This window comes from Arachis ipaensis, chromosome B9, assembly GCF_059453495.1.
Source record: "Arachis ipaensis isolate K30076 ecotype BB chromosome B9, ASM5945349v1, whole genome shotgun sequence".
In the NCBI taxonomy this organism is placed as follows: domain Eukaryota; kingdom Viridiplantae; phylum Streptophyta; class Magnoliopsida; order Fabales; family Fabaceae; genus Arachis; species Arachis ipaensis.
In genome coordinates this window covers 114,313,123-114,365,707 of record NC_142444.1, presented here as the reverse complement: position 1 = coordinate 114,365,707, position 52,585 = coordinate 114,313,123, and the positions used below count along the sequence as shown (strand labels likewise).

The following is a 52,585-nucleotide window of genomic DNA, read 5'->3' as shown; positions in this document are numbered from 1 at the left end:
TCCCAGGTCGTCTCCCAACGAGTTGCAGGAAGATGTGCTATTTTACTAATCAGAGGTTTTCCAAAATGGTTTTTTTTTTTAGTTTGATAAAAAGGAAATTAAATTAGAGAATTTATGTAATTTAAATAAAATCTTGACCGGGAGAAGATTAATCGGAAGTTCTATCCTTGTTGGAATTTTCTCAAGATCAATCAATAATTGGTAGTTGTTTCCACTTAGTTAACCCTCAATGAATGAGGGAAAGTCAAGTTAAAAGTCAAATTCTATTCACAAGTCCTAATCCTCTCCCTTGGGAAGGATTAGAATTAGTGACTAACAAGCCAACCAACAACGAACCAATTATAATTGAACTCTTGAGTATTCCAACTCAAGGTTCTCCTTTTAATCAACTCCCAATCAAGTTAGGAAACTACTCCATTATCATAAATGTAGACTTTACAAAATAAAAAGGGGAAATAAAAAGAGACATGATAAACAATAATCAAAGAGATCAATTAAAATAAAAATAGTCTTGCATTAATGAACTCTAAAAGTAATTCAATGTTAACTCTGGACAGATTAAGGATATGAAAGAGTAAGTAAAAAGTAAGTAAACAAACTAGAATGACCAAGTCCGGAGGTAGACTCTTCTCAATAACCGAAGCCAAAATCTTCAAATCCTCAATTATGAGTATATAGAAAAAAACCTAGGGGAAGAGTGAAAATCAGATCTAAAAAACTAAAAATTATGCGGAATGAATGTCGTCCTTTGTCTCTGCATGTTCCCTGGCTCTAATATGCGTTTTTGAGCCGAAAACTGGGTTAGAACGCGGCCCAGAATTCACGCCAGCGACTTCTGTAAATTCTACAGATCGCGCACGCCACGCGACCGCGTCGTCTACGCGTTTGCGTCATCCGGCATTTTTCCGTGCCACGCGTGCGCGTTGTCGACGCATTCGCGTCGCTTGTGCAGCTTCCAATCCACGCGGTCACGTCTGGCACACGAGCGCGTCACTGCGATTTTCTCTAATCCGCGTGGTCACGTGAGCCATGCGCCCACGTCACTTCTCGCTGGTCATCTCCTCAACTTCTTGTGTTTCTTCCATCTTTGCAACCTTCCTCTTCATTCTTTAAGCCATTCCTGCCCTATGAAATCTGAAACACTTAACACACGGATCACGACATCGAATGGTATAAAGGAGGATAAAATAAAAAAAAAATATACAATTAAAAGATCTTTAGGAAGCAAGTTTTCAATCATAGAACATTTTTAGGAAGGATTTGTAAATACATGCAAATCATATGAATAAGTGGATAAAGACTTGATAAAACCATACAATTAAACACAATATAAATCATAAAATAGTGGTTTATCAGTTATCAAAATGAAATGCCTACCAAAAGTAATTGTACTGGACACATCCTTGTTCAAATTGATAGAGCATCTGTGAGCTTGCCAAGGGCTGCAACCGAGCTATCCGTTTGCTCCTTCTGATGTTCTGTGGCCAACTGGTAATTCATATTCTGAGCCCCAAGATGTGCTTTTAGCATGTTATTGTTCCTTCTTAGTACTTTAACAATGTTGTTGTTGAAATTTGTGGTGTGTTCACCAACTCTTCTTGTGCCCCTCTTGTGACACACCTTCTCTTTGAAAGCATGAACCAACAAAGTAGGTGAGAGTCAATCCATGGACAAATATAGCAGACTAAATCCCCAAGTGATTTTTGAGATTCATTACCACCAAGGTCACTTTCACCTTCTCAACAAATTAATATGCCTTTTTTTTTCACTAGTAATGGTGGTTTCTAAGAATTGCATAATGACTGTATTTTTGAAAAACTTGTTAGTGGAAATAATTTACTCTATACTCATGTTGGTGATAAATTTCCAATGGCCATGGTATATACAAGACTTTGTTTTTATTATTGTTCAAGGCTTCCAAATGCCATTTGTGCTTCTTTCTTTTTATTTTTTGCTCAATGATTGCACTTTGATATATGGTTCCAGTTTGGTTAGTAGTACTGCATTTAAAATCTCAATTAAATGAAACAAGTGGCAAGTCATTTGAACCAACCAACAAGATTTGAATTTTGAAGCTCTTCATTACACACCTTTGATATGTTAGGTCATGGTTTTAAATCCATATTAGTTGCTACAATGAATTCTTAAACTTAACTTTTTTAGTAATAATATTTACAGGTTAGTGTTACTTTAACTTGTAAGAGGTAGAGTGAAATGGAGCAGTATGAAATTCTAGAGCAGATTGGCAAAGGTACCTTTGGTTCTGCTCTTGTTGTCAAGCACAAACATGAAAAGAAAAAGTAAAGATCATTCCAATCCATATCATCAGTGTGATTTGAGAATTAAGATGTTATTTCATTGTTTACATATATTCATGTCATATCTTTGTGCTTTAGATATGTCCTCAAGAAGATTCGCCTTGCTCACCAGACGAACAGAACCCGAAGGTCTGCTCAGCAGGAGATAAATTCACTATATTTTTAACATTTTTCATATTATGTTTTGGCAGGTACTGTGAAATGCTTGAGAATTTAAAGTTGATCCTTAATCCTATTCTTGTTCATTCTTGTCAATTTTATATGTGAATTGTAGTTTTATATACATAAAATTTGGAAATGATGATGTCCTTCAAATTTATTAGAGATTAATTAAGATGATTGGTTGTGTTTCTTCCTTGGTTTATAGATGGAGCTTATATCTAAAGTTCAAAATCCATTTATAGTGGAGCATAAAGATTCATGGGTAGAAAGGGTCAATCTTTTCTTGACAATCAGAACTTTCATTATATATGTTTGGTAGATTTACTAACAGAGTTATTCATATTCTTCCTTGCAGGGTTATTTTGTATCTATTGTCTTAAGTTACTATGAAGGGGGGATATGTAAGCCATGATTCACACTAAACTCGAGTGTTTGAGGAAGTGAAATCAAAGCATTTATTAAGACAATCCAATTATGAAGCCTTTTTAATAATCTGTTTCTGTTCTTCAGGGTTGAGGCTATAAAAAAGACAAATGGTGTTCATTTTCCTAAAGAGGTTGGTCGCTCTTAGTCCTGATGGATACTCTTACATTCTTTAAAAATTAGGAAGATAAGTTAGGATCCTAATCGTTTTTCATCTTTAGTGCATTCAACTATTGTTGAACTACAATATTTAATATTTTATATTTTGAATGTTGTGCGAAATTTCGCAGCTGTTATGTATCATGCTTACTATTTTTTTCTAAAACAATAATCCAGGATGCCTGTTCGAAAATTACAAGGAGATTGCAGCTTTTCAAATTGAGAAGGATTCTTCAGTAATAATAATAATGTTTTGTATCATTAGTAGATTACAATTTAGACATATTTAAGTCTAAGTTTAGTTATTTATTTTGTTTTGAATCTTTATGTTAGAGGATTGATTATTATTTTGATAAGTTTGCAAATTCATTATCTAATATTTAGTATAAATTTTATTTCTATATTTAAAAATTTATTTGTCTCATTATCTAATATTTAGTATAAATTTTATTTCTCTATTTAAATTTATTTGTATTAATTATTTACTATTTTCAAGTAGAAAAAAAATACAAAAATATGGCTACGAAAATCAACGGTTATGTTGTCAATTTTTTAATTTAAGATGGACAAAAAAACAACGTCAATGCTGTCGCTTTTTAATTTAAAATGGATAAAATAAAACAAAAAATAGACGACAGACTTGTCGATAATTTAATAGTTATATCGATGGAGAGTTCGTCGATTTTAATAAATAAAATATCGACAAATGTGTCGTCGTTTTTTGATAATATTATTGACAACCAGAATGTCTATTTATAAATATGTAAAAATCTTAACTCCATAATATCGACACATCGGGTGTCGATTTTATTGAAAACTTATCGACAGCCCTGCAAGCCGTCGATTTTATTAGATTTTTAAAAAATCGACACGTTTTAAAGTGACCGATGTTGCCGTCGTTTTTTTCGTCGATTTTTATTATTATCGACAATTTTATCGTCAATTTGACCGTTGATTTTAACAGTATTTTTTGTAGTGATATACGTATTTAAATAGATAAATTATTATTTCTTTACAAATAATAAATACAACTATAGAGACTCGGATGACCACGAGGTTTAAACATTACAAATCAAAATAAGTTTCTATATATAATTTTAGATTAGAGAAGAAGCTAAACAAATGCCCTTAATATATATCATACATTATGAGAAGTTTAAAAAGGATTTTAGAGCCAGAGAGAATAAGAAAGGTTTTTACACTATGAAGCACGGACACTTCGCTGAATTGTCGTATTCGTGTGTCAGACACATTTTTGAATACGATACTCACCGACACTCGTCTGACATGCGTATTTGTTGTGTCCAATCGTGTCTTAATAAAAAAATAAAAAATTCTTTTTCGCACACGCCTAAACACACCTAACTACCATCACGTGTCAGCGTATCCAATCTTATTCTTAACATATATTCTTAAAATAAATTTAGATATAGTATATATTATTATTTATTAAAACAAAAAATATTTTAAATACTTAATATAATTAAAATAAGACATTAAAAATAACTAAAAATTTAATTTATATTTTAATATTAATAAAATATCAAAATATTATTACAATTTATTTAAAAAATATTTTATATTTTATATTTTATATGTATGCGTGTTCCCATGTCATGTATCGTGTCCCGTGCCTGTGTCAGTATCTGTGAATCATAAGTTTTGTAACATGTTTGGGGTAGGAAAGTAAAATGTTGTAGCTTACATGAATTGGTATAGGGAGGAAGAATTTGTCACAGAGGATACATATCATCTCATCTCATCATATTAAAAAATTGGTTTAATTATTCTGTTGGTTTCTATAGTTTTGTAAAATTTTTAATTAGATTTTTGTACTTTTTTTTCTTTTAATTTAGTTTTTGCACCATTTTTTTTTTCAATTAGGTCCCTCTTTATAGTAATTGGTTTAACTGAATAGGGACCAAATTAAAAAAAAAAAATTGGTGCAGAAACCTAAATAAAAGAAATAAAAATATAAAGACTTAATTAAAAAAAATTAATAGTCACCAAAAAAAAATTAATGCAAAACTCAATTAAAAAAAATATAAGATTTAATTAAAAATTTCATAAAATTATAGAAACTAACAGAATAATTAAACCTAAAAAATTTCATTGGGTGTGTTGGGAACTTAGTGGAATATCTCACATGGACGGATTTCACTGGACGTGTCTTGTCCATATCTATATATCATCTTTCTTTCCTTCTCTTTCTATTTTTTATTTTTTTGTTCATTTAATTAATTTAATGAAAAGAAGGAAGAATAATGAAATAATTAAATTGGGGTATTTACTATATGAAAACACTTATATGTATAGCCAAATATATGACTTTTTGTTTTTCCAGTTATTATTAGTCTATTAGATGATGTAAAATTATTTATAGATTTATATTCAATACTTCAAATTTTTAAGAGTTATTTTATGATATAGTATTATAGTCTTAATCACGAAAAGATTTAGAATTTGATATTTAATTTTCTTAAACTTTTAGAAGAGATATTTCACCACAGAGAGTGTTAGTGTACTTATTCAGTTATTCTTACTCCTCATGCTGGGTTCTCTTGGTAATTTTTAATCTTTCCTTCACTTTTTACTTCTATAACATATTCTTAAACTTTTTTCTCTCAATATTTAGAATTTTACCGTCTTAGTTTAATTTTCAGGTAATTATATTTTTGTCCGAATTTCACTTTATCATTCTCAATAATTTCTTAGCTTAGGCTCCCAACTTATAACATAAAGCATTCCAATCATAAAAATATCATTCAAACATAATCAAATGCACTCTCAAACATTCAATTTCATCATTCAGCATTCAATCACATGATTAGAATTTTGTATGACATAAAAGAGGTATATACTCTAAACCGAATCCTTATCTCGTTAATCCTAAGATTTTAAAACACTTCTTGAAAGCTCTCTAATACCAGTCTTTCTTATATTACAATCAAAAATAATTTTGAGACTACAAAGGCCTTATGGCCGAAACATAGAGAAAAAGAGAGGTATTTCCTCTTCGTGGAACAAGCTTCAGTAAACAATCGCAAATTTTGAATGCTTTATTGAAGAAAAAGAAGTATTAACATCCTTAGGTGTTTGAAATTTGAGTATTAGGACTTTCTAATGGTATTTTTATCCGCCAGAAGTCCCAAATAGTGGACCATGTTTCGCTAGCAATCTCAATTTAATGTCCACCAGACAAAAAATAAAAATACATTAAATAAAGATTTCCACACATATATATACTATTCTAACACAGAAATTAATAAAACAAAGAATATGATCTTAAGAATTTCTCAATTTTCCTGACAAATTCAACACGCACACACACTATGATAAGGTCATCAGCATGTAACAAGTTGTTCATGTCACCAACAATATCTTCGCCATTGGTCCCATGTTGCAGCAGCATTGCTTGGAATTTCAATCCTCCTCCATCATTATTCTCTTCTTCCTGCTCAAGCAAGGCCAACTTCCTCTCTTGTGCCCACTCAAAAACACTTGGTATAGGTACATATAACATAACAGAAATACTTACACGTTTCTCCAGCATAATGCCTCTTATTCTTGTCTGCAATACTTAGAAGAAACAAGGATGAGTTGATATACATATTTTTCGAACACATGCTAAATGTAGTTTAGAAGCATATAAGTATTTCTCGTAATAATATTAGGTAAAATTTATGTATGACCTGTAACTGTAAGGTTTTAGCTTGGACCATGGTTGCATCTGTAGTCTATTGCTTGTTTCTTGTATGTTTTTGTTTAAAATACCCCAAGACATAAATAGAGATAAGTTAGAAGATTTATTGTTCTTGAACTTAGTAGAATGTGTTGGTAACAACGTCGATGACTGAGATATGTATATATCAGAAGAAGAAGAAGAAGAAGAAGAAGCAATAATTGAAAAGAGTAGCACATCATCAGAGTTGGTAGAGTTCCCTTTGTTGAATGAAGAGTACAGAGCATGCACCATTCCTTGGAGGGACCCTTCTGATGATCCAAGTGTTCCTGCTCCCACCGAGCTATCTTGGATTAATCTCCTCCTGAATACTATCCCTTCCTACAAGTATTCTTCTTCTTCTTCTTCTTCTTCTTCTTCTTCTTCTTCTTCTTCTTCTTCTTCTTCTTCTTGTGAAAGCACATGCATCCGTACAGTGTAGTTGATGCATTATTTCAATGTGTTTGGGTTTCATTTGGCACAGGAAGCGTGCTGAGACTGATTCTTCTGTTCCAGATGCTGCAAACAGAGCTGAAATATTTGCTAAAAGGTAACCCTTTTTGTAAGATATAATCCTTCACTTGCGTTTTACTTAATCATTTAAACTTTTGGGATAAATGATTTTCTTAAAGAATTTTAGCATAAAGCAAAAACTAGACATATGTACAATTCATGCTTCAAGTCCAAAAGGTATGTTAGGTATATAATCATTTAATTGTCTCTACCTAACAGTCTAAACTTTTGGGATAAGTGATTTACTAACATTTTCACTGTTGGTATCATATTGTGAATGAAAGAAATGACGTTTCTGCCATTTTATTAAGGTATGCTGAAATACTAGAAGATTTGAAGAAGGATCCTGCAAGTCATGGAGTCCCTCTTGATATCCGTGTAAATCTTTTAGCTGAATTCCTCTTTCAGTTCTGTGGTTTTTCTTTTGATTATTCATTTAGGTTTTGGTTGGTTGCTTTGGATGTAGCTTTTATGCAGACTTCGCGAGCAAGTACTTAGGGAAGTTGGATTCAGAGATATCTTCAAGAAAGTCAAGGCAATTCTTGTTCATTTTTAAGAATAATTGGTTAGCAGGGTCTAAATTTATTAGCCAAAACTAAAGAGTCATTAGATTTTCATTTTGAATATGTGGCAGGAGGAAGAGAATTTAAAGGCTATCTCACTATTTGAGAACGTTGTTCGTCTTAATGACGCCATCCGAGATGAAGGCGAGCGACTTGAAAATCTAGTTAGAGGAATTTTCGCAGGGAATGTATTCGACCTTGGTTCTATTGAGGTAGGTTGATTTGCCATATGCAAGTTTGATCACTTGGTATAATGGTAACTAACAATTGACTAATCTAAGTTCTAATTTCCACAGGAAATTAAGTCCTCAAAATCTTAGTTTCTAGTTAATTTGGTATTGGCATGGTGTATCTGATTAGTACTCTTAGCTAGTTGTTAATAGGATTAAAAAAACAGTATGCTTGAAAACCAGATAGGGTTCAAACAACTATTGCTTTTTTATTTACTACAATCATATTCATATGCCAGAATTTGGACTGTGGAGGATTTATATCTATTTCTACTTGCAGTTTATGTGCTAACTATTTTTCCACTCTCAATTTCCTGAAGCTTGCAGAGGCTTTCTCAAGGGACGGAATGTCCTTTTCATCTGCTTGCGAAAAGCTTGTCGCTCGGCCTTGGATTATCGATGATCTTGATACTTTCAAAATGAAATGGAGAAAAAAGAAGTGGAAGAAGGCAAGTATATGTTTCTATAGGAACATACAAATTCTGGCATAATTTTTTGTTGATCATTCCCTCTATCATTGCAGGTTATCATATTTGTTGATAACTCTGGTGCAGATATCATTTTGGGTATTTTGCCATTTGTGAGGGAGCTTCTTCGACGCGGTAGCCAGGTTTGCAGACATTGTTTAGGGTTAAGCGTTTAGTTTACATTATAAGGAGTTCATAGGAATGAAAGTTTATGTGAATCTAAACAAAAATACTACATAAATACAAAAAATTAACCATTAAATCAACCACCATATATTTGTATATAATACGTGTTTTATTTAACTCATCTTCAATCCGTATTCTATATGTATATTTATATCAATAACTGATTTAGTGACTGATTTTTAGTATAATGTAGCATGGTTGAAATCTAAAAGTTCATCTTTGGGAGCATATCAAATGAGAAGAGTGGTTATGTAACTTTTAAAATGATGTTTCAACTTGTGCCCTTTGAGTAACTCGAAAGTCTAAACCTTCATTGTTCATGTAAGGTATAACGGCCAAGATTTGCTCCTCTCACACCAAACAGAAAATACATAGAATTCGATATATTATTTTAGGGCAATTAGCATATGTCCATTATTGAAATTGAAAATGTAACTGAAATTGCTTTTCTTGGTGTGCATTCAGGTTGTATTGGCTGCTAATGACTTGCCTTCTATCAATGATGTGACATACTTAGAGCTAATTGAAATTATATCTAAGGTAATTAAAAGAAGGAACAAGAAGAACAAGTAAAAGAAGGTAAGCAACTTTATAGTACAACAAAATTCTGTGCTGACTCTATCATGTTACTTGGTAGTTAACGGACGAGGAAGGATGTCTCATCGGTGTCAGCACTTCAAATCTGTTAATTGCCAACTCTGGCAATGATTTACCTGTAAGAAAAATTATAGTACTCTTTTATGTTAGGGAATCTAAATGTGAATCAATATAGCTTTGGCCCTATAGTCACAAATAATCGACTTGAAGGTTGATTACATTTTTCTTACTCCTTTGTTTTCGGAGGCTCGCAGGTTATTGATCTTACTAGGGTGTCTCAGGAGGTTGCTTACCATGCCAGTGATGCAGATCTTGTTATCTTAGAAGGGATGGTGAGTTCCTTCACCATAACATAATTTTGGGCAAAAAAAAAATAATAATAATAATACGGGTTTACAATGAGGTACATACATATATATATATATATATATATATATACAAAAATGCTATTTGTATACCATAAATGTGTGGTGTGTGCATGTCTTTTATTTTGATATGAGAATCGATTATTTTGTAATTTGATTTTTAACATTTTTTAAATACCAAATCGGAGAGTTCGATTTGTTTGTTATGATTTTTTTTTTAAAAAAAACTTACAAATCAGAGGGTCCGACTTTTTGTTCTTTATAAATCGGATGGTCCGATTTTTATTCTCAAACAAATCGGAGGGTCCGATTTCCACATTTTAAATAAAAAAGTTCCACATTTGAGAATAACATCCTTATTATCCATAATCCTAAAAAAACATCATTTCCACCCCAATATCAAAAATAATTTGCGCACCAAAATCAGTTACTAATGTATTTGTATATAAATATATGTGTGATTTAATTTTAACATTTTACATTGGTGGCTGATTTTAAAGTACACATAGCATAGTCTATATATATAGAGATATTATTTTTTGCTTTTTTCCCAAAATATAGGAATCGTTTAGAAAAAAAACCAAAATCGAAAAGTTTGATTTAATTTTTAAATATTTTAATTTTTTGAAAACAGAAATTAAAGGCTTTCATTTCAATTTTAAATGGTTAAATTTTTTAAAATAAAAAATCAGAGAGACGGATTTTAATATTTTAAAGTATTATTTTAAATTTTTGAAACCAAAAAATCAAAAGATGCTATTTTCACACTATTATAAAATTTTTTAATGTTTTAAAAATAAAATAGAGGATCCCATTTGTGAAATAACCATATAGATGGGATACACTTCTCTAAATCATATGTATGCATTTTATTTTATTTTTTTGGCCATAAAAAAATATTTTGAGACATTTTTTGTGCTAAGTAGTTTTTGTATTCAGAATTTTGAAAAAGAAATAGAAATTCATAAAATCTTACATATGGTTTCTTTTCCTTCTTAAAATCTTATAGTCTTAAGGTTAAGAAAACAAGAATTTTAAACAGAAATCAAATGGACCTTTATTGTTTTACACTTTTACTGTAAACTAACCATGTTTCTTGACAGGGTCGTGGAATAGAAACAAATCTCTACGCCCAATTAAAATGTGATTCACTCAAGATTGGAATGGTAATGCATTTCATTATGATTGTTTCTCTAACTTGCTCAATTCACATGATTTAATTATTTTTTTTAGTCTTTTGAATTATGATTTTTAGCTTGTATTTATTATTTGTCGCCGTAAATATGTTTGTTTTTGTAGGTGAAACATGTTGAGGTTGCAGAATTTCTTGGGTCACGTATGTATGACTGTGTAATCAAATACAATGAAGCTACGGGATCATAATATAACTAAGGCTGATTCTTTGGTAACAGTACATGTGCAATTTGCTTAGTGCTTATTAGTGGTTCTTTCAATTGGAGATAATATGTCAAATAGTAGATGGGACTTGGAAATGTCAATGTTCAAATCTTTAGTAGTTAAAAGTTGTATTTTACTTAAAAAAATTAAATCTTTTACACAGATTTATTTTTATCAAAAATAATTTTTTTATCCAGAAAAATAATTGATTTTTATTTTTCATATGATGGATAAAGTTATGTAATACATTAATATGAGTCTAAATTGTTGTATTTTTCGACTACGATGTTTAATATAAATTGTGACTACCAATTTATAAAACAAAAAAAAAAAATCGTGATTCACAATTTTATAGATTATATTTTTTAATTTAAAAAACTGAAATCATAACTCATTATTTTTAGTTTTTTTTTGTCTTATTTAAAATCATGATTCACAATTTTTGGTTACTTTTTTTAATTTTTTGTCGTATTCAAAACGTTATTCACAATTTTTTTTATCCTGCATATTTTTCATATTATTGTATTACACTAAAATATCATAATACTAATAAAAATCACCAATAACAGTTTAATATAAAAAAAATTAGTCAAATGTAATGAACCTAAAATCATTATTGGCCACTAAAGCTCTAAAGTGGTCTATATGGAATTGATCTCGTGTATTGTAATCATTTCCGCAATTTCAATTGCACTAAAAAATATTTTTAATATTTGCTAATGTGGTATTCGTTAATTCCTTTTTTATTAATGGATTGTTCATATGACTTAATGACATAGGCTATTAGTGATATATGTCACATCATAATTTAGTTATATATACTAATATGATAATGGATCAATTAGTGATATGTGACATACTAGTATGAATAGTAATATCACGTGTCATAGTATTATTTACTTAAGTATTTATTTGGTACCTAATATATGTCACAATATAATTTATCTACATGCTATTTGATATGTCACATTATAAGTGTACTAAATTAGTTCCTAATTTTATACTAAATGATTTATTTTAGTATTTAAAATTAAATGTATCTAAGGTAGTATTTGTTTGTAAGATAGAGATCAAGAGACAGAAATAGAGAGACAGAGACTAAGAGACAGAAACAAAAATATGTATTAGTATTGTGTTTGGTGTAAAAGTATACAAGACTGATTTATGTCTCAGTATACTATTTGGTTTGAAATAAAAGTAAATACTAAATATTTAAAATTACAAAAATACCCTTAATTTTAATTAACAACCCTGACCTCCAAATCCAATTTCATTTTTTTCAGCATGCAACCCTAACCCCTTTTCTCCTCTCCTCTACCCTTTCTCCTTGCCTTTCCCGTGAAGGAATTCTCTAGTCTGACCCGCCGCCAGTAGCACCTCCAAGGGTCCGAACGACGACAGCGCGTCTCCAATTCTCCATCGGTTCATCTTCGTGGCGCCAGTTGCTCCCCAAGGTTTATGACGTTGCTGTCGTTTGCGCACCCTTGGGTTTGCGTCGCCACCGTCTCGGAGCTGTGCCTCTGGTCTCTGCTGTATCTCTGTCAACGGACCTGTATCTTCTGTCAATTTACCTTATTTGCTTGTTAATTTTGTGAAGTTCAAAGTTGATAATTTTGTATAACATTTTTTATTCTTTCATTTTCTGATTTGTGAATCCCTCATTTTCTTATTTGGCCTCATATCGATGAAAATGTGTAAATCCCTCATTTTCTGATTTGAGATTTGCCCTGATTTGCTTAAAATTGTTGATTTACGCTTCATCAATTGTTGAAAATTTCTGAAGTTGTGATTTCTGAGTTCTGATTTTCCCTCATTTGCTTTATATTTCTAATATCTGTGTCATCTTTTTTTTAAGATTTGGGAATTTGTGATTGCCGAGTATTGATTCCATCGTTTGCATATTATATAATTTTTTTTCCTTATTTGTATATGTTAATTGCTGATTTGTGAATTTGTGATTGTTAATTTTATAAATTTGTTTATGATAATTACTATGTAGAAAAACAAAGCAGATAACTTGAGAACTATTTATCATAATTATGTTTCTATTATCACTCTTTTTTCTTATCAGAATTAGTGCACACTGGTGTGTTATCTTAAATTGGGAATGTATTCTCTCATATTGATTTGTCCGATTGACAAGATTAAGTATGATATGGTGTTGTATTACTATTTCTTGATCACTGTTTTGACTAGCTATTCAATCTGAAATTTGAAAGAAAATTTGTTTTGATTAGCTATAAATACTTTTAGTTGGACTAGTTGATTCAATCTTGTGTTGTGTTACTATTTCTTGATCTCTGTTTTAACTAGCTACTCAATCTGAAATCTGCAAGAAAATTTGTTTTGATTAGCTATTAAATAATTTTATTTGGACAAGTTGATTCAATCTTGTGTTAATGTGTAAAATATCGATGCTCTCCTTATTGGTTGATGCTTTAACATCGTGACATGTTTCTTCTACAAATCTTCGCTTTCATGGAGCAGGAACCTTTTCTATGCACTCCCCCATGAAGCCAACAAAAACATTAGTCTCTTCATCACTCCACATGCGTTTATTGTCCATTTTCACCTACCAAAATTAAGATAATTAAATTTGTGCAAAATTAAAATTTGAGAACATAAATTAAAAAATTAAAATAAATTAACATAAGTTAACAAAATTAACATAAATTAACAAAAATAATAAAACAGCCAAAAATAACACAAATAACCACAATTAAACCACAACCTACAATTCATGCCATAAGCAAATACAAATATTTTACCCTAAACCACAAACAATTAGTTGTTATTACAAATTAAAGGTTGCTATTACAATGTTTTATGTCTCAACAAGTCTTACAAATTAAAATGCAGCTATTACAACACTACTTAATCAATTATAATGTTCATTACGCAGCTCTTACAACACTACTCCATATGACTTGTTCGTCACTCTTCATACATCTCAGTTGTTATGTTGTCATGCTAGTGAGTCCACTCGTTCGTGTTTTCAACCACATCAATCATTCCGTCCTATGCTTCATCTCCATCAGGCATAAATTCATCCAATATGCTACCTTGCTCCTCCGGATCCATATCCATACTCTTTCGAATAAAATTTTGCAGCAAACAACAAGCAATAATTATTTGAGTTTGTGTTTTTAGAGGGTAAAAGCTAGGGCTTCTTAAGATGAACCACCTCTTCTTCAGCAAACCAAAGCATCGCTTATTAATATTCCTGGCAAAAGAATGGACCCTATTAAAATATTCTTGGTAATTACACGGTGCACGTGCTCCTTGGACCCACTTTCTAACATGATATCGAGTGCCTCTATACGGTGCTAGAAATCCCGGACTATTTGTGTAACCAGCATCAACTAAATAGTAATAACCTATAGACAAGTAATTCAAACAACATAAGTTTAACTATTGTGAACTCAAGTTATATGTATAGGCTTAACTCCAAAGATGGCATAATTTTCGTGGGGTATCTTAAGACTATTACGACGAGTTATTGCATCTCGAAGTACCCGTGAATCATATACCGATCCTTCCATCCACTGAGTACATAAACAAAATCCATCTCCCGGTTACACACTCCTAAGGTATTGGTGCAGATTTTACCCTTTCTTGTTCGATATCTTGCCTTCTCAGACTCAGGGACTGTCATCTCTATATAAGTGCCATCTAATGCTCCCAAGAAACCCTATCATCCATAGAAAGTTATGATACTCAGATATAGAATCCTTCAGGCAAAAACAAATCATACACAACATCGAGTAAGCTCTACCTTAAACCTTCTCCATGTGGGTCAAGTCAATCCTCTTCAACTGGTGTAGCCTTGGCAAACAAAATGCTTTGAATACGTATTACAGCCTTTAAAACTTTATTAAATACTTACTAACTGTCTCTCCGGACATACAAAATCTAACCTACAGGCTACGATTTTTCTTGTGATGTGCTAAAATAATTAAGAAAGTTGCAACCTGCTCTGGCAGGCTTACATGACCATCCTCTTTAAGTCCTCCTTGAACTTGGAGCAACTCACACAAATTAGCAAAGACATTTGTGTTCATTCTCAACTCACAAATATAATTCCTATCACCCTCACCAACAATATGCTTTAAAGCCTCACGTCTAATTCTGCTATTCATTCTTTCGCCTAACGACAATTGGCCACTACTATCCCTAAAGTAAACAAATAGCGTAAGTACAAGGAACAATATCAAATCTTCATGCTTGGATCTCATCTCTTCATAAAAACACACGCATCGCTTAATAATTTCTTACCGCTCCATGTCTTTCTAGCAAAGTCATTACATTAAAAAACGCATAAACATTCAAATAAATCTAAAAGACAAGATCAAGAAACTGGAACCAAAAGACAATTAACTCTATTTACTTCTAAATTTTAATTTAGCTTCAATTGAAAATCGAAACAAGAAATACAATAGAAACACAATAAAAATGAAAATATCGATTTTCCTTTCTCATTTCATATACTGAAAGTGACTTTTTCAGGTATTTTAAGCAAATCAAAGTCTTCCAAAAGCTGTTGTGGTTTAGATTGAAAGAGTTGTGTTAAGAGTTATTACTTCGAATCATCCATGATTATCATACAAACTATATTAATGTTGTTGAGATTATTCATCCTAAGAAGTTAACCAACAAAACGTGAAAAGGCTTAGAATTCATTGATCTAAACTGCAAAGTCTCATTGTAACCAGTTGACCAACTAAGGAGTGTAAAATTTAGTTAGTTATATTAATTAGCAAGGCCCCAATAAATTAAGGGATTAGATTCTGAAAAATTAGTTGGAGTTATACTAACTAACAAGGTCTTAACAAGTCAACCAACTAGAAAGAGAAAAGTTAATTAGACTTGTGCAGATTAAATAATTCAAATAAACTTAATAATTATTAATTTTGAAGATTCAATAGACTCAAGACTCTCTTACCTTTTACCCTTTAAGCTAAAATAAAAATTTCACTTCATTTGATAAGAGAGGGGTTTAGTAAAGATAATAGCAACTTAGTCAACTCTTGAAATATGTTAAATTTGTAAAACTGATGCTGATTAACACGTTTCCTAACAAAGTGCTACCCAATTTTAAATAATGTGATTGGTCCAGTTATATAAAATTTGATTACCTATAGTTGAATATCACAGTATATTACTGGAGTGCCACTACTCTTAAATTATAACTAAGCTAATAAATTTTTCATCCATAAGATTTCAGAAATCACTGTGAGTGAGCTGGTTATAGCTATAACAATCATACATTTACAAAAAATTACACATTTTTACATTAAATAGACGTAAATTATGCAAAAAGAGTATCAAATCAAAATCAAAAGCTGTATAAACATGAATTCCAAAAAAACCAAGCATGACCAAAACCAATTCATAAGAAGTACAGCACAAACGCAATTGATGAAACAAGATATGAGAACATAGAACCAAATTCATAGAAGCTATCTATGCATCTATATATTAGAACAAAGAACCAAATCGCATTGAAAAGAGCAAGAGAAAGATTCTATCTATCCATCTATATATTAGAACAAAGAACCAAATCCACAGAAGTTAGGTCACGTAAAAAAAATGAACGAAATCAGTAAAAAAAATTGTCTACAACTAACCTAGGTTACAGAAGCTATGACGACGATAAGGAGGTGGTTGAACTTGACAACAACAGGGGAGACTCTGTAACTGGGTTCCTTGAACGTTGTCCTGTGAAGGAGAAAATGAGGACATGAGAACACGTGGCCTAGGAAGACAAACTTCGACGGCGACTCACTTACCTAGCGGTGGTTACGACGGCGGCGACGAGGTGACTGTCCTGACACTGGTGATGCAGAGATTGCAACCAAGTCTTCGAAGAACAAATGAGAAGATGGAGTGATGGCTGCTAAGACTGAAGCCCTAATCTAATTTGAAGAAAGAGTAAAGTTGAAATTAATTAATTAGAATGGGGTATTTTCGGTACAAAATATTATTAAAGTTTTTATCTGTCTTTAAAAACTTCAGTTTTCAGTGTCTTTATTTTTTGGAGGTACTGAAATATTGAAATTTTGGAGACAGAAACACAAATTTAAGTACCAGTCTCTAACTCAACAAACATAATACTGAATTCTTGTCCCCTAGTCTCAGTTCCAATCTCTACAAACAAACACTACCTAGCAAACATAGTCTATATACCAATTTTCTCCTTTTTTTTGACATATTCAAAATTTTTAATATTTTTTTAAACGTATTAATTTATCTCCTATTTATTCACATGTTTAAATATAAGTATCTTTTATAATTTTTTCTAGTTTTTAGTTTTAATTATACAAATTTGTTTACTAGTTACAGCTGAAGCTACTTAACATATCATAAGTTGAAAACAACTGCTGGAATGCTTAAAACTAAAATTACATCGATTTCCATTGTCATCATTATTCAGATTATATTAGATGAAACATCTTTTTATTTCTTATCTAAGCATTGACATTTACTTTTCAACAAAATACAAGAATACATATAAAAGGTGCTTTTTTTTTATGTCGAACATATATTTGCTGAAAAATTATCGGAAAGACATGTCACATATAAAATTGACAAGTCGAAACTGAAAGTGTAAGGATGCAATCTATATAACTATGGTATAGTGGAAGAAACATATCCTACATGGCATTTTCTGGGAATTTTGATTTTTTTTAAATTGAAAAATATCACCTCAGGGTCCCACTTACAGCTCATACTAGGTTGTCATCTCTCTCTTCTATTATTATCCTGAATCTTGCTTCTTCGATATCTTCTTCTTCTCTCTCATTGAAACCCCATTCACCTCCTCCACTTTTCCCAGATTCAGCTTCTTTCCCTCTTCTTTCTCTGTTCTTTCGGATCAGTCTATCTAGCTCTGCCATCTTTCACCTGCTCTTGTTCTTCTTCCCTTTCTTTCATTTTTTCCTTATTCTTCCTCCTCTCCGTTCTTCGATGGTTTCTCCGTCACCGGCGATGCCTCTACTGTCGGTGGTGTCCACAACCTCATAGAGCGTGAGTCCTCGCTCGGCCGCTTGCGCCCCTTGGGGATTCCGTATCTCCGCTGAAGATGGACGTTCTTTGGCGTCGATTCCGATCTTGACGGCGCGAGAGATTCAACGGCTGTTAACGGGAGCCGATCGACGAGGTGGTTTTGGTATAGTGGAAGAAACATATCCACAACCTCATAGAGTTTGAGTCCTCCTTCGGCCGCTCGCGCTCCTTGGCCATTCTGTGTCTCCGCTCAAGATGGACGTTCTTTGGGGTCGATTCCAATCTCAACGGCGCAAGAGATTCAGCGGCTGTTAACGGGAGCCGATCGGCGAGGTGGTTCTGGTCTTTTTTCAGGTCGCACAGGAATTACAGGTTGCACAAGAGGTCGTTTCCCTTTTTTCCCGATGTTTGTGACTTTCTGTGATTTTGATTTGTTTTATAGTTCGTTTGGTTTTTAAGTTTGTGGAGGGGTTTTTGTTGTCTTATTTTTGCCCTTTATCTGATTTTGGTCTTTTTTCAGGTTGCACAGGAACTATAGGTCGCACAAGAGTTCGTTTCCCTTTTTTCCCAATGTTTGTGACTTTCTGTGATTTTGGTTTGTTTTATGATTTTTAAGTTTGTGGAGGGGTTTTTGTTGTGTTATTTTTGCCCTTCATCTGATTATCATTTCTTCTTAGTGTAGTTTGGTTTGATATTTGAGATTGGCTATGATCAGTGTGATAGTGTTGAGTTTATTCAATTAAAAGTTTATTTGGAAGAGGGTTTTTATTTTAAATCACCATTTTGATTCTCTGTGTTTTATGATAAATTCTATTTTATTTTTTTTGTTTGAAAATCGTTAGAGTTTTTTATTTTGGTTAATTTTGAGTTTTATAATTTCCTACGTAGTTTTTTAATAGTTTGTTTCATTGTTATTAGGTTGAGACCAGAGTGCAGAGTGCAGAACTCTTGGGGAAGTTTTTTGTTGTGTTATTGAGGTATTTGTGACTAAATTTTCTTTTTAGCTCAATTGTGCCATCATTTTTGAATTATTGTGCAACTAAATGATTTGGACTATTTGCTACTGATTTCATATTGTACATGTCAATACTACTGTTTGTTAATTTGCTACTAATTTGGACTATTGCTTACTAGCTTACTGAGCAATTTTATCTTGAATGGGTCTTCAACATCTCTATTGGTGGCTAAGTTTTGGGTGGACACTTATTAGCTGCTGGGTTCCAAGAAAAATAGCTTCTAGCACCAAGTTAAGTTAAATAAATTTTTTTCATATCTATTTTTAGGAAAATTGTTCAAACTTTGATACAATGAAAGAATCTTGTATTATTCTTGCTCACTATTGTAAGAATCTTGTGTTATTCCATTGTGTGTGACAATTTATATGTTGGTTGTAAATGTGGTTGGTTTATTGGCTGTTTGTTCCTTTTAGATTAATATTAAATCGTTCTCAATTTAACTTTAGACTTTATCTTTTTTCCAAGATGGTTGTTTGATCTTCTATTTTTTGTATGTATCTTAATTTGAACGGGTTTATTGTGTCTGGTTTTTGGTGTTATTGTAAGCATCAAGCTTATGTCTTTTTCGGTCTTTGGATTTTTTTAGAGTCGGGGGTTTTGTCTTGATTTTTATCTGGGTATCTGTTTCTTTTTGTGTGTGTTAGTTAGGGCCGTTATGGAAAAATTGTGTTGCATCCAGTTGTTTAGAGGTTTATAAGTTCTTGTTTTGCTTTGGCTGATTTTCGATGTTTATATTGTGTATGACGTTGATTATGAAGATGAACATTAATTGTTACTCCTGTGGTTTGGATTTTTTACAATTGTGGCTTTATTTTTTTTATTGGTTATTTGGTTCTTTCCGCGTAGATAATTTTTGGTGGCTAGAAAAATGGGTTTTGCAAGAAATTATTTGAATTTTATTTTGAATTTAGTACTGTGTAATTGTGTTTAGTTTATCTCCTCTGAATTTTTGTTGGTCTATTTTTTATTATTTATTATTTTATATCAGTTAAAAGTTTTGTATCCTTTATTATTTTGATTGGTAGATTGGGAGGTTGAACAGGGATAGGATAAGAAAAAAACATATGAAGGTCAATGTTGTTGTCTTGCCACTGTTATCACGTATAGTGTTGTTATGCTAATGTATATGTTTTGGTGTCTTTGTTTTCCATGTGTTCTTTGATAATTTTGGGTAGATTACTGATATTTTTCGGTAGAAAACTGATATTTACTGTTGTTGGTTACAGAGGTTGTGTATTGCTTACGTAGCTTACTGAGGAACTTCATCTCGAATGGGTCTTCAACATCTCTATTGGTTGCTAAGTATTGGGTGGACACTAATTAGCTGCTGGGTTCCGAGAAAAATAGTTTCTAGCAGCAAGTTAAGTTAAATCATTTTTTTCATATCTATTTTTAGGAAAATTGTTCAAACTTTGATACAATGAAACAATATCGTGTTATTCTTAGTCACTATTGAAACACATTGTGTCTTGATGATTGTTGGAGTTTACACATTTTGTTTGTATTTTAATTTCAATTGATTTTCATATTCATGTTTTTTGGTGTTACTATTAGTATGAAGTTCATGTCTTTTTTTGATTTTCAATTTCTGTTGTGATTGTGGTTTTTGTCTGGCTTTTCTTGTGATTGTTTTTTTTTCTCTCGACTATTTTCCGTGGTTGAAAAAAATTGTCTATGTGTCATATTGGTTGAATTTTACTTTAAATCTGCTATTGTGTAATTGTGCTAATTTTGTATATGCTCTTGATTTAAGTGAATATGTGAAGAAGTGGATTTTCTTTTAATGCTAATTCTATATATGTTCTTGATTTGAGTGTTAAATAAGTTCGAAGGTGCATGTTATTTTTTATTTTCATAGTCAGTGTGGTTAATTGTGTATTGATTTTAATTTTTTTTCTAATGGTTTGAACTGTTGCTTTGTATCGCTAATAGTGTGTTTTTCTTTTGTTCCATTCTTACGAGGTTGAGACCAGAGTGCAGAGCTCTTCAGGAAGTCAAAGAAGTATTACTTTGTTTTTCCAAATGAAGGCCTCTTTGATGCAGATGATCTTAAAGAATCCCGGGTTTTAGAGTTTTCAGGTGTTTTATTTATTAGCTGTTTGTTCTTTTTAGCTTAATATTAAATCCATTTATTTTTAATTTTAGATGTTATCTTTTTTTTCTTGGTGGTTGTTTGATCTTCCATTTGTTGTATGTATTCTAATTTGAGAGGGTTTATTATGTGTGGTTTTTGGTGTTACTGTGAGTATCATGTTTATATCTTTTCTTGTGATTGTTTTTTTTCTCTCGACTATTTTCCGTGGTTGAAAAAAATTGTCTATGTGTCATATTGGTTGAATTTTACTTTAAATCTGCTATTGTGTAATTGTGCTAATTTTGTATATGCTCTTGATTTAAGTGAATATGTGAAGAAGTGGATTTTCTTTTAATGCTAATTCTATATATGTTCTTGATTTGAGTGTTAAACAAGTTCGAAGGTGCATGTTATTTTTTATTTTCATAGTCAGTGTGGTTAATTGTGTATTGATTTTAATTTTTTTTCTAATGGTTTGAACTGTTGCTTTGTATCGCTAATAGTGTGTTTTTCTTTTGTTCCATTCTTACGAGGTTGAGACCAGAGTGCAGAGCTCTTCAGGAAGTCAAAGAAGTATTACTTTGTTTTTCCAAATGAAGGCCTCTTTGATGCAGATGATCTTAAAGAATCCCGGGTTTTAGAGTTTTCAGGTGTTTTATTTATTAGCTGTTTGTTCTTTTTAGCTTAATATTAAATCCATTTATTTTTAATTTTAGATGTTATCTTTTTTTTCTTGGTGGTTGTTTGATCTTCCATTTGTTGTATGTATTCTAATTTGAGAGGGTTTATTATGTGTGGTTTTTGGTGTTACTGTGAGTATCATGTTTATATCTTTTCTTGTGATTGTTTTTTTTCTCTCGACTATTTTCCGTGGTTGAAAAAAATTGTCTATGTGTCATATTGGTTGAATTTTACTTTAAATCTGCTATTGTGTAATTGTGCTAATTTTGTATATGCTCTTGATTTAAGTGAATATGTGAAGAAGTGGATTTTCTTTTAATGCTAATTCTATATATGTTCTTGATTTGAGTGTTAAACAAGTTCGAAGGTGCATGTTATTTTTTATTTTCATAGTCAGTGTGGTTAATTGTGTATTGATTTTAATTTTTTTTCTAATGGTTTGAACTGTTGCTTTGTATCGCTAATAGTGTGTTTTTCTTTTGTTCCATTCTTACGAGGTTGAGACCAGAGTGCAGAGCTCTTCAGGAAGTCAAAGATGTATTACTTTGTTTTTCCAAATGAAGGCCTCTTTGATGCAGATGATCTTAAAGAATCCCGGGTTTTAGAGTTTTCAGGTGTTTTATTTATTAGCTGTTTGTTCTTTTTAGCTTAATATTAAATCCATTTATTTTTAATTTTAGATGTTATCTTTTTTTTCTTGGTGGTTGTTTGATCTTCCATTTGTTGTATGTATTCTAATTTGAGAGGGTTTATTATGTGTGGTTTTTGGTGTTACTGTGAGTATCATGTTTATATCTTTTTGATATTTTGATTTTATTTGAGAGTTGCAATTTTTGTCTTGATTTTTATTTGTTTGTGTGTGTTAGTTATGGCCATTGGGAAGATATTGTGTTGCATCCACTTGTTTAGAGGTTTATAAGTTCTTGTTTTGAGTTGGCTGATTTTTTATGAGCGGATAATTTATACGCTTTTTGGCATTGTTTTTAGTATGTTTTTAGTAGAATATGGTTACTTTTAGGGATGTTTTTAATAGATTTTGTGTTAAATTCACATTTCTGGACTTTACTATAAGTTTGTGTGTTTTTCTGTGATTTCAGGTATTTTCTGGCTGAAATTGAGGGACTTGAGCAGAAATCAGATTCAGAGGTTGAAAAAGGACTGCTGATGCTGTTGGATTCTGACCTCCCTGCACTCAAAGTGGATTTTCTGGAGCTACAGAACTCGAAATAGAGCGCTTCCAATTGCGTTGGAAAGTAGACATCCAGGGCTTTCCAGCAATATATAATAGTTCATACTTTGGCCAAGAATTGACGACGTAAACTGGCGTTCAACGCCAGCTTTCTACCCAAATCTGGCGTCCAGCGCCAGAAAAGGATCCAAAACCAGAGTTGAACGCCCAAACTGGCACAAAAACTGGCGTTCAACTCCACAAATGACCTCTGCACGTGCAACACTTAAGCTCAGCCCAAACACCCACCAAGTGGGCCCCAGAAGTGGATTTATACATCAAATACTTACTCATGTAAACCCTAGTAGCTAGTTTATTATAAATAGGACCTCTTACTATTGTATTAGGATTTTTGGATTACCTTATGATCCTTTGATCACGTTTTGGGGGCTGGCCATCTCGGCCATGCCTGGACCTTCACTTATGTATTTTTAACGGTAGAGTTTCTACACTCCATAGATTAAGGTGTGGAGCTCTGCTGTTCCTCAAAGATTAATGCAAAGTACTACTGTTTTCTATTCAATTCTTCTTATTTCTCTTCTAAGATATCCATTCGCACCCAAGAACGTGATGAAGGTGATGATTATGTGTGACGCTCATCATCCTTCTCCCTTATGAACGTGTGCCTAACAAACACTTCCGTTCTACATGAAATAAGCTAGAATGAATATCTCTTAGATCTCTTAACCAGAATCTTCGTGGCGTAACCTAGAATGATGGCGGCATTCAAGAGAATCCGGAAGGTCTAAACCTTGTCTGTGGTATTCCAAGTAGGATTCAATGATTGAATGACTGTGACGAGCTCCGAACTCGCGATTGCAGGGCGTTAGTGACAGACGCAAAAGGATAGTAAATCCTATTCCGGCATGATCGAGAACCGACAGATGAATAGCCGCGCCGTGACAGGGTGCGTGAGCATATTATTCACTGAGAGGATAAGATGAAGCCATTGACAAGGGTGATGCCTCCAGACGATTAGCCGTGCCGTGACAGGGCATTGGATCATTTTCCCGTGAGATGACCGAAAGTAGCCATTGACAGTGGTGATGTATCACATAAAGCCAGCCATGGAAAGGAGTAAGACTGATTGGATGAAGATAGCAGGAAAGCAGAGGTTCAGAGGAACGAAAAGCATCTCCATTCGCTTATCTGAAATTCCTACCAATGATTTACATAAGTATCTCTATCCCTATTCTATTATTTATTATTCGAAAACACCATTATCACTTTATATTTGCCTGACTGAGATTTACAAGGTGACCATAGCTTGCTTCATACCAACAATCTCCGTGGGATTCGACCCTTACTCACGTAAGGTATTACTTGGACGACCCAGTGCACTTGCTGGTTAGTTGTATCGAAGTTGTGACAGACAATAAAACTAGATCAGAGCACCAGGCCTTTGAAGCCATGGATATGCATCACAATTTCGTGCACCAAGTTTTTGGCGCCGTTGCCGGGGATTGTTCGAGTTTGGACAACTGACGGTTCATCTTGTTGCTCAGATTAGGTAATTTTCTTTTTGTCTTGTTTTCAAAAAATTTTTCAAAAATCTTTCAAAAATTCTTCCTTTGTTTTCGAAAAAAAAAAATTTTTTTAAAATAAAAATGTTTTCAAAAATATATTTTCCTTTCAGAATTTTTAAGAATGAATTCTAGTGTTTCATGGAGCATGTTGAAGCCTGGCTGGCTGTAAAGCCATGTCTCAATTCTTATACTCAAGAGAAGAGCTTCTTTATCTTTCTTAGCCAATTGGCTGTTGAATGTAAGGAATGTCAGGCGTGTCATGTCTGAGTTATATACTAAAGCTTGGCTGGCTATTAAGCCATGCCTGACCCTTTGATTGGAGCTTTAGAGCATAAGATTCCTGGAATTCATATTAAAAATTTTGGAATCCTTATTTTCTTTTTCAAAATTATTTTTCGAAAAACATAAAATAAAAATAAAAAAAAATTAGAAAATCATAAAAATCAAAAATATTTTTCTGTTTCTTGTTTGAGTCATGAGTCATGTCATAAGTTTGTTGTCAATTTCATGTGCATCTTGCATTTTTTTTTCGAAAATTTCATGCATTCATGGTGTTCTTCATGATCTTCAAGTTGTTCTTGGTAAGTCTTCTTGTTTGATCTTGATGATTTTTTGTTTTGTGTCTTTTCATGTTTATCATATGCATTCTTGAATTCTTAGTGCGTAAGCATTAAAGAATTCTAAGTTTGGTGTCTTGCATGTTTTCTTTGCATTAAAATTTTTTCAAAATTGTGTCTATGATGTTCATCTTGACATTCATGGTGTTCTTGGTGTTCATCTTGACATTCATAGCATTCTTGCATGCATTCATTATTTTGATCTAAAAATTTCATGCATTGCATAATTTTCATGTTTTCATAAAAATTTCAAAAATCAAAAAAATATCTTTCCCTTTTTCTCTCATCAAATTCGAAAATTAGAGTTGACTTTTTCAAAAGTTTTTAAAATCAAATTGTTTCTTATGAGTCAAATCAAATTTTCAATTTGAAAATCTTATCTTTTTCAAAATCTTTTTCAAAAATCAAATCTTTTTCAAAATTCTTAGTTATTTTCGAAAATTAAAAAAATATTTTTCAAAAATATTTTTCTTATTTTTATACCAAATTTTCGAAAATAACATAAACAATTAATGTTTTGATTCAAAAATTTGAAGTTTGTTACTTGCTTGTTAAGAAAGATTCAAACTTTAAGTTCTAGAATCATATCTTGTGATTTCTTATGAATCAAGTCATTAATTGTGATTTTTAAAAATCAAATCTTTTTCAAAAACTAATTTCTATCATAGCTTTTCAAAAATATCTACTTATCTTATCTTTTTCAAAAAAAATATCTTTTCAAAATATCTTTTCTAACTTCCTAACTTCTTATCTTTTCAAAATTTGTTTCAACTAACTAACAAACTTTGTGTTTGTTTCTTAACTTTTTCAAAACTACCTAACTAACTCTCTCTCTCTAATTTTCGAAAATATCTTCCTTTTTTTTAAAAAATTTCTTTTTAATTAACTAATTATTTTTATTTTTAATTTTAAAAAAAAAATTTCGAAAAAATACTAACAATTTTCAAAAACCATTTTCGAAAATCACTAACTCTTTTTCAAAATAATTTTCGAAAATTATCCCTCCCCCATCTTATTCTATTTATTCATTCATATCCTAACATCTCATCTCACATCTCTGCCATCCTCACAGTTATGTTTCTTCCATTATATTACATTCTTTGTCTCCCCCTCTTCTTCTACTCACACAAGGATCCCTATACTGTGGTATAAAGGATCTCTATTATTATTATTATTTTTCTGTGCCCTCTTCTTTGTCATATGAGCAGGAGCAAGGATAAGAACATTCTTGTGGAAGCAGATCCAGAACCTGAAAGGACTCTGAAGAGAAAATTAAGAGAAGCTAAAATACAACAATCCAGAGATAACCTTTCAGAAATTTTCGAACAGGAAAAGGAGATGGCAGCCGAAAATAATAATAATGTAAGGAAGATGCTTGGTGACTTTACTGCACCTAATTCCAATTTACATGGAAGAAGCATCTCCATTCCTGCCATTGGAGCAAACAATTTTGAGCTGAAACCTCAATTAGTTTCTCTGATGCAGCAGAACTGCAAGTTTCATGGACTTCCATCTAAAGATCCTTTTCAGTTCTTAACTGAATTCTTGCAGATATGTGATACTGTTAAGACTAATGGAGTAGATCCTGAAGTCTACCGGCTCATGCTTTTCCCTTTTGCTGTAAGAGACAGAGCTAGATTATGGTTGGATTCTCAACCCAAAGACAGCCTGAACTCTTGGGATAAGCTGGTCACGGCTTTCTTAGCCAAGTACTTTCCTCCTCAAAAGCTGAGCAAGCTTAGAGCTGATGTTCAAACCTTCAGACAGAAAGAAGGTGAATCCCTCTATGAAGCTTGGGAAAGATACAAACAGTTGACCAAAAAGTGTCCTTCTGACATGCTTTCAGAATGGACCATCCTGGATATATTCTATGATGGTTTATCTGAGCTATCAAAGATGTCACTGGACACTTCTGCAGGTGGATCCATTCACCTAAAGAAAACGCCTGCAGAAGCTCAAGAACTCATTGACATGGTTGCTAATAACCAGTTCATGTACACTTCTGAAAGGAATCCTGTGAGTAATGGGACGCCTATGAAGAAGGGAGTTCTTGAAGTTGATACTCTGAATGCCATATTGGCTCAGAACAAAATATTGACTCAGCAAGTCAATATAATTTCTCAAGAATCTGAATGGAATGCAAGCTGCATCCAACAGTACTCAAGAGGCTTCTCCTGAAGAAGAAGCTTATGATCCTGAGAACCCTGCAATAGCAGAGGTGAACTACTTAGGTGAACCTTATGGAAACACCTATAACTCACCATGGAGAAATCATTCAAATTTCTCATGGAAGGATCAAAAGCCCCAACAAGGCTTTAATAATGGTGGAAGAAACAGGTTTAGCAATAGCAAGCCTTTCCCATCATCAACTCAGCAACAGACAGAGAACTCTGAACAAAATGCTTCTAATTTAGCAAATTTAGTCTCTGATCTATCTAAGGCCACTTTAAGTTTCATGAATGAAACAAGGTCTTCCCTTAGAAATCTGGAAGCACAAGTGGGCCAGCTGAGTAAAAGGATCACTGAAATCCCTCCTAGTACTCTCCCAAGCAATACAGAAGAGAACCCAAAAGGAGAGTGCAAGGCCATTGACATAAACGCCATGGCCGAACCTGTGAGGAGAGGAGAGGACGTGAATCCCAAGGAGGAAGACCTCCTGGGACGTCCAGTGATCAATAAGGAGCTTCCCTCTGAGGAACAAAAGGACTCTGAGGCTCATCTAGAGACCATAGAGATTCCATTGAACCTCCTTATGCCCTTCATGAGCTCTGATGAGTATTCCTCTTCTGAAGAGAATGAGGATGTCACTGAAGAGCAAACTGCCAAGTTTCTTGGTGCAATCATGAAGCTGAATGCCAAATTATTTGGCATTGATACTTGGGAAGTTGAACCTCCCTTGTTCATCAATGAACTAAGTGATCTGGATCAACTGATATTACCTCAGAAGAGACAGGATCCTGGAAAGTTCATAATACCCTGTACCATAGGCACCATGATCTTTAAGGCTCTGTGTGACCTTGGTTCAGGAATAAACCTCATGCCCCTCTCTGTAATAGAGAAACTGGGAATCTATGGGGTGCAAGCTGCTAAAATCTCACTAGAGATGGCAGACAGCAAGAAAACAGGCTTATGGACAAGTAGAGGATGTATTAGTAAAGGTTGAGGGCCTTTACATCCCTGCTGATTTCATAGTTCTGGATACTGGAAAGGAAGAGGATGAATCCATCATCCTAGGAAGACCTTTCCTGGCCACAGCAAGAGCTGTGATTGATGTTGACAGAGGTGAAATAGTCCTTCAATAGAATGAGAACTCCCTTGTGTTTAAAACTCAAGGATCTCCCTCTACAACCATGGAGAGGAAGCAGAAAAAGCTTCTCTCAAAGCAGAGTCAACCAGAGCCCCCAGAGTCAAACTCTAAGTTTGGTGTTGGGAGGCCACAACCAAACTCTAAGTTTGGTGTTGAACTCCCATATCCAAACTCTAAGTTTGGTGTTGGAGAGTCTCAACAAAGCTCTGCACATCTGTGAGGCTCCATGAGAGCTCACTGTCAAGCTATTGACATTAAAGAAGCGCTTGTTGGGAGGCAACCCAATGTTTATCTAATTCTTATTTTTATTGTTTTTCATGTTTTCTTAGGTTCATGATCATGTGGAGTCACAAAATAAATATAAAAATTGAAAACGGAATCAAAAACAGCAGAAGAAAAATCACACCCTGGAGGAGCATCTGTCTGGCGTTCAAACGCCAGAACAGAGCATAGTTCTGGCGCTGAACGCCCAGAATGGGAGCATCCTGGCGCTGAACGCCCAGAACAAGCATGGTTCTGGCGTTCAACGCCAGAAATGACAGCAAATGGGCGTTGAACGCCCAAAATGGGCACCAACCTAGCGCTGAACGCCCAGAGTTGTGTGCAAGGGCATTTTACATGCCTAAATTGGTGCAGGGATGTAAATGCCTTGACACCTCAGGATCTGTGGACCCCACAGGATCCCCACCTACCTCATCATCTCTCTTTCCATTCATGATCATCCCTTCTTTTTTTTCCATTTACCACTCACATCCATACACCCACTACCTTCAAAAATTCAACATCTCTCTCCCACCCAATCCCACCCATATGGCCGAATACACACTCCCATCCATCTCCTCCATATCTTCTTCTTATTCTTCTATTCTTTCTTCTTTTGCTCGAGGGCGAGCAACATTCTAAGTTTGGTGTGGTAAAAGCATAGCTTTTTTGTTTTTTTTCCATAACCATTGATGGCACCTAAGGCCAGAGAAGCCTCTAGAAAGAGGAAAGGGAAGACAAAAGCTTCCATCAAGGGTCTATAGCTCAGTGGTAGAACATTTGACTGAAAATCAAGAGATCCCTGAGATACCTCAGGGGATACATTTTCTTCTACACAATTATTGGAAGCAACTAAGGGTGGAACATCAAGAGCACTCCATCATCCTTCATGAAATCAGAGAAGATCTAAAAGCAATGAAGGAGGAGCAGTAAAGACAAGGAAGAGACATAGAAGAGCTCAAGGACATCACTAAGGTGGACTCATTCCTTGTTCTTACTTTCTCTGTTTTTTCGTTTTCTATGTTATGTGCTTATCTATGTTTGTGTCTTCATTACATGATCATTAGTAGTTAGTAACTTTGTCTTAAAGTTATAAATGTCCTATGAATCCATCACCTCTCTTAAATAAAAAATGTTTTAATTCAAAAGAACAAGAAGTACATGAGTTTCGAATTTATCCTTGAACTTAGTTTAATTATATTGATGTGGTGACAATGCTTCTTGTTTTCTGAATGTATGCTTGAACAGTGCATATGTCTTTTGAAGTTGTTGTTTAAGAATGTTAAATATGTTGGCTCTTGAAAGAATGATGACTAGGAGACATGTTATTTGATAATCTGAAAAATCATAAAAATGATTCTTGAAGTAAGAAAAAGCAGCAAAGAACAAAGCTTGCAGAAAAAAAAAAAGAAATAGGCGAAAAAAAAAATTTATAGAAAGAAAAGCAAGCAGAAAAAGCCAAAAGCTCTTAAAACCAAGAGGCAAGAGCAAAAAGCCAATAACCCTTAAAACCAAAAGGCAAGGGAAATAAAAAGGATCCCAAGGCTTTGAGCATCAGTGGATAGGAGGGCCTAAAGGAATAAAATCCTGGTCTAAGCGGCTAAACCAAGCTGTCCCTAACCATGTGCTTGTGGCGTGTAGGTGTCAAGTGAAAACTTGAGACTGAGCGGTTAAAGTCAAGGTCCAAAAAAAAAAAAAAGAGTGTGCTTAAGAACCCTGGACACCTCTAATTGGGGACTTTAGCAAAGCTGAGTCACAATCTGAAAAGGTTCACCCAATTATGTGTCTGTGGCAATTATGTATCCGGTGGTAATACTGGAAAACAAAATGCTTAGGGCCACGGCCAAGACTCATAAAGAAGCTGTGTTCAAGAATCATCATGCTGAACTAAGAGAGTCAATAACACTATTCGAAATCTGAAGTTCCTATAGATGCCAATCATTCTGAACCTCAATGGATAAAGTGAGATGCCAAAACTATTCAAGAGGCAAAAAGCTATAAGTCCCGCTCATATGATTGGAGCTATGTTTCATTGATAGTTTGAAATTTATAGTATATTCTATTCTTTTTATCCTACTTGATTTTCAGTTGCTTGGGGACAAGCAACAATTTAAGTTTGGTGTTGTGATGAGCGGATAATTTATACGCTTTTTGGCATTGTTTTTAGTATGTTTTTAGTAGAATCTGGTTACTTTTAGGGATGTTTTTAATAGATTTTGTGTTAAATTCACATTTCTGGACTTTACTATGAGTTTGTGTGTTTTTCTATGATTTCAGGTATTTTCTGGCTGAAATTGAGGGACTTGAGCAGAAATCAGATTCAGAGGTTGAAAAAGGACTGCTGATGCTGTTGGATTCTGACCTCCCTGCACTCAAAGTGGATTTTCTGGAGCTACAGAACTCGAAATGGCGCGCTTCCAATTGCGTTGGAAAGTAGACATCCAGGGCTTTCCAGCAATATATAATAGTTCATACTTTGGCCAAGAATTGATGACGTAAACTGGCGTTCAACGCCAGCTTTCTACCCAAATCTGGCGTCCAGCGCCAGAAAAGGATCCAAAACCAGAGTTGAACGCCCAAACTCGCACAAAAACTGGCGTTCAACTCCACAAATGACCTCTGCACGTGCAACACTTAAGCTCAGCCCAAACACACACCAAGTGGGCCCCAGAAGTGGATTTATACATCAAATACTTACTCATGTAAACCCTAGTAGCTAGTTTATTATAAATAGGACCTCTTACTATTGTATTAGGATTTTTGGATTACCTTATGATCCTTTGATCACGTTTTGGGGGCTGGCCATCTCGGCCATGCCTGGACCTTCACTTATGTATTTTTAACGGTAGAGTTTCTACACTCCATAGATTAAGGTGTGGAGCTCTGCTGTTCCTCAAAGATTAATGCAAAGTACTACTGTTTTCTATTCAATTCTTCTTATTTCTCTTCTAAGATATCCATTCGCACCCAAGAACGTGATGAAGGTGATGATTATGTGTGACGCTCATCATCCTTCTCCCTTATGAACGCGTGCCTGACAAACACTTCCGTTCTACATGAAATAAGCTAGAATGAATATCTCTTAGATCTCTTAACCAGAATCTTCGTGGCGTAAGCTAGAATGATGGCGGCATTCAAGAGAATCCGGAAGGTCTAAACCTTGTCTGTGGTATTCCAAGTAGGATTCAATGATTGAATGACTGTGACGAGCTCCGAACTCGCGATTGCAGGGCGTTAGTGACAGACGCAAAAGGATAGTAAATCCTATTCCGGCATGATCGAGAACCGACAGATGAATAGCCGCGCCGTGACAGGGTGCGTGAGCATATTATTCACTGAGAGGATAAGATGAAGCCATTGACAAGGGTGATGCCTCCAGACGATTAGCCGTGTCGTGACAGGGCATTGGATCATTTTCCCGTGAGATGACCGAAAGTAGCCATTGACAGTGGTGATGTATCACATAAAGCCAGCCATGGAAAGGAGTAAGACTGATTGGATGAAGATATCAGGAAAGCAGAGGTTCAGAGGAACGAAAAGCATCTCCATTCGCTTATCTGAAATTCCTACCAATGATTTACATAAGTATCTCTATCCCTATTCTATTATTTATTATTCGAAAACACCATTATCACTTTATATTTGCCTGACTGAGATTTACAAGGTGACCATAGCTTGCTTCATACCAACAATCTCCGTGGGATTCGACCCTTACTCACGTAAGGTATTACTTGGACGACCCAGTGCACTTGCTGGTTAGTTGTATCGAAGTTGTGACAGACAATAAAACTAGATCAGAGCACCAGGCCTTTGAAGCCATGGATATGCATCACAATTTCGTGCACCAATTTTTCAATGTTTATATTGGTTATATTGTTGATTATGAAGATGACCATTAATTGTTACTCCTGTGGTTTCCTTTTTTTAGGATTGTGGTTTTTATTTTTTTAGTGGGTATTTGGTTCTTTCCGCTTGGATAGTTTTGGGTAGCCGAAAGAATGGGTCTTGCAAGGAATTATTTGAATTTTATTTTGAATTTATTACTGTCTAATTGTGTTTACTTTACTTCTTTGGAATTTTTGTGAGTTTGTTTTTTATTATTTATTATTTTATATCAGTTAAGTGTTTTATATCTTTTAATACTTTGATTGGTGGATTGGGAGGTTGACCAAGGATATGATAAGAAAAATTATTTGAAGGTCAATGGTGTTAGCCTACCATTTTCATCATGTATGGTGTTTTTATGCTAATGTATATATTTTGGTGTCTTTGTTTTTGGTTGTGACTGAGTTGTTTTGTGGACGAACAGATTCGCTGCACTGCCTACAACCTTGCTCACCTTCTCAGAGAATTCCTCTCTTGGCTGTTATACTCTCTCTTGTGTCTCTGTCATCTGCTTTGGTCCAAATCGTCGCGGTTGTAGTGTTGTCTCAAATGGTTAAGGTGACATATTTTCCATATGTTCTTTGATAATTTTGGGTAGATTACTGATATTTTTGGGTAGAAAATTGATATTTATAGTTGTTGGTTATAGAAATTGTGTATGGCTTACGTGGGTTACTAAGGAACTTCATTTTGAATGGGTCATCAAAATCTCTATTGGTGGTAAGTATTGGGTGGACATCCATTAGATGCTGGGTTCGGAGAAAAATATTTTCTAGCACCACCTTAAGTTAAATAATTTTTCTTCGTATCTATTTTTAGGAAAATTATTCAAACTTTGATACAATGAAAGAATCTTGTGTTATTCTTGCTCACTATTCAAACACATTGTGTCTTGATGATTGTTGGAGTTTCCAGACTTTGTTTGTATTTTAATTTCAATTGATTTTCTTATTCGTGTTTTTGGTGTTACTATTAGTATGAAGTTCATGCCTTTTTTCTACTTTCGAAATTTTTGTGATTGTAGTGTTTTTTTCTTGTGGTTGTTTTTTTTTCTTTTTCTGGTCTCCACTATTTCGCGTCGTTGGAAAAAATTGACTATGTTTCATTATGGTTGAATTTTATTATAAATCTGCTACTGTGTAACTGTGCTAATTTTATATATGCTATTGATTCAAGTGAATATGTGAAGAATTGAGTTTTCTTTTAGTTCCAATTTTATATGTGTTCTTGATTTGAGTGGTATACAATTTCGAATGTTCATGTTACTTTTTTTTCCACAGTCAGTATAATTAATTCTATGTTGATTTTAGTTTTTTTTCCTAATTATTTGAACTATTGCTTTGTATTACTAATACTGTGTTTTTTTTTGTTTATTGTGGTTAGGGGGTCTAATATTACTCTTTGGTCTAATACATGAATGAAAAGTTTATTCAGTTACTTCAAGATCAGAGGATTTTTCTTGTCTCTTTGTATATTTTATATAATTCTTTATTCTCTTCTTTTTGATATGCTCATGTGATTATGGTTTACTGCTTTATGAGATTTGGTTTGTTTATAATGTGTTCCAATTTTTTCAAGAAAATGGTTTTTCCAAAGTATAGCAGTATACTTATTTTGTTTTGTCTGTTTTATTTTTTTATTTTATTTTCCATGCTGAGTGATGTCTTTTTTTTCTTGTCTCTTTGTATATTTTATATAATTCTTTATTCTCTTCTTTTTGATATGCTCATGTGATTATGGTTTACTGCTTTATGAGATTTGGTTTGTTTATAATGTGTTCCAATTTTTTCAAGAAAATGGTTTTCCCAAAGTATAGCAGTATACTTATTTTGTTTTGTCTATTTTATTTTTTATTTTATTTTCCATGCTGAGTGATGTCTTTTTTATTTTTTATAGGTGTCTTATCTTAGATATCATGATTGATGTGATTGAGAAAGATATTTGGTATTCCCAATAAGATTTCTCTTCTTTTTGTTTTCTAACTCTTATATATGTAAAATTACATTTTAAATAATTCTAGAATCTAATTCTTAGGTTTAGTTTAGTGTGTTGTTTCGTATGCAATAACTCTATATACCTATATTGACTTGTGTACTCTTGTTATATGGATTTGGTAGAAGTTAATAGTCTATGTGTGAGAGGTCTATTATGAGGTAAAAGGATTCAGTTTGCTATGGGTGGGCTGTAGGGTAATTTATTACTCTATATTAGTATTAGATTTGTTGAAATGTCTCTTTTTTCAATTGAGGTAGGACTAAATGGTGACTCAATGTGTTTTCTCTCTCAATATGAATTTAATTTAATATTTTTATTGTTTATTTAATTTATTCTACTCATTGTTTTTGCACATTGTTTGCTTTAGAGGAATATGAGGTAGAAGAAAGTGTAACAAGACAGAATGGGTGGAAAACAAAATTTCTTGCTGTTTGGTTTAGGGGAGAAAATAAAAAAAAGGAAAAAAAATGAGTTGGAGTCCATGTAACTCTTTTTTCTTCATTCATTCATGACTTGAAAATAGGTGGAAAATGTCACAACAATATCAAAATGAGAACTTTGTGCTTTATTTGATAGAGCTGTTAAAATTTTTAAGTTTATTCTATTTGAAATTTTAAAATACCTCTCTCTTATTATTTAATTTTAAAAAATACTTTTTGTAAGATAAAATATTAGTTAAACAATGGGGTAACTTATTTATTTTAGGTTTTTCTCACCCTACATTATAGATCATGTGTTGACTACTTTTTATAGGTTTTGGTTGTTTGTTGTGATGGTTGATGTGATGACTGACGTGATTGAGAGGGCAGTTGTTATTTCCAAGTATAATTTGCTTTTTATGTGTTATTACTAGGTGCTATATATGTCAAGTCAACTTTTTTGGTGTAGGAAGTTGGGGGCAGCTTGTGACTTTCCCTTCTTTTGTGTTCTTTTAGATTTATCACTCTATATTAGTATTAGATTTGTTGAATCCTCTCTTTTTTCAATTGAGGTAGGACTAAATGGTGATTCAATGTGTTTTCTCTCTCAATATGAATTTAATTTAATATATTTATTATTTTTTTAATTTATTCTACTCATTGTTTTTGCACATTATTTGTTTTGGAGGAATATGAGGTAGAAAAAAGTATAACAAGACAGAATGGGTGGAAAACAAAATTTCTTACTGTTTGGTTTAGTGGAGAAAATTAAAAAAAAAAGGGAAAAAATTGAGTTGGAGTCCATGTAACTCTGTTCTCTTCGTTCATTCATGACTTGAAAATTGGTGGAGAATGTCACAATAATATCAAAATGAGAACTTTGTGCTTTATTTGATAGAGCTGTTAAAATTTTTAAGGTTATTCTATTTGAAAGTTTAAAATACCTCTCTCTTGTTATTTAATTTTAAGAAATACTTTTTGTTAAATAAAATATTAGTTAAAAAATGGGGTAACTTATTTATGATAGGTTTTTCTCACCCTACATCATGGATCATGTGTTGACTGCTTTTCATAGGTCTTGGTTGTTTGTTGTGATGGTTGATGTGATGACTGACGTGATTGAGAGGGTAGTTATTATTTCCAAGTAAAATTTGCTTTTTATGTGTTATTACTAGGTGCTATATATGTCAAATCAACTTTTTTGGTCTAGAAAGTTGGGGTTAGTGTAAGGCCCACATCGGTTGGAGAGGGGAACGAAGCATGCCTTATAAGGGTGTGGATACCTCTTCCTAGCATGACGCGTTTTGACGAGTGAGTGTGGGGGGCTTAGGCTATCATCCCTATCGTCAAAGGCAAAACCGTGAGGCCTTGTGTGCCAAAGCGGACAATATCGTGCTAGCGGGTGGTCTGGGCTGTTACAGATGGTATCAGAGCCAGAGCCGGGATCGATGTGCCAGCGAGGGCGCTGGGCTCCCTTAGGGGGGTGGATTGTAAGGCCCACATCGGTTGGAGAGGAGAACGAAGCATGCCTTATAAGGGTGTGGATACCTCTCCCTAGCATGACGCGTTTTGACGAGTGAGTGTGGGGGGCTTTGGCCATCATCCCTATCGTCAAAGGCAAAACCGTGAGGCCTTGTGTGCCAAAGCGGACAATATCGTGCTAGCGGGTGATCTGGACTGTTACACATTAACAATTCAACATAAAACACCAATAAAAAATTAAAAGACCAGTGCTTAACATAAATAATAGTTAATAAATGCAAAACACAATCAACATCAGGCAGAAAAAAACAAACTCTTTTGAAGATAACTCAAGAACGATCATCTTCATCACTTTCGCATCTTTCACATACTCTTTCTCTTCACCAACAGAAGTTAGCAAACCAATAACATCTATCCAAAAAAAACATCAATAAAATCATAGTTCAAAAGTGCACACTTCCATAAAAAATCAGCCAAGAAAAAAGGCAACAAACTGAAACGGAAAAAATGAAGGGCATAAAGAAGATTTAAAGTCACCGACCAACTAAGTAAACGTAATCTTCAGTCATTTTCAAGAGCTCATCAAACGAACAGAAACTGAAACATGTCTTTGGGATAGCATCGTTAGGGACAGGAATAACAGTTGTACGGTTAAGAAAAACCAACTTAAACTCATGTTCTGATGCCCTATAATTGCCTTGGTTTGGAACAACACTAAAATATGACATTCGGTATGTTTGACCCTCAATAATACTCTCTTTAAACCTATTTATGAGCTGCTTCTTAACAGTTGCTTGTATTTTGTTAGACTGCACAAGAAAACAACAACAAATTTAAAAAACAAAAAACAGTTACAACGAACACAACAAAAGATGAAAGAAAACCATAAATAAAATCAACCCAAGACCAACATTGAACAACCACTCACATCTCCATCAACAAGAACAATTTCCATTGAATTTGCAACATCATGATTTCCAAAAGAAGGAACAATCCAAGTTCTTAGTACCCTAACTTTGAGTCTCCATGCCTCCCTTGGAGGGTGGATCTTAGAGATAGAATCAAATGGAGGAGGCATTGGCTCAACCACCAAACACGATAGAGAAAACTAAAAAGATAAATAGAAACCAGAAACAAGAGATTTCAGAGAAGGAATGAGGTGCATTGAACCATACAACCAAGGAGTCCTTTTTATAGACAAGCTAACAAATCACCAAAATATTTGAATTTGAATTTGAATACCTCAAAGAAAGGGTGGGAAAATATGTATCACATAGCATACATCATCTAATACCTATCACACACATCCAGCTACCACAATCAATAACACCTATGCTATCTTCTCTGCGCAACAATTAAATAAGAAAGGACACATTCCAACAAATCTCATAGAATCATAATAATTATAAAGTAATAGAATATAATACCCTAAAACCCACTAACATCTAATCTATTTGAACATATGTGCATATGCATATGAGGCACACCCAAAAACACCTATAATATAGTCATTGGGAACAAACTGAATAGGAAAAGACATCTATTAGCATATCTCACTTGACTATTATAATATTATGGGATAATAAGAGAATTGGTTAAAAGGGACCGATAAATATAATATTTTACACTATCATAAGAAATATAAATATCTTATAACCCACCAATATCTAACTGAACCTACTAAATCAATGTAAACCATTAACAACTAAATCCCAAAATTTCAGATGCATGGAAAGAAAAAATTAAAAAATAAAAACATAAATATATCAATCAACAAATCAATTAGAGTAGTCAATCACAAACAGAATGAAAATAAAAAGAGCAGCAATATCAAAAGAACATTAATATTCTCAAATAAATCAATTAAGCATTCAACCTAAATATATAACAATAAATAGAAAATAGTTAGAATATCATTGTTAACTTATAAATCAAATCCAATATAATTTCTTGGATAATGTAGTTCTAGTATTGATAGTAACAGTATATATATATATACTGTTACTATATATATATATATATATATTAATTTAATATTAATATATCAAGTAAATTATAATTTATTGGCTTAGTGATTAGATAAATGCAATCTATAGCTAGAATCTAAAAGAACCCAAAAGAAGAGAAAATCACAAGCTAACTGTAACAGCCCAGACCACCCGCTAGCATGATATTGTCCGCTTTGGCACACAAGGCCTCACGGTTTTGCCTTTGACGATAGGGATGATGGCCAAAGCCCCCCACACTCACTCGTCAAAACGCGTCATGCTAGGGAGAGGTATCCACACCCTTATAAGGCATGCTTCGTTCCCCTCTCCAACCGATGTGGGCCTTACAATCCACCCCCCTAAGGGAGCCCAGCGCCCTCGCTGGCACATCGATCCAGGCTCTGGCTCTGATACCATCTGTAACAGCCCAGACCACCCGCTAGCATGATATTGTCCGCTTTGGCACACAAGGCCTCACGGTTTTGCCTTTGACGATAGGGATGATAGCCTAAGCCCCCCCACACTCACTCGTCAAAACGCGTCATGCTAGGGAGAGGTATCCACACCCTTATAAGGCATGCTTCGTTCCCCTCTCCAACCGATGTGGGCCTTACATAATGGATCTAAGTTTTCCAATAAATATTTTTTTTCAGGTTGACAATACGCTATGCTCTGTTTGGGGAGTACGTGGATGAAGTGCATCGTTTCTTAGGCTCTGGTTATATGGAGTAGCCAGTTGTTGTGATCCAACTTGCCAAAGTTAAATTCTTTAGGGGTAGTCAATATTATAATGTTTAGGCTTCCTAATTTCTTCTGAAATTTCTTTGCTTTATGTTTAGTTCCCTGTTTTTAACTATTTATTTGTTATTTATTTATTTATTTATCTATTATTTATTTAGCTGGGTGTTTTGTAGGACAAGTTGGTCTCCAAAATGTTATGCATGCTACTTGGCTGTTCTTTAATCCAGATTTGTCTGAAGTAGTTGATTTCAAAAACAGGTTATTGGATAGTATCTTATTACATGACGTGTTTAGTTGATTGATGTTTTTATTTATAGTTTTAACTTGGTTAATATAATTTCAGTTTATTCTCTTTATTTGTGTTTGAAGTTTTGTTGATATTGTTTCTTTTTTTTTTTACTGATCTTTCCTTTTTTCCTTTAATTCTTCTATGATGATTAGTATGATTGACCAAGGTATCAATGGAACACAACCATTGTTTATTGCTAATGAGGGCAAGGGTGTTTCATTGGAAGATGATTTTATGCGGCTTACTAGAAGATGCACTATTGACGAACTTCATGATAACAACGAGGTTTATTGGGTTTTTTTTCCATGTCTTTAGTCAATTTTGACTTAGATGTCCTTTCATGAAAAATTTATACGAAATTTATGTTTTCCATTCATATCTCAATGTTTATTTTTTATATTATGATAGGAGGGGTCTTTTGTGGTTTTTGGTTTTGTGAGATCTATTGTGGATGAGGGACTTTGGTGGTATTCAGCTTGTGTTTGTGGGAAGTCAATTCAGCCTCAAGGTGGTGCATATTATTCTGATTTTTGTCAGCACTATGTTACCAATGTGACTCCTAGGTACGTTGTGTTTATTCCTTTATGTGTGATATTCTTTTCTTTTTTCGTTCTTTTTCCTGCTGTTGTTTATTTCTCCTTGTTTCATTTTCCTAATTACAGTTATTTTGTTGTTTTTTTGTTTTTTGTATTAAATTTTTTATTGGGTAATTCTTTGATGGTCAGATATAGGATCAAAATAGCTGTTGAGGATGATAATGGACATGATGTATTTGTGTTATTCGATCGTGAGGCTACTTACTTATTGAAAAAATCATGTGCTGATCTGTTTGGAGAAGTTTAGAAGGATGCAAGTGTATGGTTTATTCCTTTTTTTTCTTTTCTGTTGTTGAGTTTAATAGTGACTGAGATTTGTTTTTGCCATGTATAATTGTTTGTTGAGTGTGTTTGAGTGTGTATTTCGTCCTTGATTCTTCTAAGAACCATGTTTTTCAAATTATTTCACAGGTTGTTTGTGGAAATAGTTATCCTGTGATGTTCTAGCAATTGTTGGGAAAAAAATTGCTCCTTAAGATAGATATCAAGAGTGTTGGTGCAGACAAGTATTTTGGAACTTTTCGTGTGAGAAGAGTTTACGATGATGCTGCTATTATTTCCATGTTTGAGTTGCCTAACTATGATGCGGATTATGAGCGTACTCCATTGAAGGTTGCATCTACAAACTCGTGTTTTTTATTTTCTTTATTGTTTTTTATTGTTTCTTATTGTTGTTTTATTGATTTTCTTTTATTTATTTATTTTTTTTATAAATTGTGTTTAGGATGGTAAGTTGGGAAAGATCCCTTCAAGTGAGGATGAATATATTGTTGACAAGAAGGATTCGTGTGAGGTGCTGGATGAGGGTATCACTGCTGATGAAAATTGTTCAAATATGAAGACAAATTGCAGGCCTTTGATTGATTTTCTTGGTGAAAAGGGTGCTGAAGTTCCTGGATTGGATGATATAAGTACTGAAATTGATATTGTAAAAGAGGCAAGGAAAAGTGTTGATGATAGTGTACTTGTTGATGGAGAGTACAGTCTGGAAATTGAGGGCCTCTTGAATTCTCCTCCCGTGGAAACTACGATAATTTATTTATTGGAATTGAATTAAATAAGAATGTGTTGGTTGGTTAAATTACCTATTCCTTTCCATGAATTATGGAGAATAATCAATTTAATTTGGCTGGAAAACTAACATGATTTGTCAATCTATATGGTTGTATGTTCTCTGTTGTTTACATTTATTCAGCCATTCTATTCTTTTGCATTGTAGGGTGTACTTTCTGCTGTTCTTGATGGATCCCCTGTTCATGTGATCAAGAAAGAGACTGTTTCCAATCCTCCTAGGGGTAGAAAAGTTAAGAGAAATCTGAAGAAAGCTTTTGATGATGTTGCTGATGAGGAACTTGGCCCAACTTCCAAAGTTCTCAAGAACCGTGATGTTTGAGATGTTATTAGAGCTGCTGGTGTTGCTGTGAAATAGTTTACTAATCTAAGAAGTAGTTAACTTATATGCACTGAATCCAATGTTTCAATCAGATGTGAAGATGTTGTCTTTGTCCCATCCATTTTTTGTGAGCTGTGTCCAAAGACTAGTATGGTTTCGTAGTATCGTTTTGTTTGTTTGTACTTTGCTAGGGATTGTACACAGTGTCCTTTGTAAATGATGTGATATGGCCAGGTTATGGATTCTAGGTTATTTTGAAATTTGCACCTATGCAGTTTATTTATATATATGTATGTACTTTCTAGGTACAACACTAAATGAAATCCAGCAGCTTTTCTATTTATTAGTATATATTAGTATATATTGTATACTTTTAATTTCGTTAAACGTTGTTTTGTAGTTGTTCAGAGTATCCTACCAAGATAGTTTTCTTTTCACAGTGTTACAGCTCAAAGATAATAATAATAATAATAATAATAATAATAATAATAATAATAATAATAATAATAATAATAATAATAATAATAATGTCAATATTACAAGATAAACGTGTACCATTACTTCCACTGTCAAACAAGAAATTGTGAGTTATATGTTATTCTTTTAGATAGCTATGTACTAGGTATAATGTGTTATTAGGTATAGCTGAGATACTATGGATTGTGACTCACCTTTTTCTATATATTTTTGTTAGATTAGGATCATATTAATATTAGACATTTAGGTTTTAGATTATTCCTCTCATTCCTATTCTAGCTTTAATTTATAGATATGTATATATGTGTGTTTTTATATATATGTGTATAGTTTTGTTTGTTGAAGTGATTTGTTAGTATCCTTTCACACAAAAAAAATGACTCAAGTGCCATCTTGAAGATTCTTTATTCCATAGTGGTGTATTTATCTTCTATTGTTTTTGTGGGAGAAGTCAAGTTTAAATGTCTCAGTTATGTGCTTCTGCAAGATTATATAGAAAAGAATGTTTAAAAAGAAAACGAAGTCAAAGATCTCAACACACGTGCTACGGGTAAATTTTTTGACATATTTCTCAACTAAATGTTAGATATGGTGTATATTTTGGTGTTCTCATTGTTGTTTGTGATATTTTGTAGGAAATGTTGTTGGCGCATTACGTAGCACTACGTCCATATATATTATAGGTTCTTTTTCTTTTTTAGCTAATGGTTAAATATTGTAGATTTTCACCTATTATATTTGTTGTTGTTACTATGAATTTTTTATATATATGGGCTTTCTTTTTTAGTTTTCTTGTTTTTTATAATTTTTTTTACTATTATCTTGTTTCTTTGTTTATTTGAATGTTCTTTTGATTTATTTTAAATATTGGACGATGTAGGTGTTGATCGAGATGTTAGCGGTCTAACACAAAATTTATTAGCTTCAGGTATTATTGTATGTTTGAGTTCAATTTTATTTATGTATAACATAGTCTTATATTAATAAAAATATGTTTTCTGTTTTATTTTTTATACTTTATATCTTTAATCTGTTGTAGTTTCAAATCTTGAATTGATATTGTTATATTTTTAATTGGTGTACATAGTATAGAAGCTATTGAATATTTTAGTAAGTAATGTTATTTTTGTTGTTAACTAATTTAAAATTTTTAAAATCATTATGTAAATAATTAAAATGATAAATATTATAAACAATAGAGTTAGTACTTGATATCTTACTGAAATTGACACATTAAAAAGGAATTATTAAATTAATTATTATGTTATTATATTTTTATGCATAAATATATTATATATATTTTTTATTAAATAATTATTTTTTCAATAAAATAATTAAATATATAATATATTGTAATTATTTGCGGTTACATAATAAAAATTTTATAAAATAATAAATATGTTTTTTATATGTAATAATTGATTGATGAGTTAATTGTATTTACAACACACAGCATATACCCTGTTCATTTTTGCGAGAATACTTAGATGAATTAAAAGGAAGGGACAAAATTTGGGTTAGTAACGATAAAGATGCGGATTAACTCATTAGATACAGTTACTCTAATATTCGAAAACGAACTACAATCAATGGTGGTTCGAACAAATTTTACAAGGAAAATAGGTTACAAGTTGGTAATGTTTTACAATTTCTTAATTATTTTTCATTTATTTTTCATAATTTGTATGGTAATAATTTTTATATTGGCTAAAATTTTCATTGATTAATCATTAATTTTATAGATACTAAAAATCGACACATGAAAATTAAAAATGATATTAATACATTTTTTCAATGTTTTAGCTCTAAATTTAATTAATTGATTTATTTTTACATAAACTATATTTTTTATTCTTAAAGTTTCTTAGAAAATTTAAAATTTTATGTTTTTAATTTAATATCATTTGTGAAATGCTTGCAAAACCTTGTCATATATATTTTCATGTATGCCCATCTTTGTCTGATGAAAATGATTGTATTTTTTTCTATCATGAAATTATCTACTAGACTATATATTTATTATTTCTTTTAGCTTAGTTTGAATTATTGTGAATTTCGGTCAAATTTATTTGGTTAGAACCAACCAGTTCTTAATTAGGAGAAATGAGATTGTAGTATTCATGAAAGTGATCATGATTATATTGTAGTTGGTGATGATGTCCAATAGAAACCAAAGACAAAGAGAATCAACAATACAGCTAATTAAAACCTAACTTCCATTATGTTAATTTTTTTTATTTTGTTATTCACCTCAGTTTTGAAACCAAATTGAAGAGATTCAAAGAACAAAGTATTAAAGTTTGGATAAAAAAATTGATGTTGGTTTTAATGAATATCTTTCAAAAGTTTTTTTTTTACTATGTTAATATTAGATTTCTCTACCTAAATAATTTTTTCTTTTACTGTATTTTTTTCAGGAATTATATAAAACATATTCAATGTAAGAAAAAAAATATAGATGGTTGAAATCTTCTTTACAAAGTTGAAAAATTTTTTTTTTTCTTGTTCTGAGGTCTTCGTATGTTTATGACAACGCTAATATACTGGTAATTGAAAAGAAACAAAAAGTCAATAATTAATTTAATTCCATATTTTCTAGATTTTATTTTCCATTAGTAAAAATATGTTTTTTGTTTTATTTTTTGTGCTTTATATTTTTTATTTTTTGTAGTTTCAAATTTTGAATTGATATTGTTATATTTTTAATTGGTGTACATAATATAGAATCTTTTGAATATTTCAGTCAATAATCTTATTCTTTGTTATTAACTAATTAAATATTTTTAAAATTATTGTGTAAATAATTAAAATAATAAATATTGTAAACAATAGAGTTAGTACTTATTGATTTAGCAAAACTGCAAAACACAGTCGTTTGGATGCATTGGACCCCATTTTTCCATTGTGCTTGCTCTCTCAACCCAGGAACTCTAGCAAACCACGCAACGGCACAGCTATCTTCCTCCCTTCATCCTCGCTCGCTCTCGTCCTTTCCTGTCACGTCGGCGAGCTGTCTCCGTGGCTTTCGTCCAGGCGCTGAATCACTCTCGTCTCCGACAAAAGTTGGAGCTTTGATGACTAGAGTCGTGGTTGTTGCAGTTCTCCACCATCCGTTCCACCATCATCGTTCCTTTCTCCGTCTCGCAGCTCTGTTCCAGAATCACCGGTGTCGGATTTGTTCCACAGGTGCGGTTCCCTCTCTGTTTTGTGCTTCTAGCTTCTGGATTTGATTTTTTAAAACAATAATTGGTTAATGATAATTGTTTAGTAATCTATGAACTTGTTATGGGTTGAATAATTCTTTAATTCTTTAATTTTATTTTTATTGTTGAATTCTCTTTTTCACTAGTGATAATTAAAAAGAAAGTTGAATGTGTATTAGTTGAGTATATTTTTTTTGGTGACTTATTAGTTGAATATATATGCATATAGATAACAAATATATTTTTGATCCATTACATATATTTCTTTTTGTTTGATTGAACTTGGCTTTCTGGTTCATATTTCTCTTTAATCCTCGGCAATCTCTCCACTTGACTTTTTGGGTGTTTTTTCTTTGTTCAGAGTTTGATTTATTTTATTTTGAAAAAAATTAACTTATACTAAGACTAATCATTGTCAATTGTATTCTAATTCAATTTAATGGATTTTGTTTCTTATCATAGTTGCTAATTCATCTAGTTTTATTTTGTGTTTGAATTCTGTACTTTGTTAATTTTCTATTTCTCTGATAAGCTGATGTTGTACTTTATAAATTGATAGGGTACTTTATCAATGGGAGTTACCATTGAGTCAAATTAAAGTATTTTTCAACAACAACAAAAACATGAGGTTTCTGAGTACATTTGAAAAGGGACAAGTTAGGTATATAAATTGTTAGGAAACTAAATCTACCGAATAACAATTTTTTAATACAGCTAAACGTTTGCAAGTTGTCCAACAATATAATTGATTTATCAAAACTGCAAAGAAATACAATCCAAAAATGAAAAATCTATTTTTTGTTATTTGTTTTTTAGAGTGGGGAAGAAAGACCTGTTTCATTGAAATACTATTAATCATTGAAAAGTTTTAATTTTGAGATACTTATATGTGTTTGAGGATTGCAATATAAGAAAGAGAACAGAGATTGTTCAGATATACCTAGAAACTCTATTGTTTATTGTATAAAAGGCTTATTTGTTGCTTTACTTGAATTTTCCAATGTGTCTTTTGCACTTGTCCTGAGAAGTATCTTACATGCTTGTCAATAATTGGGCTTCTGTAGAGACTACAAATCTCATTGAACTTCATTGTGAGCCTTTGAAGTGTCTCTATTTTCTTCGTGATTTTATAATTTCCGGTAATCAGATCAACAAACTATGACTGCAAGTAATGAATGCAAGTATACAACTAAAGAGTCTTATTAGTAGAGTGAGGTCAAAGATTGCTGTTTTGTTTTTTTTCTTCTCCATTTATTTACTATTGGAATTCCAACTCTTTTGTTTTCAACCATTACTATTTTTTAAATTGTGATAAGTTATTGTATAGTGTTTGCTTATGTTAGTCTAACTTATATGTACTTTCAATTTATTTTTTTAGGAAGATTTAGAAGAAGAAGAAGGAAGAACTAAGTTTTCAATGGATTATATGCAAGGTGCTGCCGTTTCCTCTAATAATCATGAGTTAATATTAAGTTAGTTGTTTAAAGCATTAAGTTTATGCTATGAGTTAGCATTTTCATATATTATATCAGGTCAATTTTTATGTTTTCTTTTCTGTGGCAAACCTTTTCTTTGTCATTTGTTTTCAAAATAATATTGATTGATTGATTGATGGAATGACAACTTAATTACCTTTAATCTCATTGCACTATTGGTTCAAATGAAGAAATTCTAGAATTTATTTATGTTAAAGTTAGTTTAAATTTTAAAAATTATTTAGTTACTTGAACTGCATAAAATATGTATGCATCATTTTTGGTTTAATTGATTTGTGTGCATTTTCTGAATGCAAAAAAGTGTAGGATTTGTTTGTGGTTAAATCAGTTTAAAAAAAGATTTAGCTGTTTGAATTAGTTACTTCAGTTGCTGAATAATTAATCATTTTAAAAAGGATTTAATCATTTGAATTAGTTAGTTGAATTGGATAATACTCTTTTATTAAAATGACAAGTTTTCTAATTAGCAATTTGTTATAGAAGAAAATATTATATTTAATGGATGTAAATAGTATTTAAAATAGGTTAGTATTAGAATAATAATGTCATGAAAAGTATTGCTTATTTGCTTTAGTCTTTTGTATTGTTAGTATTAAAATCGTAATAATAATAATATTTCAGTGAAAAATAATAATTATAGTATTAAAATGCTAGAAACATAAAATTAGTATCGATATAGGTTTTTTATGAGAAATTAGAAAATTAAGCTTTTCATAACAATTTTAAACTCAGTTTCAAATAATATAATATATCATCATGTAATCCAAAAATAAAGTATATACTATTTAATATGGATAACATGTGATGTTATTATTATTGTGATATTTATTATTATTAATTTTACACTCATAACTAATAATTGTATAGTCTTGGAATACATAAAAAAAATAGTGATATTTATAATTAACATTCAATGTAGGATAGCAAGTATAATTTTTTTTTATTTATTACTGTTGTTATTATTTAGAAAGGGTTTAAACTTTTAACAGCTGACAATTAATTTTACTATGCCTCTTCAGATACTTAACAAAATAAAAATGTATACAGTTTTATGTTTATTATTTAAAAATAAATCCTTTTCTTTCTCTTATAATTTTTAATATATACACTTCTCTTGATGGCATATGTATTTTGGTCTAATAAAAAGTTAAGTATGCCTCATGATAATTATCTTCAAACATTTAAATTGTAGATTAAAGAATTTGATAGGTCAAGTTCAAGACAAAATCCAAAAGTCACCATTAAATGATTTCTACTCCTTATATTAGACTCCATTCTCTCCCTCAAGAATCACTCAGACTCTGTGTTTCTCAATTTTAATCTGTATCTTGTGATCTTCAACGTTTTGCAATTCGTGCCATCTTTCCTGGTTTTCTTTTTTCACACTTCTAGTGATTTCATTCTATTTTTTCTTTGGACCTGGTTGTTTGTTCTTGATTTTGTTAAGATTTGCTGCTGCTATTTATTTAATCATTGTAAAACAATCTCTTTTTTTTATATAATAGATAAAATATTGGATTTTTTCTACAGTGTTGATAAGGATATTTAAAGGATCAAACAGCTGAACGGCGATGTATGCAGGTACAAGTGGTTCCAACAGGTAAATTACTCAGTATAAAGTCCCTTCGATTTGACAACATTATTTAGATTTCATGACAATCGGTAATGGTAAACACATTTTTTTCCTAAATTCTATTTTAGCATCATGTTGAATAGACATATATTTTACTACGGTGACTGAAATGTTTATGTGTCCTACAGTAGATATCCTCGATCCCCTTGCTATGAGAAAACCATGACAAATTCATATCTCAGCACAACTCGATTGGTAAAATAACTTTAATGAAGTCAGTTCTTTCTTTAACAAACTTATGAAATATTGAGTTTGTATTTATTATTGCTTACCTAGAAAACCCCTCCTGAACTGTTAAATATTATATATTCATTGCAGTACTTGTCCACTAAATTTACTGCATATCTGAAACCATCTGGGCATGGTTCTGTGTGGAAGATAACCGGTCCACCTTCAAGTGTAGGGAAAAATATTTTTTTTCATCTCCTGAGAAGTAGGGGAAGAAACTCAGAATGAAAATTTGGAGTTGAGTGGAAGGAGTGTTGTAGATTGTACAAGTTAAAGAGGAGGGACAAACTTATTCTGAGGTTAATCTCCATACGGGACTAGCACATACAGTTGGAGATCAAAAAATCTTAATTTATACTTAAAAATAGCTATTTATCTATTAATATGTAGAAACAGATATTTTTATTTATGTTTTCGATTGTATTGGATATGTTTTTATTTTCTTTTTTATTTTTATGGATATTTGACAATCTATGTTTTAAATTTACCAAATAATAGGTTTGCTTTTGATTCGGATTCCTTTTAATATTAACCCAAATAATACTAATCCAAAAGGAAGGGATAAATTTTGGGTTAGTCATGATGAAGACACGAATTCACTTATTAAATACAGTTTCTCTAATATTTGAAGATGAACTATTGTGAATTAGTGGTTGAAACAAATTTTATAATGAAAATAAGTTACAAATTGGTGATGTTTTTACAATTTTTTAATTATTTTTTCTTTTATTTTTCATAATTTGTATGGTTATAAATTTTATATTGCGTAAAATTTTCATTAATTAATCACTAATTTTATAGATAGTGAAAATAACACATGAAACTTAAAGACAATATTATTTTATTTTTTCAAGGTTCTAATTTTAACTTTAATTAATTGATTTATTTTTACATAAGGTGTATTTTTTATTGTTAATGTTTCTTAAAAAATTTTAAATTTTATGTTTTTGATTTGCATAATATAATATCATTAATGGAATGCTTGCAACCTTGTCATATATATTTTCATGTATATCCATTTTTGATTCATGAAAATGACTGTGTTGTTATCTATCATGAAATTATCTACTAAATTATATGTTTATTATGTTAATTTTTTTTTATTTTGTTGTTCACCTGATATTTGAAATCAAGTTCAAGAAATTCAAAAAATAAAGTATTAAATTTTCGATAAAAAAATTGATGTTGGTTTTAATGAATATTTTTTAAATTTTTTTTATTTACTTTCTTAATATTAGATTTTTTTACCTAAATAATTTATTTAAGTCTTTTTTTTTCAAGAACTAGAGAAAGCATGTTCAATGTAAGAAAAAAAATATACATGGTTGAAAGTTTCTCTATACAGCTGAAAAATCCTTCTTTCTTTTTTGTTCTGAAGTCTTCGTATATTCATGACAACACTAATTTATTGGTAATTGAAAATAAACAAAAAGTCAATAATTAATTTCATTCCATATTTTCTAGAGTTTATTTTCTATTGGTAAAAATATGGTTTTTGTTTTATTTTTTATGCTTTATATTTTTTATTTATTGTAGTTCCTAATTTTGAATTGATATTGTTCTATTTTTAATTGTTATACATAGTATAGAAGCTGCTGAATATTTCACTAAGTAATCTTAGTGTTCATTGTTAACTAATTTAAAATTTTTAAAATCATTATGTAAATAATTAAAATGATAAATATTTTAACTAATAGAATTAGTACTTGACATCTCATTGAAATTAATACACTAAAAATGAATTATTAGAGTAATTATTATCGTATTATAATTTTATATATAAATATATTATATATTTTTAATTAGATAATTGTTTTTGGATAAAATAATTAAACATATAATATACTGTACTTATGTATAGTTACATGATAAAAATTTTATAAAATACTAAATATGTTTTTTATATGTAATAATTGATTAATGAGTGAATTGTATTTGCAACACACAGTATATATTTTGTTCATTTTTTAGACAATACTTAGATGAATTAAAAGTGAGGGACAAAATTTGGGTTAGCCACGATGAAGACACGAATTGGCCCATTAAATATGGTTTTTCTAATATTCAAAAACTAATTACAATAATTGGTGGTTGGAACAAATTTTACAAGGAAAATAAGTTACAAATTGGTAATATTTTATAGTTTCATAATTTTTTTTCTTTTATTTTTCATAATTTATATGGTCATAAAATTTATATTGTCTAAAATTTTCATTAATTAATCACTAATTTTATAGATAATAAACATAACACATGAAAATTAAAAACAATATTAAAAAATAAACGAAAAGTCAATAATTAATTTCATTCCATATTTTCTAAATTTTATTTTCCATTAGTAAAAATATGTTTTTTGTTTTATTTTTTATGCTTTATATTTTTAATTTGTTGTAGTTTCAAAATTTGAATTGATATTGTTATATTTTTAATTGTTATACATAATATAGACACTATTAAATATTTCAGTAACTAATCTTATTCTTTGTTGTTAACTAATTCAATCTTTTTAAAATCATTATGTAAATAATTAAAATGATAAATATTGTAATCAATGGAGTTAGTACTTAAAAATTTAGGAAAGTTGCAAAACAGAGCCGTTTAGATGCACTAAACCCCCCATTTCCCCATTGTGTATTGCGAGATTATACTGCCCTCCCAACCCAGGAACCCTAGCAACCCATGCAACGGCGCAGCTATCTTCCTCCCTTCACCCTCGCTAGCTCTCGTCCTTCCTATCAACGCCGGCGAGTTGTCTCCGTGACTTCCCTTCAGCCGCTGAATGACTCCCGTCTCTGACGCAAGTTGGGGCTTTGAAGATTAGAGTCATCGTTGCTGCAGCTCTCCACCATCGTTATCATTTCGGCTATGGAAGCACCATCTGTTCCACGGTCGCTGTTCCTCCCTCCGTCGCGTATCTCTGCTTCAGCATCGCCGGTGTCAGCTTGGTTCCACAGGTCCGGTTTCCCCTCTGTTTTGTGTTTCTAGCTTCTGAATTTTATTTTTTAAAACAATAATTGCTTCAGAGTTTGAATTCTTTTATTTAAAAAAAATTAACTTATATCAAGGTTAATCATTGTCAGTTTTATTCTAATTCAATTGAATGAGTTTTGTTTCTTGTCAAACTTGCTAATTCATTTAGTTTTATTTTGTGTTTGAATTTTGTACTTTGTTAATTTTCTATTTCTCTAATAAGTTGATGTTGTACTTTATAAACTGATAGGGTGCTTTTAGTCTCTGATTTTTAATTTACTGGCATTTTGCAGGAACAATATTCACATTCCTAAGCCTAGGCATGTTGCTTGGGTTCTTGAGGTCTTTCGGGAACTTTGCAAAACAAAATTCTTGTGGCTGCAACTTTCAACAATCGAGGTGATTTGCTTAACAAAACGATGAATTTAAGATTTTGGTCATGTGTTGAAATTAATATCCAATGATCTTTTGCACGCAGTGGTTGATTAGTGCACCAGTACTGGACCTTCCCGACTTTTGCAATTTGATTCAGCTGCAAGTCAATTTTCATAGTTTCCAGAGTAGTTTTCTAAAAGACTTACTTCACAATTGTCCTAATCTTCAAGCTCTATAAGTATATATATCTGACGTATGGTTGATCCCATCACTTGAACTTTTTGTATATTTGCAATTTGTTTGCATCTTTTTACTTGACTTGTTCCGTGTTTTCAGTTCATGGATGACTGGTGCGGGTCTTACCTGAACTCCGATAAACGCAACGGTTGGACACATCGACTTTGCATTCCTAACTGCATTATATTGCATTTGAACACTATTGAACATCGAGGATATCTAAACACTCCAGAGGAGCATGAATTTACTGCATATCTTTTACAAAGAGGGCTTATGTTAAAGACAATGAGAATTCACGCTAAATATAGCCTAGAATCAAGATCTGAAATTTACGAGACCCTATTTGAAATACAAAGGGGCT

The 52,585-nt window shown here is 32.0% G+C and overlaps 4 protein-coding genes, 1 long non-coding RNA gene and 1 other non-coding gene across 10 annotated transcripts; 4 read left to right on the top strand and 2 right to left on the bottom strand.

The window, feature by feature from the left end:
• Nucleotides 1-6,314: 6,314 nt before the first annotated feature.
• LOC107618226 (damage-control phosphatase At2g17340) lies at nt 6,315-12,895 on the top strand. Of its 5 annotated transcripts, none has more exons than XM_088500466.1 (14): nt 6,315-6,572; nt 6,936-7,131; nt 7,268-7,333; nt 7,608-7,674; nt 7,763-7,831; nt 7,931-8,071; nt 8,410-8,538; nt 8,613-8,699; nt 9,208-9,282; nt 9,380-9,457; nt 9,594-9,671; nt 10,808-10,870; nt 11,004-11,109; nt 12,458-12,895. In XM_088500466.1, the coding sequence occupies exons 1-13, from the start codon at nt 6,395-6,397 to the stop codon at nt 11,085-11,087; spliced, it is 1,311 nt and encodes a 436-aa protein (XP_088356592.1). In that variant the 5' UTR covers nt 6,315-6,394; the 3' UTR covers nt 11,088-11,109; nt 12,458-12,895. The 5 variants fall into 5 exon arrangements, with proteins under 5 accessions (XP_088356592.1, XP_088356591.1, XP_088356590.1 ...); XM_088500465.1 differs by having other exon boundaries at nt 12,447-12,895; XM_088500464.1 differs by having other exon boundaries at nt 12,386-12,895.
• A 6,138-nt stretch (nt 12,896-19,033) lies between these two features.
• On the top strand, nt 19,034-23,624 carry LOC110267313 (uncharacterized). Its single transcript, XR_015900035.1, has 4 exons — nt 19,034-19,084; nt 19,242-19,353; nt 20,350-22,492; nt 22,976-23,624. It is a non-coding gene; the product is annotated as an uncharacterized LOC110267313 (long non-coding RNA).
• A 3,359-nt stretch (nt 23,625-26,983) lies between these two features.
• On the bottom strand, nt 26,984-27,091 carry LOC148545976 (small nucleolar RNA R71). The gene has a single exon (XR_015900741.1). It is a non-coding gene; the product is annotated as a small nucleolar RNA R71 (small nucleolar RNA).
• A 9,775-nt stretch (nt 27,092-36,866) lies between these two features.
• On the bottom strand, nt 36,867-37,676 carry LOC107616632 (uncharacterized). Its single transcript, XM_016318586.3, has 3 exons — nt 37,527-37,676; nt 37,140-37,407; nt 36,867-37,009 (listed from the first exon to the last, which is right to left on the bottom strand). Exons 1-3 carry the CDS (start codon nt 37,674-37,676, stop codon nt 36,867-36,869), a joined length of 561 nt encoding a protein of 186 aa, XP_016174072.1.
• A 2,081-nt stretch (nt 37,677-39,757) lies between these two features.
• LOC107648273 (uncharacterized) lies at nt 39,758-40,459 on the top strand. Its single transcript, XM_088498264.1, has 3 exons — nt 39,758-39,901; nt 40,025-40,179; nt 40,342-40,459. Exons 1-3 carry the CDS (start codon nt 39,758-39,760, stop codon nt 40,457-40,459), a joined length of 417 nt encoding a protein of 138 aa, XP_088354390.1.
• A 79-nt stretch (nt 40,460-40,538) lies between these two features.
• On the top strand, nt 40,539-41,605 carry LOC148545975 (uncharacterized). Its single transcript, XM_088499118.1, has 4 exons — nt 40,539-40,571; nt 40,660-40,824; nt 40,937-41,249; nt 41,439-41,605. The coding sequence occupies exons 1-4, from the start codon at nt 40,539-40,541 to the stop codon at nt 41,603-41,605; spliced, it is 678 nt and encodes a 225-aa protein (XP_088355244.1).
• Nucleotides 41,606-52,585: the final 10,980 nt, after the last annotated feature.

Bases quoted from the DNA above. Each gene is read 5' to 3' on its own strand.
- LOC107616632 (XM_016318586.3), bottom strand. From the start codon at position 37,676: ATGCCTCCTCCATTTGATTCTATCTCTAAGATCCACCCTCCAAGGGAG. The intron at 37,408-37,526 runs GTGAGTGGTTGT...TTTCTTGTGCAG, and splicing joins TTGTTCTTGTTGATGGAGAT to TCTAACAAAATACAAGCAAC. The intron at 37,010-37,139 runs GTCGGTGACTTT...TTTTTTGGATAG, and splicing joins AGATTACGTTTACTTAGTTG to ATGTTATTGGTTTGCTAACT.
- LOC107648273 (XM_088498264.1), top strand. From the start codon at position 39,758: ATGATGATTAGTATGATTGACCAAGGTATCAATGGAACACAACCATTG. The intron at 39,902-40,024 runs GTTTATTGGGTT...ATATTATGATAG, and splicing joins AACTTCATGATAACAACGAG to GAGGGGTCTTTTGTGGTTTT. The intron at 40,180-40,341 runs GTACGTTGTGTT...TTTGATGGTCAG, and splicing joins GTTACCAATGTGACTCCTAG to ATATAGGATCAAAATAGCTG.
- LOC148545975 (XM_088499118.1), top strand. From the start codon at position 40,539: ATGTATAATTGTTTGTTGAGTGTGTTTGAGTGT. The intron at 40,825-40,936 runs GTTGCATCTACA...AATTGTGTTTAG, and splicing joins ATGAGCGTACTCCATTGAAG to GATGGTAAGTTGGGAAAGAT. The intron at 41,250-41,438 runs ATTTATTGGAAT...TGTAGGGTGTAC, and splicing joins CGTGGAAACTACGATAATTT to TTTCTGCTGTTCTTGATGGA.
- LOC107618226 (XM_088500466.1), top strand. From the start codon at position 6,395: ATGATAAGGTCATCAGCATGTAACAAGTTGTTCATGTCACCAACAATA. The intron at 8,072-8,409 runs GTAGGTTGATTT...AATTTCCTGAAG, and splicing joins TCGACCTTGGTTCTATTGAG to CTTGCAGAGGCTTTCTCAAG. The intron at 9,672-10,807 runs GTGAGTTCCTTC...GTTTCTTGACAG, and splicing joins TTGTTATCTTAGAAGGGATG to GGTCGTGGAATAGAAACAAA.